A 72089-nucleotide genomic window follows, 5' to 3' on the forward strand; every position below is an offset into this window, starting at 1 on the left:
TTTATAATTTTGAGCTCTATATCACTTTAAAGATATCATCGGTAATTATTTGATATCGATTCTGATATAACATAACTTGTCAAGCTATCTTAATTTTTCATCATTTTCAGGCACCTGAACCTTTGTGTGTATCTTGTTTGAATGCTGGTGATTGCATGCTTGCATTGATAGAGCATATTCACTCATTTTAGGGACAATCCTAGTATTGTTATTGGATTTTCACTATTATTTTGAGAGAAACATTTTTCCACTTTTACTACTTTTAAATTGGTTTTAACGGGAGTCGTACCACCTGGATATTTGAATACTAGTTTTGAAATCTATGAGGAGTCAAGGATGTACTTCTTTTATACTGGAATTTTTAGAGGCATTGAGGGTGTGCTAAGTTTCAGAGGCATCGAGGGTTGGGGTGGATCTATACACTTGTTGATGATCATTGAGATCCACCGATGATGTTACTGGTTTCTACTACAAACTTGCATTCATTGGCATCGCCTATCACCAGCATACTTTTTTGGTGTTGTCCCCCCAATTTATAGGGGTCGGGAGTATGTTTGTCACAGTTTGTACTTTCTAGGGATATGGGCATCCTATCGGTTATAGTCTTATTATACTTGTAATTATCTCTTGTTGTATTGTAATTGGTTTGCAAGGTGTCTTAGTCTGCATTGTAGTTGGTATTTTCTATTAGTTCAGTTGGTTTACTCCTTAGGTGGCTTTGTGGTTAGCAGTGGCAGATAGTGCTTCTGTCCTTGATTAGTTGACTCCTTTAGTGCCTCCTTAGTGTAAATAGTTTGTGTCTTGCATGCTCTGGTGCATTCTCTGACTCCATCTCCTTTACTTATGTATCCTAGTTCTTTACTCTCATTTCCTTCTTATCTTGTATTAGATCTTATCTATGTACTTATTCTATATTTACTTGATTACCTATGATTTATACATGCTTTATATGTGAAGCTCAGTCGACCTATGCCTATTAAGTACCATTCGTTTGGTACTCATACTACACTTCTTCCCCTAAAGATTGTTGTACAGGTTATCGTTGTTGATTTGGATTGGTGTAGATAACTTTGATTCAGAGATTTGGTGAGCTCCTGACATCTAAAGTTGCCAATTTCTATCTATTTTGGATTAGGACTAATCCTTACTTTCTTTCAAAGACTGCATGTACTTATATTTATGTATGTAAAACCTTTGTATTCGTATTTTGATTTAGATGCTCGATTACCAACTGATGTCAGGTCTTGGGGTAGTTCCTCATATTTTATTTCCATTGTTGTTCTTCTCAAAGCCATTTACCTTCTTCTTTACTCATTCTTCTTTCGTTTGATAGTTGTTGCCTCTGGTACCTGGCTAAGGGCTAAGTTTTAGGCTTACCTGCTGGTGGATGTTAGTAGGTGCTATCATGAACTGATAAACCGAGTTGTGAGAAGTTGGTATCATAGCTCTAGGTTGACCAACATTATTGGTATAAGGGCAATGCCTAGTAGAGTCCTACGGATCGGTCCAGAGATGCATGTAGCCTATCTTCGGGAGGCTATGTGACATAGTTAAAAAATTCTATTATTGACTCCCTATCGTATGTCCTTCATTTGAATAGCTTCTAAAACTTGGAATCCATTCATCCTTAGATGGATAGCATGAGGTTTCCAATAGACCCGATTGGGGCATCAATAGGTTCTACTAGAGTTTCGGCACGTGGTTCTTAGGCCAGAGATAGGTTGGTGGAATTTCTTGAGTGGGATGAGAATAACCCTATATCATCCCTTATGGATCGGGATATGAGTCGAGAGTTTGTCAGGGGGTTGTCTTTGTCGCTCTATTTGGTATTAGAGCATTTGATAGTAGCTGAATCTACTTTTCCCCAGATTGTTATCCACGTGAGGGTAGTAGAACAGGTATGCTTTGAGGCGTACAAAGATAGTGGTAAGGGGCATTGCCATCAGCACAGTGGTGACAACATCCCACTTTAGGGTGAGTATCAGTTCAGTGAGGGTCATCTTCTTTCTCTACCCATCAGGCCTATGGCGGTAGCACCTTAGGTCCCATGAGGTTTTGAGGCAGTTCATGGAGCCTACAGTGGGAAGAATTCAGGTTTGGGATCTTGAAGTCTGTATTTTGGACATCTAGGTCATGGGGCCCCGTGCAGTCAGTTAGGGATAGTGAGAGATATAGCAGCCAGTATTGCTGGGGTGGTTTTAGTGCGGGCCATGGCTCGAGGTTATTGGATTCACTACTTCTTACCGCAGTCGGGTTATTATAGGGTATTAAGCTTTGGGGTGTTATGATTGTGGTTCACTTCACCACTAGTCCCGAGAGTGCCCCAGGAGAGATTTGATATTTTAGTCATTTCAAACTCCTACTACTCATAAGGCTAGAGCAGTTGGACCCTGTCGCACCTATAGAGAGCTTGGCCATTAATCCATAGATTTCCCCCGCGGTGGTACCTATGTCCAATTTGCTCATTCAGGTCAGTATCACGGTTTTATGTTGCCTCCAGCTAGAGATAGTGCTCAGAGTGTTGCTGATGATATTTTAGGTGTTGGTCACGATCCATTCCATGCTTCGATAAGCCAACTAGAGGTCAAGGATCCAGGTATAGGTCGTATTTGGTTTACTTCCTTCTTTTGTTATGTATTGCTCATTTTGTGTGGTTTTGGGGTTTTCATACCCATATGTGCCTATTTGACTTGTTTGTTACCTCCTGACTATTATGGCTACCTTATCTAGACTTGTGGGTGTGTGTTTTAAAGTCATAGTTGATTTCTTTTAGTAGTGAATCGACTAGGTCGAGTTTCTATTTCTGAGTAGTGGTAGTTGAGCAACTTCCCTTACCTTTGCCTTGGTAGTTTGAGATGTGTTTGCAGACGGGCTAGTTAGTTGTTACCCTATTGTCTCTCTTATCACCAATTTTGCTGTAGTTGCAATCCTTGTTAGATAAGTGGCTAGACTAGTGGTGTTAATTTTGGGAGTTGTGATACTGGAGGATCTAGGTTGTGTTAAGGGTCTCCTTAGTTGCATGTTGTCCCATTGGGTTAGTGGTTGAATGGTTTCTCATATCTTTATGCATAGCTAGTGTCGCCTTGATTAGTATTTCTCTTCTTTCACTATGTTTTGCTTGGCTTAGGCGGCTATCTTCATTGTCGGGTATTGTTTGGTTCAGTTCCAAGGATGTGAAGTTGATGCGTTTTCTTCTAGCCTACTTGGTTGGTTCTATTGTGGAGGTATTGGTGTTGAGGTTTTATTGGTAGTTGGGAGCTTCGTGATTGTTGGAGTTGTGAGTAGGTTAGTGTAGCCTTATGTGTTATTCTAGAAATCCTAGTTGGTCGTTTGTTCCTATTTGCCTTAGTCTGGTTCTCAGTTGCTAAGTTGTGATCTCTCGTTGTGCTTTGTTACTACTATTGTTAGTCCTTTGTGGTCGTGTTAGTAACTCTCGAGGCTTTGAGTTTCGAATAGATTTGGATCAATGGTGTTCGTGATTAGTTCCAGATGTAGCCTAAGCTGGAGGTAGGGGAACTAGCTTGAAGGTTTGTCTACAAGAGGGGGTGAACGTAAAGTGTGGAGTCTGTAATTTTGAATTTGTTAGGATGTAAGGTTTTCTTTTGGTATGTTCGGTAGATTGCACTACTTATGAGTCGGAGTTAGTGCTCTTAGACTATTATCGATCAGTAGTTCATGTTTGTATGCCGCCCACCAGCTTGGTTTCTCTTGGAATAGGATGGGTGGCTAAAATTTGTGGTGGTGGGATGGTTTGTGGGCACATAGTACCGGTGTTGCGGAATATCCTATGGTAGGAGTAAGTCAGTGGAGTTGGACTTCGGGCGGTCTTGTCGTTCATAGGGTAATCTTCCTTCGGAGTAGAGTGTTAGCTTTAGAAGGTTAAGCTTTAGCTTGGATTGTTGGTTTTTGAAGTTGAAATTGGAGTTTTGGGCTTGGAGCCAGGCTATTTTCCCTGTTTTGGGTGTTGTCAGCCTTGGAGGTTAAGTTGATGTATATGGCTCCTTCGGGGTTTGTGTGGTTTGGTTCTGTAAGCAAGTTTCAGATGGTGTCGGATGTTTTCAAGATAGCTAAGGACCGGCAAAACGCCCTTGGTGGCTAGAAGAAAAAGGAATTTGGAAGCATAAGGCAAGTATTTGGAATTTTGAGTTGAGTTGCATATGCCATGATCCTATGTTTCTCATTTTGGAGGTTTCAGTGTAGTTTGGTCTTCCTCAGATGAATCTGGAGTTTTCGATCAAGTTTTGGATAATTGAGCGAGAGTTGGAGCCCAAAAATGAATTGGAAGAGTTTTTTGAGTCTGAAGTGAATTTGAGGCACCCTGAGTTCTGTGATGGAAGAGTTTTCCTCTTTTACTACTTTTAAACTGGTTTTAACGGGAGTTGTACCACTTGGGATATTTGGTCACTAGTTTTGAAATCTACGAGGCGTCGAGGGCATACTCCTTTTATACTAGCAGTTTCAGAGGAATTAAGGATGTTCTCAGATTTTATTGATATCTGGTGCGATGTTACCCTTTTTATATTTTGGCAGCATCTAGGATGCCTTTAACCTGCACTTGATTATCTGGCGTGGCGTCTCCCTTTTCTACATCGACTTGGCCACTCACTCTCCAGTATCACTACGGGGATACTATTATTTATGTAAGACCTGATTTGGGCCAGTGTATACGAACTTCTCGCATCCCGTATCGGCCCCTTTGGCTAGTGCACTACTGAACTGGATGAGGGAGATACATAGGTCCCACCTGGCAGGCTGAGGGTCAGGGTGGGTCTGTATACTTGTTGATGATCATTGAGAGCCACCGATGATGTTACTGGTTTCTACTAAAAACTTGCATTCATTAGCATCACCTATTACCAGCATACTTATTTGGTGTGGTCCCCCTGTTTATAGGGGTCGGGGGTATGTTTGTCATTGTTTGTACCTTCCGGATTATGGGCATTCGGTCTGTTATTGTTTGATTATACTTGTAATTATCTCTTGTCGTATTGTAGTTGGTTTGTAGGGTGTCTTAGTCTGGGTTATTGTTGGTATTTCTTGTTAGTTCGGTTGGTTTAGTCCTTAGGTGGCTTTGTGGTTAGCAGTGGCAAACAGTAATTCCGTCCTTGATTAGTTGACTCATTTATTGCCTCCTTATTATAAATAAGTTGTGTCTTGCGTTCTCTTGTGCGTTCTCTGACTCCGTCACCTTTACTTATATATCCTAGTTCTTTACTCTCATTTCATGCTTATCTTGTATTAGATCTTATTGTGTACTTATGCTATATTTACCTTATCACCTGTTATTTATACTTGCTTTATCTGTGGAGCTCAATCGGCCTATGTCTACTGAGTACCATTCGTTTGGTACTCATACTACACTTTTGCCCCCTGCAGATCATAGTATGGGTAATCGCCGTTGATTTGGATTGGTGCGGAGCAACTATGATTCGAATATTTGGTAAGCCACTGGCGTCCGGAGTTGCCGATTTCCATCTATGTTAGATTAGGACTAGTTTTTACTTTCTTTCAAAGACTGCCTATACTTAATTTGTGTCTGTAAAAGCCTTGTATTGGTATTTTGATTTAGATGCTCGATTACCGACTGATGCCAAGTCTTGGGTAGTTTTCCATGTTTTATTTCAGTTGTTCTTGTTCTTCTCATTGTCATTTACCTTCCGCTTTACTCATTCATCTTCCTCTTGATAGCCATTGCCTCTGATTTCGGGATAAGGGTTAAGGGTTAGGCTTATCTACTGGTGGGTGTTAGCAGGTGTCATCATGATCTGAGAAATCGGATCGTGACAAAAATATACTGAATATAACAATAATTATAAGTCTTCAATATCACAGTCTTCTATAACTGTACCCAAAAATGTTATTAAATCATCATAATAATTATAATAGCTTAAGAACTACTATCTTGCCTGTAGAAGAAATTGCTCTTGAATATTTTCATCTCATAAGAAAAGTGAGAGTCGAGAATGCCTAATTATTTTTGTACTAACAAAATACATATCAATGAAATGAAATATTACTGGACATACATAGAAGTGGGAAAGAAAATTAAATATATGTATTATTGGAAGAAACTTATACTGGTTATTGCTTCTTTGCTTGTTCTCTCACTTCATTATTTAATTAGTATAAATTATTGACTGCTTTCGTTATTTATTTACTTATTTATTTATTGTTTTTATTCATGATCTCAATTTTGGTCCAATTGGCAAGTAAGCTAAAAGAGATGGCTAAAACAAACACCTTAATTAATTTTAACATCAACAGTAGCTAAAATATTTCTCAACTAACATATAGTTTGGAGTATGCATACCTGAGAATTGCACTAAGAATTGCAACACCACCTTTTGTTCATGGTTGTATCTACAAAGACCGTGTCACAAATTTTGATGTAACACATCAATTTGTGTGACGTATTTGTGGTTGTCTTTGAAGAATGAAGACAATCATAACTTGAAGATGGGTGATATTTGGTTAGAGAATCGTTCTGATAATGTGTGATAAAATAAAAATTATGGTAAAATAAATAGAAAGATAGATGAAAAAAATAAGAAGTGTAGTATTTTTATTTCACTTGTTCTTACTTCCATCTTTATTACAAGAAGAGGGGTATATATACACATGTATATACTTGGGTATCAAGTATATTACGTGGATATCTATTTTCCATGTATATACTTGGTCACCAAGTATATTATGTAGATACATAATTTACAACACATAGTATAATATATATATATATATATATATATATATATATATATATATATATATATATATATATATATATCTTACACATAATGTATTGTGTGTATATTTATATTACCACAAAATATATTTATGTGGACATACATTTTACAACATTAACTTACTACGTGATTAACAGGAGAAAACTTCAAGCATATATATAATGTAGTATTTGAAATTTAAGCATAACCACTAATTTAGAAAACCCAATATATATATCACTTCAATAAATGTCAACATTGGATAAGAAATAATTAGAAAGGACATTTTATGAAGATTAATTCACAAGAAGAAAACGACCATAATAAAAAAACCACGAACTCGAAACCGCGAAACAAAAACCTCAAACTCCTTTCCTTGTTGTGTGAGTTATATGTGTTTGGTGTTGTGTCAATTGTGTTTTTTGATTTATTGTGAGTTTGTGTGTGTTGTTCTTTTTCTTTTGCTTGTGTGCAGATGAATGAATGTCTTTTTCTTCTCTTCTTGTAGATTGTGAGTCTTTTTTTCTTTTTTTTTTATTGTGAAGGTGTGTGTCTTTATGTAGTATAGTGTAGGAGTATAACATGAGATGAATGGAGTGTTGTGAGATAATGGTGAGTGAAAATGTGAGGGATAGTGGGTAGATTAATGGGGTTAATGGGGTAGTATAGGTGAGTGGGGTGGTGTAGGTTAATTTTTTTTAATTAAATATAATAAGAAATATAAAAAACAAAAATATTAGCCAACTATTTTGAATTAATAAAATACAAAAAATGTTAAATAGCTAATCTAAAAATATAATTAAGAAAATACTAGCTTATTTATTAAACCGAAATTAAAAGAAAATATTTTAAAAAATAATTCGTTTCTTTTGAAAAAAAAATAATAATAGTAAAATTGAAAAACAAAACTTACTCTAAAATAGGACTCTATTTTTGTAGATTTCAAATCTTTTAAACTAAACTTAGTAAAATAAGATAAAAAATAAAATGTTTAGTTTAGATTTTTTAAAAAAAAATTTAAACACTAAAAATGATGTAAAACCTTAAGTTCAATCAAAAATTACATGTTTACGCTTCCCATAATTCAAAACCGGTGACTGCGTTTTGTCAACACTCAGTATTTCTGTTTCCTTCAATTGGACTCCAATTTGTACCCAGTTGAACTCCCTTTACATACATACAGGCGATTTTGTGTGTTGAACTTCGTGTCTTCTGATTCACTAAAAGAGGAAAGGAATAATAAAGTGAGATTAACACCCAATTTTCGTTTGGTTTCTCTCCCCTACCTTCACATTCATCAGAATCAGTAGAGCAAATTCTGCAGTATAGATCTGCTTTTAATTTTGCAGTGTTGTTTGACACTAACTCATGTTGTTATGAACTAGCACTAGTATTAGTATAGCCTAGTGTAAAGTAATTAATATTAGTGGGAAAGGAAATCAGAAGAAGAAGAATTTACTGGTACAACAAATACTGATGATTACAACAATCGAGAGCTTGATTGAAATAAAATTTGACCATTTCAAGGCTTGAAAAAGAATGCCACCAAAAGTGGATTCAATTTTGATGAGATTTTTGCCTATAAGGGTCCACAGTGTAAACCATTACTTGCAGCAAAGGAACTATAAAATTATGGACTTCTTTATCTTGACTGGCAGCTCATGGTTAAGGACCCTAAACATAGTATCCCTATTTGTTGTTGCTTTGGATTCAATTCTATTATGGTCGAACAGTAGAAGCTTCCGTTTCGGCTCTTTGGCTTGACGCTGAGTTGACATCTACTTCTAATGTTGCCGTCTCCAATTTGGGCATTACTAGAGGTTTTGTTCTTTGTGTTACAGTCATTTTTAATCCTTCTGTAGTGTGGATAGTAGCCCCAGTTGTCATTTTAACCTGCAGCCAAGATGATTATACTCAAAGTTTCGAGTAAGACAAGAAGTCATATCCTAAAGTTCATCCAGGTGTAACAGGTACAGAGACAACCTATATGTCAGTAATAAGTCTTCTCATTTACCAAAGGGAAATGCCAAAAAATAAGTGAGAACAGCATAACTCACAGGAGGAGCTCCAAGAGCCATTTGAAAATCAAACCGTCGAACAAGCATTGCAACTGCCACTATATTCTGAAGATAGATAAAAATTATGAGGGGAGCTCTTGAAGATATACGAATGTTAGGAGAAGCTAAATGCAGTAATGACATACAACGTCCCACTACTGCAGTCTACCATTTAAAGGATTACCTCAAATGTGGCAAACATGTCTCCAACACATTTTCTTGGTCCTCCGCCGAAGGGAAGGTAACTGAAAGAATGGAATGGAAAAACCCTTGTTAGCTTATGTCTATTTCAAGCTCTAAAATGGAGAAACATCAGGATACTTTCCCATGTTAAATCGTACTGATATTAGCTCTACATGGAAATAAACAAAGATATTGACATGGAAGTTACTGCACGTCTCCAGGAGGAGATGGACTAAATAAATTAATTCTATGCAATCTATCCAGAATGTACACAAGTGACTAAACTTGATAAAACCCTTGGTAGTTAAAACCTACCTTTAACTTCTAAAGGCATCAAGACTATCCAATTCATCTGATTGTTACTTCTTTTAGTAACGGATATCAAAATTAACCCAGAGCTAAATACAATTCATCTGATTGTTACTTCTTTTACTTCTTTCCAAAATTAGATTTTTACTGATATTCTAACAAATTGCCTTTGTCAACTGTTATCTGAAATGAAGTCGGAAGTGGTTTCATGTGTTAAGAATGCTATGTGCATGATTGAAATATCACTTAGAGAACTACAAAATTTGCAAAGTCAAGATTCTTCAAAAAACTCAAAAAAGGACTCTGCAGATCCTCATCATGTGCAAATTTTCCAATGCAATGATCTTTTTGTAATGACCCTCCAGGTCATTTTTGAATTAATGCATTCATTTCATCATTTAGAGCGTTCCTATAGCGACCCCAAGTCATTTATGACTTGCTGGCACTAACTGTTCGGTCGCCTGATCGCTCGTTTGGGTTTTAGGCCCGTTTCCCTGTTTTGGAGCTTTTATAACTTGACAAGTTGATTTCGGTCATAACATCAGGTAAATGACCTCAGAACGGAATTCCGACAGATCCATCAACTCTGGAATGGCCAAATTAGGCTACTAGCATGGTCGGCACGAGTATCGAGGCATTTGGTGTGAGTTTGGGGCCATATAGCATTTTAGCCTTTGAAATTTGGCCTAAAGTTGACTTTGGTCAACATTTTTGGAAAATAAGCTCGGATGAAAATTCTATCAGCGCGGTTAGTTTTGGAATGTCGATTTTGTTCTAGAACGATCCTTCGTTCGCTTTCCGAGGATTCTGGTCTAATCCCAAGGCGTGTTGTTGAAATTGGCTAAAAATGACACTTGAGTGTGGGATCCATTTTTCGTTAAAATGACTTCGTATGGAAATTTTGAATGCGCCATTGAGTGCGGAACATCGAATTTGGTGGAGTAGCATATCCCGTTTGCGCGCACGAGATTCCGAATGAATCTCGAGCATCCCGTCGGGGATTTTGAACTAGGGAAAAACAGCTGTTGCAGCACCTTGCTGGTGCAAGGGTGATTTACCCTTCACGTTCGAGGGCAGAGGGCCGTGTTCGCGGAGAACAGGTAAACTGGTCTTTGCGTTCGCAAGACCCTTGCCGCGTTTGCGCAGGTCTGATGGCCAAGCCTCCACTTTTACGGGACAGGGGCCGCGATCGCGGAGCTCTGTTTCCTTTCCCTCCGCATTTGCGAGACGTCCTCCGCGTTCGCGGAGATCTAGACCCTTTCCATCCGTGATCGCGGGCCAGTTAGGCCATGTTTGCGAAGGCCAAATCCCTGGTCTTTTAATTAAAGACCAAGGACGATTTCAGCCATTGTTGGCATCTTGGCGCTTTAATTTCTCTCGTTTCTTGTCCAATTTTAGTGATTAAATTTCCAGGCATTCGGAATTGTTGTGGCTACGTGGGTTGGTGTCGGAAAGTATCGGGGAGGCTTCGTGTGAGGTAAATTCGCGCAATTAGCAGCTGCCATTGTTGAGTTCAAACTTTAAAATGTGATTTGCTTGCAGGTTCATTTTGGGACTCATTTGGGCCCCGAATTGTGTTCCATTTTGGAACACAAGTTCGGGGTAGTGTTTGGGACATTTTCAGGAGTCAATTTTGGAATTACCTGAGCGGGTCGCACATTTCCTTTTTTGATTTCGAAATTGGTCCATCTCCAAATTTGATAATTTTAGCGTAAAAACGATCGTATTGACGTTGTGATTCTATTTTTGATAGTGTGGCAGCGTTCTGAGGCCGCGAAAAACTCCAATTACTTGAGTTGGAGTGCGCGTTCGGCCTACAGGTAGGCTACGGCTTCCCTCTCCTTAGACTGAGCATGTTTAAGCATTTGTATGTTGATTTGTATGAGATTGGGAGTAATTGGAGGTCGATCATGCTAAATTCCTAGAAACCATGTCTTAGGCTCTATTTTCGGGAAATTCGGGTTATTGAAGCATGTCGCCCGTTATTGTTGATCATCTATTTGGAAGCATGTTTGGCCTTAGTCTAGGCTTAGACTAGTTATTGCCATAGACTTGCGTATTTTTGGAGGCGTTAGAACTTGAAACTTCTCCAACGTCGCTTCGGACGGCTTAGCTCCTTGTAGACTGATATAGCAAATTTGAGTCTGATAATCTGGGCCTTAGCTAGGCAGTGACACCGCTCTTGGAATCGTATATCCATAATTCCCTGATTTCATCGGTCCCGTAGCACTTGATTCTTGGTTTTGGAAGTCTACTCGTCGATTCTGGTTGGATGTGGTTCGAGCTAGAGTGATTTATTAATGGCACTTGGATTGGAGGTGCTCCCTGTGATGCTCGGTTGGCCGCTGATCGTAATTCTGACCGATTCGCTACTATGGTTCAAGTCCCCAATTCACTCCACCGCCCGCGGTTCAAGTCCTTGCCTTGGTATTATAGCCTTGATTCAAGTCCCTAACTTTACTTAGCCGTGGTTTAAGTCCACCGCCGTTTACAACCTTGGTGCAAGTCCATAGCTACCTTTTAGCCTTGGTTCAAGTCCATAGCTACTTTCACTTCGGTTCAAGTCCTTGGTCATATTTTCACGAGGTTCAAGTTCACGATTATCGTTTTCCTTGGTTCAAGCCCTTGGTTATCCCAAATCTCGGTTCAAGTCCTTGATCCTTTCGTATTCATCTGGTTCAAGTCCTTAACTCTGTCATGCTATGGGTTGAAAGCCTCCGGCTTTCAGAGTGGTTTGGTTCAAGTCCGCGGGAAATTGTGACACTGTTGGTACTACATTGGATGCCCTTATTTCACTTCAACCATCTTTGTTCTTATTGGGCTTATGGGAGTCCGTTCGGATTTTTACTTTTAAACTTGTGCACGAGCGTACCCATCGGATTTATGGGAGCCCGACGAATTTAGTTAGCTTCTCTCTTTCTCTGTGTGTGAGTACGCTCGTGTACGTACCTATTTGATTTTCTTATCCTTGTCTCTGGTGGTATTTTAGACTCTCGCATTGCATATTACTTTTTCTTTCCTTGCTCAGTAAGTCTATGATGCCTACTCGGTACCTGCTGTTTTGGTACTCATACTACACTCTGCATCTGTTTTCGTGATGCAGGTCCGAGCACCAGTTATCAGCGTTGATCTCGAGCCAGCTGCAGTCTGTTTGGAGGCGAGGGTGAGCACATAGCGTTCTGGATTTACCCGTCTCTTTCTGTATGTATGTATATATATATTGACTTGTCTTTTGCTTTTTGAGATAGTCTTGTTTCTATGGTCCATTTTGGGACTTGTACTCGTTTTGTAGTAGCTCTGTACATGTGACTTCCAGGTTCTGGGAGGGATCTTTTATTTGTATATATTTTGGTTTGCTTCCTCCCTTTCATTTGTGTTCCTATTATTTTATTACTGTTTTTAGTTGAATGTTGGTCTTCTACCCTTACATCCCATTACTCGCAATTCCAGAATATGGGTTGGCTTGCCTACTGGTGGATCATAGTAAGCGTCATCATGATTTGAGAATTCGGATCGTGACACTTTTCTCCTAAAAGTAACCACCTTATGGGAGTTATTATAAACTACATCAGATGAAAAATGCAGTACAGAGAAGGACAATTTCGAGTAGGGAAAGAATGGACATCTATAACAATAAAGCATTATTTGCTTCATGAATTGCTGACTAAAACAAGAGATTGACCAATTAAGTTCTAGAAATATTTGTTGCACAGAAACCAGAAACCCAATGAACAATGATTTACTTGATAAAAAGGTTGAATTATGCTTTAGGTATACTTTAATTCCAATACATAACTTAACTGTATTTCCAATCTAATTCACCGATGTTAGACTCAAGGGAGAGTTCAAAGTGTAAAAATATCTATCTCATACTACTCTAAAGTACATCTGCTAAGTGCTAAGCTTGAGCTTCAATCGAATTGTAGATTTATAACAACAACAACAACAAACCCAGTATAGTCCCACCATGTGGGGTCTGAGGAGGGTAGAGTGTACGCAGACCTAACCCCTACCTTGAAAGGTAGGGCAGTTGTTTTCGAAAGACCCTCGGCTCAAGAGAGGAAAACAAGATAAAAGGTCAGATAGGGACAAGAATATTGAAAACAAGATGAAAACAAGAAATAGCAAAAGTGAGAAAGTCATGATAAAATAGTACGGAAAGAAAGAGGCATTTACTACTATAAATAAATAATATAATCAAAGTACAATGGTCCCGCACCTATAAACAGCAATACAATGCAGAAATCAAATTGCAATAAACATTGAGCAGAACTACAACTACTATGGTGTAAGAATAAGTCACCTAGCATTTTATCCTAATCTGTGTCCTCCACAAAAGAAATTGTAGTGCGCTACTGCGCCTACTAATAGGAAAGAATAACGGGACTATTTACTAGTCTTCTACCCTAATGTGGGTCCTCCACACCCTCCTATCTAAGGTCATGTCCTCGGTAAGCTATAACTGCGTCATGTCTTGTTTAATCACCTCTCTCCAATATTTCTTCGGCTTACCCCTACCTCTTCTGAAACCATCCATGGCCAACCTCTCACACCTCCTCACTGGGGTATCTGCGTCTCTCCTCTTCACATGCCCAAACCATCTCAGTCGGATTTCCCGCATCTTGTCTTCCACCGAGGCCACTCCTACCTTGTCCCGGATAGCCTCATTTCTAATCTTGTCGCTCCTGGTATGCCCACACATCCATCTCAACATTCTCATCTCGGCTACTTTCATCTTTTGAACGTAAGAGACCTTAACAGGCCAACACTCCGCCCCATATTACATAGCCGGTCTAACCACCACTTTGTAGAACTTGTCCTTTAAGTTGTGGTGGTACTTTCTTGTCACGGAGCACACCGGAAGCGAGACTCCATTTTATTTTTTCTAAAGGATATTGAAAATAACTGTCTTTTTACTATGTGATCGTATTTGTATATTTGATGAACACTAAATTTGATTTTTTGGGGGTAAGCAATCAATGATTTTAAGGTATTAATAGACCAAAGTAATTTACATCCATCCTTGTGGGTAATACTGAAACTGCGAAAAGATAGGTATTGCTGACAAAAAGTAAGTAGGCATGTAACTTGTAGAAAAATGACACTTTACCCATATCTTCTAAGTAATAATTAAATTATGTTATGATCCTAATGCAAAAAGTCCCACATCGGTTAAATGGGGAGCTGATGTGGGGCTTATATAACCTAGGGCTTTCCCACCTTAATAGCTAGCTTTTAGGGCGTGGTTATCTCTGGGTTGTATCAATGGTATCAGAGCTAGTCATCACCCTTTGTTCCAACCGTGCCACGCAAAGGGCTACCTGGGAAATAGCTACCTACTTGTGGTAGAGTGAAAGCTGCCTAGAGTGGAGCCGTCGAGGATGACGGATGTGGAGCGTGGTGGTTTGTTATGATCCTAATGCAAAAAGCCCCACATCGGTTAAATGGGAAGTTAATGTGGGGCTTATATAACCTTGGGCTCTCCCACCTTAATAGCTAGCTTTTAGGGTGTGGTTCTCCCTGTGTTGTATCAAATTATGATCATACAATATATATCCACATTCTTGGGAACACAAATATTAGAAGCTTCCCCAAAGAAATTTTCCAACTTCAGCCTTGCAAATGGTGAAAGAGACCACATATAACATGGCTCAAATCCACAAGATCAAAATAGCGATGACAAACATAAAAAAATTTGAGCTCAGTAACTCTAACTTGAAGTGTCAACTACCATAAATATGATTACCTTTGATCATGTCATTTTCATTGGTAAGTCATTAGAAGAAAAAAAAAGAAAAAACAATCTCTAATAATGGGATTAAAATTAACATGCACTTCAAGAAATGACTAGTACTTTCACTAAAAATACAGACAAAATTGAGCTACCTCTTTTGTACACAATACACTAATGCGCTGAAAACTGCAATACCTGTAATTTTGGTTTGTCTCATTTGGGTTAGGTCCATCTAGTGGCCACCTCTCAGGATTGAATCTATCAGCTTCTTCCCAATGATTGGGGCATCGATGCAAGTTCCAAACAGAAATGAAAATGTCTTCACCCCTGTGAAAGTGACAAAATAATCTCAGAATATGATGATTAAAAGATGATCTCAGAGAACCTAAACCAAATATTGGCTACCAGCTAAATATGGTGCAGATGTAAGTTCCTCTTTCAAGGTTTATGAAGATAATACCTCAGTTTCACTAGGCATGGACCCCATGACAAACCCATGTGTTAGAAAACTAGACTTTAATAGAAGTATGACCAATTCTCACTATATGAAACAATTTTTTTCCTTTTGATCTCTTCAAATGAAAGGCACAGTATGGAAACAGCCGTCCTACCTTGGTAGGAGTCAGGTCTGCGTACACTTTACCCTTCCCAGACCCCACGTGTGGGATTTCACTGGGTTGTTGTTTGTTGTTGTTGTAAATGAAAGGCACAGTATGGGAAAACTCAATCACTTTCCCTCCATTTCTAATTCACCTTTTTCAAGAAAATCTGTGAATGGCCAAATTGATCCTGAACCACTCTGAGTCTGAGACTCTACCTTTTTCCACTTTCTCCTTGTAGAAATGTTCAAGGTAGAACACAAAATATATACTATGCATGGTGAAGACCTCCATGTTCTGTGTTCAGCTACTATTATGCGAAGGGAGGACATAAGGGTGCAAAATCAGATTAAGGAAGAGAAGTCTGCTGAAACTATTGCCAAACTACCAAAAAAGCTTTAAGATTAGAGCTGACAAAACGGACCTAAGTATACTACTATCCGAAATATTTATGGAGCAGATGTTTCAGCAAACTAGGAACACGCAGTGTTATCAAAGGCGCGCTTAAAGCCCGCATAAGCCCTGAAGCGAGGCTCAAAATGTGTTGAGCGCTTCGCCTTACTTAATGTGTGCTTCAGTGTCATCATCAAGATTCTAAGACGTACTTGTACTAGCCAATGAATCTCTTTTGAAGACACACTAAACAATTGATATTTCTCTTTATCGTAATTATTTTTCAATTTTTTTGTTCATATATTTGTCATTCATGCTTATAAATTATTAGTCTTTAGACTAAACATATATATTTGTATGTTTTTCTCCCTTTGCGTCTTTTTTCATTAAAGCCCAGGTTTTATTTGCGCTTTGCGCTTAAAGCCCCAATGGAACTTAGAGCTTTTTTGTGCCTTTTGCTTTTGATAACACTGGGAACACCAGTTTATTTCTTTCTCATAGCAAGATAGAAATTATCTGCAGTATCCACTAGTTTAAGCATCTCTGCACCCTGAGCATACAAGAGTTACCAATATTGGTAGAAAGCTCGATGATGTATTATTCAAAAGCAAATGGTGGCAAAGGCAATCAGTTGATTTCATTATCTAACAGCCTACACCTAAAACGCTAATAGAAAGCTCAAATATTTCTTTTTCATCCCTTTGCTTCTTATTTTTTCTGTTCCGAGGGAAGGAGAGATGCATTTTCAGTCTCTCCAAATATTGTATACACTCGTTGGACAAATATTTAATTGATAAGGATTGTGCGAAATGCTTCTCAGAACAGATTTCGTGATAACCTTTTAATTGGGTAACCTCCAACTACGTCCTCTTCAATAGAACGACGAATCAAGACTGGTGGCTGTGGGTATAGTCTTAAAGACTGCAAAGCAAAAAGAAGCATTTCAGAAAGTAATCACTTGCAAGCACAAACAAAGGATTTATGCTTGAAGGTAACATTCTTCTCACTTCATTAATCACACGAGTTGTGTATCTGAGTTTCTTTAGATCTTCAATGGTTGGAAACCTATCCCCTAGAACTGAATCGACCTGAAATTAACAATAAATACACTACATATCAGATCCAAATGGCGATTCTCCATAAAGCTGATTTAAATATTCTAAGTGACTTTTTTACTTTTTTAACCCACCTCATCTTGAAGCTTGGCCATGACACTAGGTTCCTGCAGTTAATCAGGGTTGAAAGAAAGGTCAAAGATACTTTAATGAAGAACTTCACAGCAACCTATTGGAATAGCTTTATCTCCTTTTTCATATCTTGAATAAACCATAATTTCCATAAGTTCAACCATGAGAAAAACAATAGCTCTAGCCAGTATAGTTTTGGAGTGAAACGCGACAGGCAGACGATCTAAATTGACACTTAAAAATTCTATCAAAGAAGCACATAAGTTTTTTGAAGGAAAAAGCTTCAGATAGAACTAAAAGAACATCTGCATAGAGTTATCTGAACTCCGAATTCTCAAGCTTCTTGCAATTGATTGTTATTCTATTTTATGGAAGCTGCATGAACATAAGAGCACATACTTATGATTAGTTTGTGTATGCACCTACTACTGTCACTCACAAAAACTCCAACATGAAAAAGGAAAGAAGGAAAGCGAAATACTTGTGCTTCTGCCTGAACTTGACAGAGGTAGACCAACCTTGGACAACAGATAAAAGGTCCATGTGAGCACTGCCGCAGATGTTTCATGTCCGGCTATAAGCATTGTCATGAGGTCATCACGGAGTTGCTTGCTTGAGACCTACAACTTAATGCATGAGAAGCCTCTAAACCAAATTGTTTGGCAGTGTAAATGCATCCAAAACTCCAATGTGTCATACCTCATCTCCAGATGCTAACAAGAAATGGAGGATGCTAGGATCTTTTTCATTCATGTATTCCTCGTGAAACTGCAACTCTTCTTCGTCAACCATCCTCTGAAATGCATTTTGAGGTAGGCACGACTCAGAACAAAATTACTCACAAAAGATCAAGCAAAACAAATTTCGCTACGTATCAGAAAGGCACTGACAATATAGTAAAAAGAGTTAAACATTGGTTGCATGTGAGTACTCAAAGCAACATATCTATCAAAATCTATATTTGCAATAACACCTGCAGCTCATTTACTAAAGGGCATGGTTTTTGCGCTTAACTCTATTTGCAATAAGCTGTCCTTTCTTTGCCTTAATCCTTGACTCAATTATTGTTTCTTATTAACTTAAGAAAAAAAATTACATTTTTTGTCACAAAGTTCATAAATCTTATTCGAAAAGTTGGACAATTTATTTTCAAACAAAATGCTTAATCGTACTGCAGATTAGTTAAGAAGATATAACAAAGTAGCCATGGGGCTTTGCTGTATTAGAGAGGAGGACCACTCAGTCCCAGTTTCAGTCCACAGTGATGTACAGGTCCATATAAAACCCATACATCCACCTCCATTAAGACCACTATGCTAGTTCCGTGAAGCACATCTTCAGAGAATCTTTCTAATATCCGATTACCACTTCTCTATTAATACTTAGTTTGTTACTGCTGAGATCTTATCGTGAATCATACTAATCCCTGTCATATTCAAGCACATTATGGTCCATCATTATTTATAAGGCAAGTTGTTCTGAAATTTATAACATAAAAGGTACAAGTTATGATCTTCTTTTTCTTAAGAAGAAGAAGAAGAATTGCAGTAGTAGGATTGTTAGGATCTTAGGATCCCTCTTGCGATCCTATATGATCCTTACTGATCATAGGATGACTCCTTTCCAATCTGACCACTTATTGACATTAGGGATCTTCTTCTGCATACATTTTTTAAAATGATGTGCGAACATAAGAAAGGAGATTGGGAGAATGGGAAAATCTCTTACACAGTAGTTTCCTAATGGTTTGTAGATTTCCTCTGTTGTGGGACGATATATCTAATATTCTAACACAATGCTTCAAGGTCAAATATGGAAAAGTTACCTTCACTGTGCATTCTATAATGTAGAATTGAAATTGAACAGGTGATGTTGATCAATAAGCAGCACTTGGTCAGAATTGTGCCTGAACAGCGGCAGAACAGTGGCTAGAATCGCATTCATTTTTTTAAAAGCTTATAAGTAGAATTATATTATTAAATAATTGTGGCTAGAATTGTATGCAAACAATGGCTAGAACAGTGGCCACTCAAAAAGCGGTTGAAACAGATGTCAGAAGAGTGGTTCGACAATGGATAGTCATTGAATATGTGATAGAACAGTGTTGGAAGAATCACTAAAACAGGTGTATTGCTGTCGGATGATCATTTGAATAAGGCAAAATCAGAGAAAAAAAAATGCACTGTTTCCTCTATAGTGCTAAAGGGAGATGCAATGCCACTGAACGGCCAATGGGAAAAGTCACAATGTCACTAGAGCAAACACTAGAAAAAGATTGAACTAGTGAACCTAGGAAGAAGAACTAAAATTTTGGCTGATGGAGCAGCTGTAGCAGAAATAATTTACATCCTTAACCAAATCATCCATACTCTTATACTATGTGAGAAATAAGACGAGATCGGGAGAATATTTTGTGCAAGTCCAATATCTAGGTGCGGTTATAGATAGGTTATACTATACACAAGATTCTGAAATTGAACATTGTACCAGTCAAACACTTGGATCGTGGAATTTAATGAACCTATGCACATTGAAATTTTAATGACATAAGGTCATTTCTTCATAAACAGGTAAAGGTGTGGGATTGGTTTTATGGAAATACCCCATTTCCAGTAGGTCTGATAAGGCTTCATCTCGAGACTATATACCAAACTATACTAGTCACTTCTATCATGCAGACAATAATAAAATTAGTAAAAGTTCAAAGTCATTCCGTTCTTGATAAGCAGTAGATAAGGATATCTCTGATGCAAATAAAACATTACCTTACATAGAGCAATCAAATCATCCAATGTGTCATTAATCAACTTGAGAGCTGCATTGACCTTTTTAAGCTTTGGAGAGATATCTTTCCAGATAGGCAACTCCCAAACAGGAATCGGTGCAGTACTTCGATCTTCTGCTTCTCTAAGCACTGTATATACAGCCTGAACAAGACAAAAATCACAAGCACAGGTACAATTGCTGCTGTCAAAAATAATTAAAACTTGCAATATCTGCAACCAATATATTAAACAAGCAAAATTGATCCAAGCAAAAGTAGTACCTCCACGATACCAGTGTCTACAGTTAACGAGTCAAAATCATAATTAAATACAGCTTTGCCAATGATGTCTAATGTTAGACGGGAGAATAGTGATTCCATCTCTACGTCTTCTCCATCAGATGCAGCAACATCAAGCTTTTTACACAACCTGTCGGTTGCTTTTCCAAATAAGCCAATCATAGCTGCTACATACTACAATCAGCAATGGAAAATGATGACAATAGTAAAAATGTAGAAGGATTTTGCCTTCTCACTTAACGCTACACAAATAGATAAAAATTAAATAGAAGACCAAATTAGCTCATATGAATTCAGCAAGAGGCCAACTAACGACAATAAGACAGAAAAAGAATCCCCAAGAAGTAGAACAATTGCATTGATACCTTTTGATGCAATGCTGGTACAATGGCACGCCGCCTGACGCGCCAAATTTCTCCATCTGCAGGTATAAGTCCCTTCCCCATCACAAAGTCCAATATTTCAGCTAGGATACCCTGGAGATGGAGGAGTCAAAAGATAACATCTTTTGAATTTTGAGTTGATTATTTGTTCCGACACCCTTTATATTCAACAAATTAATAGAGTACAGACAGCAAATTGATTTACCTTAGAATAAGCCTTTGAATTATCTTTCAGTATATGTTTGGCTATTGATGGATCAGAAACTATTAAGAAAGACTGCAAACAATGTCAAATCATCCAACAATCATACAGAGAGTCCGATTGACTTCAAAATGCACAAGTTAAAAAAAAATAGATTTTGATGCAAATGAACAAACCTTTGGACCAAAAATCAACCGGAAAATTCCTCCATAAGTAAGGTAAAGCTCATAAAGCGGGATGAAGAATGGCTCATCCCGAATTGCGCTGATGGATCCTTTTGCCTCTGGAATGCGAGGATAATCACCCGTCCATCGAGAGAAGAACTCAAGAAACTCCTTTGGTACACCCAATTTAGACAAACCATTTTTGAGCAATGACGGGAATCTACTCCAGAGAAGGGGAAAAACATTAAATTTGGCCACAGAAGAAACCAGAATAACTTGAAGTGCCTATTAATCATGCTAAAAATAGAAATATGTTGCGTCAAAAGAACTTATCGAATTAAGTGGATAGCTATAGTTCATGAGCCTCAATAAGGAACAAACTGCTAACTAGATATATCAGCAAGTTGCTTCAGTTTCCTGAACATCTCAATAAGGAAAATGTAACACCTCAGAAGTCCCTAGCTAGGATCAGATCAGAAGAAGCACAGAAAAATTCTAAGTTTGCAAATTTTTGGAATTTACGGACACCATCTACTGGCCGTAGATGGGACTTCAGAAACCGGAAAATTGGTTTGAGATTTACAAGCCAAGTTTACGGACCGTAAATCCTTTTACGGGTCGTAAATCTGGGTTGTAGATCATCTTCAGAAAATTGGAATTTTCATTGAACAGAACGAGCCATGTTTATGGATCGTAGATCGGTTTACGGACCGTAGATGGGCCTCGTAAACCAACCTTCAAAACTCAGAAATTTTCTGATTCTTACGAAGCCCATTTACGAGTCGTAGTTGGAACTACGGGTCCGTAGAAAGGGGCTCATGAATCAATGTTCAAAAACTCAAAAAATCAAGCCTGATTCTATGAGAGGAATCTACGGACCGTAGATGACCTCCGCTAGTATATTTTCAAGGTCATTTTGGTCTATTCCCACTCTTTTAATCCCTATACTATGTTGTTTTAACCTATTCTAAGTGGGATCAAGGGAAATTTAGTGATCTAAACCCTCCCTTTCACGCACAAGACACAACATTAGATTTCTTCTCCCTCAAGTTTCCTTTCAAGCAAGAACTAGGGTTCCAAAGCTTCAAGTCTCCATTCAAGAATTCAAGCCAGGGTTTCCATGTCTCCTCAGATTCCTTTTCTCCAACAAAGTGACTATCGAATTTTGCGTAATTAGTTCTCCCATGAAAGACTCAGATTTGATGCAATATAAAAAGAAATTTGATCATCACTCAAAAAGTTCCATCTGATTGACCTCTCTAAACTTTAGCTCTTGAGCAATTATTTGATCCATATAAGTTTAGAAGTTGCACCATCCAATATTCTGCCCTTTCACTGGATATGACAACTGTCAAATGAGTTGGCAGATTTAGTCATAATCTGCTCCATCAATGCGCTGGCAGATTTGATGTAACTTGCTCCACAAATAAGCTGGCAGATTTGATTATAATATGCTCCTGTAAATATGGAAATTCTGCACAAACTCCTTCAATCTCAACAATTTCATCCAAATGCACCAAGCTCTTCTAATCCTTCTTGTTCTTTTGCTGAAACAGGTAATATATCGTCAGCTTTTCTTAGTGCCAATTCCAACCAAATAGATTCTTGGATCATAGATTCAGGCGCTAGTGACCACATGACTGGAAGTTCCCATTCTTTCTCTACTTACACTCCTTGTGCAAGGAACAATAAAATCAAGATAGCTAATGGTTCCTTCTCTGCAATTGCTGGAAAAGGAACTATTAAACTATCAGCATCTCTCGTACTTCATGATACTCTTCATGTTCCAAAGCTCTCTTGTAATCTAGTTTCTGTCAGTAAATTAACCCGTTCTCTTCATTGTCGTGCTACTTTTGATTCCGATTTGTGTGAATTTCAGGAAAAGGTCTCGGGGAAGATCATTGGCAGTGCTAGAGAATCTGGAGGTCTTTATTTTCTTGGGGAACAACTCACTACAACTGAATCCTATTTGTTTGAACTCTACTTTTGTTTTGAATAAAGTCATGCTTTGGCACTATAGGCTTGGACATCCAAGTTTTTATTATTTAAGACATTTGTTACCTCAGTTATTTAGAAATAAAAATCTGTCCTTGTTCCAATGTGAATTCTGTGAAATAGCTAAGCATCACCAATCTTCTTTTCCCTCTCAAAAATATCAGGCTTCAAAACCTTTTATGATGATTCATAGTGATGTTTGGAGACCGTCTAGAATTTCAACAATGTTTGGAAAACGGAGGAAAACGATCATACTAGATTGAGTTGGGTTTTTTTTATTGAAGGACAAATCTGAGGTTAAAAATGTGTTTGAGACTTTCTATGTCATGGTGGAAACACAGTTCAATGAGAATCAAGATTTTTCAGAGTGACAATGGTCGTGAATTTTTTAATGTTTTTTTCAAAAAAACTGGGGTGGTACACCAAAGCTCTTGTCCTGATACCCCCTCAACAAAATGGTATAGCCGAAAGAAAGAATAGGCACCTTTTAGAGGTAACGCGAGCTTTAATGTTTACTAGTAAAGTTCCACAACACCTTTGGGGAGAGGCTCTCTTGACTGCCACATACCTTATTAATAGTATGCCATCTCTTCCTCTTGAATTTAAAACACCTTTTAAAGTTTTCAGAGAGAGTTTTCTTAGTTCTAGGTTAACTACAGATCTGCCTCTGAAAGTTTTTGGTTGTACAACATTTGTTCATGTTCATAATCGTAGTAAACTTGAACCACGGGCGAAGAAGTGTGTTTTTGTAGGATATGCCCCAAGTCAAAAGGGATATAAGTGTTATGATCCACATGCTAGGAAGATAATTGTCACAATGGATCTAACTTTCTTTGAGTCCCAACTCTATTTTACTACTCATCTTCAGAGGGAGTATCATGTAGGTGAAGATTCGTTTTTTTGTGATATTGAGGAAACTAGACATCTGAAAAATGAGGAGCCTGATATTACAATAAATACTGATGTGAAGGATCTAGGAGAAGATATAAATAAGTGTGATCCAAGAGATGATAGGGACCTAAGTGACTTAAATGATAAAAACTCAGAAGATGAACTTGTAGAATCTTCAACAACAACAACAACAACAACGAACCCAGTGTGATCCCACCATGTGGGGTCTGGGGAGGGTAGAGTGTACGCAGACCTAACCCCCACCTTAAAAGGTAGGGCGGCTGTTTCCGAAAGACCCTCGGCTTAAGAGAGAAGAACAAGGGAGGAGAAACAAGGAAAAACAAGACATAGGTCAGTAAAGCCAGGCATATAACAGACAATATAAAGATATGAATAATGAGAGCGATAAAGCGATAAAGTCAGGGTAGGAAAGATCGGGGATAAAGGAGCATTAACTACTATAGATAAAATAGGATACCCAAAGTAGACTGGGCCAACTAAAATAAGCAGTAATCCCATGCAAAATCATATGTTAAGACAAATGAGCGCGACTACGACTACTATGGAGAACCGATCGGCCACCTAGCCCACTATCTTAGTCTGAGTCCTCCATAGCCTCCTATCTAAGGTCATGTCCTCGGAGAGCTGCAACTGTGCCATATCATGTCTAATGACCTCTTCCCAATATTTCTTCGGCCTCCCTTTGCCCCTCCTGAAACCGTCCATAGCCAACCTCTCGCACCTCCGCACTGGAGTATCTGTGTCTCTCCTCTTCACATGCCCAAACCATCTCAGTCTCGCTTCCCGCATCTTGTCCTCCACCGATGCCACTCCCACCTTGTCTCGGATATGTTCATTCCTAATTCTATCCATCCTAGTGTGCCCACACATCCACCGCAGCATTCGCATTTCCGCGACTCTCATCTTCTGGACATGAAGTTTCTTGATTGGCCAACACTCCACCCCATACAATAGGGTCGGTCTAACCACCACTTTGTAGAACTTGCCTTTGAGTTTTGGTGGCACTTTCTTGTCACACAGCACTCCGGAGGCGAGCCTCCATTTCATCCACCCTGCACTGATGCGGTGTGAAACATCGTCGTCGATATCCCCATCTTCCTGTATAATAGACCCAAGGTATTTGAAGCTTCTTTTCTTTTGAATGGCCTGGGTACCAAGCCTCACTTCCCCGTCAGCCTCACGCGGCAGGCCACTGAAACTGCACTCCAAGTATTCTGTCTTGGTCCTACTCAATTTAAATCCTTTAGACTCCAACGTCTGTCTCCAGCCCTCCAGCTTGTCGTTAACTCCGTTGTGAGTCTTCAAATAACAAAAATAAAAATGGGAATAGAGAACAAACAAAAGAAATGCAGGTGTATTCGAGAAGGAACCAAACTCAAGGAAAAAAGACCGAAGATTCTCAACACTACCAAAAGTGAGTTCAGCAAGACCTTACTGGAATTCAAGGTAATCTTCCAATTGACTCTGTTTCTAACTCCACAGATCTGGACCTACTTATTGCGAAACGCAAAGGTGTTAGAAATGCTCCTAAATATCCTATTTCTATGTTTGTGTCCTATAAAAAGTTGTCTCTTAGTTATTCAGCCTTTACTTCACAACTTTCTAGTGTGGAGATTCCAAAAAATGTGCAGGATGCTCTACGAGTTCCCGAGTGGAAGGAGGCTATTTTGGAGGAATTGCGAGCTCTTGAAAAAAATGAGACATGGGAGTTAGTGGATTTACCAGAGGAATAGAAACCAGTGGGCTGTAAATGGGTGTTCACCACCAAATTCAAATCAGATGGATCTTTGGAAGGGTATAAGGCTCGCCTAGTAGCTAAGGGATTCACGCAGACATATGGCATTGACTATCTGGAGACGTTTGCTCCAGTAGCAAAGCTAAACTCAATTAGAGTTTTGTTGACACTCGCAGTAAATCTTGACTGATCTCTACAACAATTGGATGTGAAGAATGCTTTCTTGAATGGGCACCTAGAGGAAGAAGTCTATATGGATCCTCCACAAGGTTTTGAAGGGAAGTACAAATCAAAGATATGCAGACTTAGAAGATCTATTTACAGTCTAAAACAATCTCCAGGGGCTTGGTTCGAAAGGTTTACTCAATTTGTGAAGAAGTAAGGATATGTGCAAGGACAAGCACATCACATAATGTTTACTCGACATTCAATTGAAGGAAAAACAACAGTTCTTATAGTGTATGTTGACGATATCATCCTTACAGGAGATGATGTAGTTGAAATAAATAATCTAAAGGAACGTCTTGCCTCAGAATTTGATATAAAGGACTTAGGTCCGCTGAAGTACTTTCTCGGCATGGAGGTTGCACGATTGAAGAAAAGAATTATAGTGTCACAAAGGAAGTATGTTCTTGATCTGTTAAAAGAAACAGGGATGAGTGGTTGTAGACCAACTGAAACTCCAGTTGAAAAGGAAGGAAAATTGATTGATAAGGGCCAATATCAGAGAATGGTAGGCAAGTTGATTTACTTGTCACATACTAGACCTGATATTTCCTTTGTTGTGAGGCTAGTCAGTCAGTTCATGCATTATCCACGAGAAGAACACCAAGAAGCTGTTTATCGAATCCTAAGGTATCTAAAGAGTTCTCCTGGGAAAGGGTTGTTCTTCAAAAAGAATGAGCAAAGAAATGTTGAGGCTTATACAGATGCGGACTAGGATGGTTCATCTATTGATAGAAGGTCTACATCTGGATATTGTACATTTGTTTGGGGAAATTTAGTGACATGGAGAAGTAAGAAGCAAAATATGGTGGCTCAAAGTAGTGCTGAGGCTGAGTGTCGATCCATGGCACACGGAATTAGTGAAATGTTGTGGTTCAAGAGATTGTTGGAAGAACTAAGAAGACCTGTGAGTTTTCCAATGAAGTTCTATTGTGACAATAAGGCTGCCATAAGCATTGCTCATAATCCAACTCAACGTGATAGAACAAAACATGTTGAAGTGAACAGACACTTCATTAAAGAGAAGATTGAAGATGGACGTGTGTGTATTCCTTTTGTTCCAACAACTGAACAAGTTGCAGATATTTTCACAAAAGGTCTTTTCAGGACTACCTTTGAGTCCTTTGTGAGCAAGTTAGGCATGTTCGATATTTACATGCCAACTTGAGGGGGAGTGTCGAACGAGTTGGCAGATTTAGTCATAATCTGCTCCATCAATGAGCTGGCAGATTTGATGTAATTTGCTCCGCAAATAAGCTGGCAGATTTGATTATAATCTGCTCCTATAAATATGGAATAGGATATATTATTCTATGAAAATAGTTAAGAGGAAATCCCTTGATCCAAGGATCTCCCAAGAATTAGGAATTGATTAGTTTAGCTGATCTTACTCGTTCTCCTATAAATATTGTACAAACACTATGAATAAAATTGTACAAACACTATGAATAAAAATATACTTTTGCAGTATCTAAACTTTCAGCAACTACAAATATTTTCTTACACTTCTAAGGCACTAAAGTACCTCGAAAAAAATGTAGTATCCAAAAGTAAGCATCTATTAAAAAGTGACCATGCCCGATCTTCATTTGTATATCTAAAAATCTTCTCACTTACTCGATTCTCATAGAGTAATCCTTGTCCTGAAATAGATTTTATATATCGAAAGACACAAAACACTGAATCCTAATGAATATCATATGGTGAGTCCATAAATCGGCTTAAAACACTTAACTAAAAAGCAATATCATGTCAACTCATCATGAGATAATTTAACTTGCTAACCAATTCTGTCTCCCGGGATCACCAAGAGCTTTCCTGACTTGTTGGAAGTTAAATCAATGAATTTTTCCCCTTAAAGTACTTATTTTTCTCTTGCAAATTAGAGAAATAGCCATGTCTGATGATAAATATAATCATCCAGGTGTAAAATGGTTATATCATTATCATACGTTTGTTTGTATATTTCAAATGTTCCTCATGATAGGTATCCCAAGTATAATATGAAAATAATTATACACTGAAAACAATCATTAAGCACAATAAATTTATCTATAGCTCTTTTATTTTTGAATCACCAAGGTAGGGTATGTCACTTGGAATTAAATCTCATCGTCTAGTATTCCAATAAATGCTTTTGGAGAAGCCTAAAATTCATAAAATAGGCAATAAAACTAACATAGGAGATCCAAAGACCACTACACACTCAAAAGAAATAATTTTCTTTTGATTTTCCCACCTCACTAGAATATCGCTCACAATCTCTATTCTTTCTCACAAACTATTTCTTAAACCGTGTCTGTGATGCGTCACGCTTCTTTCTCTCTTTTGTTGATGTGTATAACATTGCCAAGAGTCTGCGCTTTTATAGATTAAAAGAGCAGTGGGCTACAAGAATGCTACAGGATAAAGCTAATTCTCCTCCACATCTTACCAAACTTTGGCTCCAAAGAAAATGCACTCAGCCAAGTAAATTGGCACATGGGTATTCTTACCTCATGGGGATGGACAACACAAACTTCTCCTCCAGACCCATTTACCTGAAGAAGGCAACTCTGGGCTTCTAGCTTGAGTGTCCACTGACAAGTTCCTTACATAACTTGAACTAGTCTCTTGGTACCACCTTAGTTAGCATATCCGAAGGATTTTCACTTGTAGGGATCTTCTTGACCTGCATAGATCTGTCATTTATCTTTCTCAAATTCAATGATATCTTACGTTGATATGCTTTGTCCTTGCATGATACATGGTGCTTTGCACTTAAATTATCTCAATAGATTATATATTCCTTTTGTTGCAATCCAAGTTTTTTGAAAAAACACTTAAGCCATACAATTTCCTTGTCAGCTTCAGTAGCTCCAATATACTCTGCTTCAGTTATAGAAAGTGTGACACACTTTTACAACTTCAATTGCCATGATATAACTCCCCCTAAAAAGGTAAATAAATATCTAGTAGTAGATCAGCATCTATATATCCGTTCAAGATTGGATCAGATTCTCCAAAACTCAAACAGTCTTCTGTGGTACCTCTCAGGTACTTGAGTATCCACTTGACTGCTTCCCAGTGTTCTTTTCAAGGAACCTGCTAACAACACCAACTGCATGAGCAATATTAGGTCTAGCACATACCATTGCATACATAAAACTCTCGACTGTTGAAGAGTAAGAAACTTTTGCCATATTCTTTTTCTACTTCTTTGTTGTAGGACACATCTTCTTGCTTAACTTCAGATGATCAGCAAAAGGTGTGCCAACAACTTTAGTACTCTTCATGTTGAAGCAATCCAATACACCTTCAATGTACTTCTCCTAAGATAGCCACAAATTTCTGCTTTTCTGTTCTTGAAAAATCTTCATCTCCATAATTTGTTGTGCTGGGCCCAAGCCCTTCATGGACTGGGAGATGATAAATTTGTTCCCTGCATATTCATTGGATACGGAGATGAAGTGTTCGGGTATAGACTGTAGGATCCTGTAAAGAAAAAGGTCATCAAAAGTAGAGACGTAATTTCCGAGAAAGTGAAGTTAGAATTGTTGATGACTACTTTCTCTGTCGACAGCATACGATCGACCCACTGCGACACCCAGAGACTTCAAATCCTGGATCCGCCTCTGGATGTAAACCATCCAAGAAAAGATGGAATCTCTACAGAAAAATGGCACATACAAGCTAGTTGAACTTCCAAAAGGTAAAAGACCGCTTAAGTGCAAATGGGTCTTTAAACTCAAGAAAGATGGAAATGGCAAGGTGGTCAGATACAAAGCTCAATTGGTGGTAAAAGGCTTCAAACAGAAGAAAGGTATTACTTTTGATGAAATTTTCTCACCTGTTGTCAAATGACTTCTATTCAAACCATTTTGAGCCTAGCACCTAACCTAATCTTGAAGTAGAGCAATTGGACGTGAAAACTGTATTTCTTCACGGAGAATTGGAAGAGGAGATTTATATGGAGCAGCCAGAGAGATTTGAAGTATCTAGAAAGAAACACGTGGTGTACAAATTGAATAAGAGTCTTTATGGATTGAACCAAGCACCAAGGTAGTGGTACAAGAAGTTTGACTCTTTCCTGAAAAGTCAAACTTACTCAAAGACCTATTATGATCTGTGTATATACTTCAAAAGATTTTCTGACAACAACTTTATTATTTTGTTATTGTATGTGGATGACATGTTAACTGTAGGGCAAGCCAAGGAGTTGATTGCAAAGTTGAAGGGAGATTTTTCCAAGTCTTTTGACATGAAAGACTTCGGCCCAGCACAATAAATTCTAGGAATGAATTGTTCAAGAATGAAGCAGCAGAAAGTTGCAGCTATCTCAGAAGAAGTACATTAAATGTGTACTGGATTGCTTCAACATCATGAATGATAAGGATGTTAGCACAACTCTTACTAGTCATCTGAAATTGAGCAAGAAGATCTGTCCTACAACAAAGGAAGAGAAAGAGAATATGGCCAAAGTTACTTATTCTTCAATAGTTGGGAGTTTGTTGTGTGTAATGATATGTACCAGACCTGCTATTGCTCATACTGTTGGTGTTGCTAGCAGGTTTCTCGAAAATCTTGGAAAAGAACGGAAGAAGTCAAGTGGATTCTCAAGTACCTGAGAGGTACCATAAGAGATTGTTTGTGTTTTAGAGGATCTGATCTAATGTTGAAGGACTATACAGATGCTAATATGGCATGGCAGGTGACCTTATTATACTTTGATAAAAGTAAATCCACTACTGGATATTTGTTTATATTTTCAGGAGGAGTTATATCATGGCAATTGAAGTTGCAGAATTCTGTCGCACTCTTTACAAATGAAGCAGAGTATATTGCAGCTACTATAGTTGGCAAGGAGATGGTATGGCTGAAACGATTCTTCAAGAACTCGAATTGCATCAAAAGGAACATATAGTCTATTGTAACAGTCAAAGTGCGATAGACTTGAGCAAAAACACCATGTAGCATGCAAGGACAAAGCATATTGACATGATACATCACTGGATTCGAGAAAAGATACAAGACGGACTTATGCAGGTCAAGAAGATAAGTTCAAGCTATGCAAGGAACTTGTTGACATGCACTCAAGCTAGTAGCTTAGAGTTACCCTGTTCAGATGAATGGGTTTGGAGGGAGAGATTGTGAGGCCCATCCCCATGTGGTAAGAATACCCATGTGCCAATTTACTTGGCTGAGTTATTTTCACTTGGAACTAAAGTTTGACAAAATGTGGAGCAGAATTAACTTTCTCCTATAGCATTATTGTAGCCCACTGCTCTTTTCATCTATAAAAAGATAGACTCTTGGAAATTGATAAACACACCAAACAAAAGAGAGAAAAGAAGAGTGATGCATCATAGATAGGGTATAAGTAATAGTTTGTGAGGAAAAATAGAGAGGGTGAGCAATATTGTAGTGAGGTGGGAAAACGAGAAGAGATTATTTCTTTTGAGTATGTAATGATCTTTGGCAGGTGGTTTTTTCCTTATTCATAAGGATTCCATGTAAAAATCACGGTGTAATAATGAATTTTTTTAATTCTTGTTATTACTTTTATTATTGCAAATATTATTTCTATGGCAGGTTTATTCCCAACAATAAGTAGTATAGAATACTGCAAATAAAGAAGTCTCAAACTTCCTCCATGCTTTAAATTGAGAATGTACTCCGTTAAACGAAGTTTAAATTACTTGATGAACTTATCATTATAGGTCTGTTTTGTTCATCTAACTACATATTTAAAAGAAAATAGCAAAACCAATGCGAGCCACACAAAGATTATCCACTACAGTCAAACAAGACCCCCCCAAAAAAGAAGAAGAATTTGTGGTAACTGAACATACCCAGATTGTTCAACAGTAAACTCGCCGGAAGCAATACGAGCAGACAATTCAGCTCGCCTTTTCTCTTCTAGAAGCATCTCCACCTTCTTCACTCCTTGGTCTACCGACTCAGGCTCTCTTCCATTTGAAGAACACCTAATTGTAAAATTTTCTGCACCAAAATAATGAAGGAAAAATCCCATCTCAATTAATGAATTATTTCCTACAAAAAGAAAAGAAGAAAAGAAGAAAAGAAAGAAGTAAGGATAGAAACTGATAAGTACCATTGAATTTAGTAGATGAAATGGGTCTGTATTTAGAGGAATGGAGTGTAGGGAATTGAAAAAGAGGAAAAGAAGAAGCCATGAAAGAGAAAATGGAGATAATGGAGTGTGTAGTTATGAGTGAAGTTAGCAATGTGGTGCACTCAATAACCGCTAAAACCGAAGAGAAAAAGGAAATTAGTAAATTATTTGGATTATGGAGTGTTGTTGATGTAAAGATACCAGCAGCCGTCCAAAGGTATCTTTGTTTTGGTTTGGTTTGTAGGCCAAACAAGGATATTTGGACCAACCAATGTTTGGTAGAAGTTAAATTTGGTGTTTTGGAATCTATGGAAGTTTAGGGAGGATGAAAGAGTATTATACAATACGAAGATGCGTTTACGGCTCATCTTATTATATTTTTTTTTTGTTTGATGTTGATTAAATTCGAATTGTGATCTAACTTCAACCCCTAATTGGCGCCACCCTTTTCTCCCCCTTCTCTCTCCTCTCCATTGTCTACTTTCTCAGTGCTCTCCACTCCTAGTAGAGTCGTCGACATGATAATTTTTTTTAGTATTTATAAAAGAAAGAGTCATTGCCTAACATATTAAAGACATGTCAATGCATCATTCTATGCTAAAAACAAATAAATTTAATTAAAAGGGTCTACAAAATTATAAATCGGATAAGAATTTGAGTTACCTTGAAAGATATTGTAAGATCCATGGATGACACTCTCAACAAGATTTTTTTCATACTTTTAAAATTCTTTTATAAATAATTTAGTGAATGTCACGTATATTATAAAAAGGTTTCCAATTATAAAAAGGTGACAACTTTGACTAGGCAAGGTCAAAGCTTCTATTAATTAGGAATTAAGTTAAGTAGAGGTAAAATGTATTTTTTAAATTTTTTTAAACTTTAATAAAATATAAAAATGAGGGGAGATCATTATTTATTTAAAGAAACTAGAATAAAACTACCAAAAAAGAAAAAAATATATGTCCCAAAAAAATTGAATTAAATAAATATAGAAAATGCAACAAAAGTATGGGATCTACGTTTTATATCATCTTTGTTCTTCTTCATCACAATGTTGTTTCTTCTGAACATTATGATGGTCCTATTTATGCTACTTCAAATAATTCTACTAAAAATCAAATTATAAAAAGGAAAAAAAAATTACATTTACAGCTATTCAAATAAGACATGCAAAAAAATAATTAAAGATTGATGTTTAAATCTTGGTTGGAGTCCTTACTGATGCTAAAAAAAAATGTTGACATTCTTGTTGATGCTAAAAGAAAATCAAAAAGTTTGTGTTCATATTTTGATTCTTTCCGTCTAATTCTATCGAATTTTTAATCTATGTAAATTATTATTTAAGAAATTTAATAAAATATATTGTAGTGTTTTGAAAAAATATATATTAAATATAATAATGTTTTAAATATCTAATTTTATTCAAAAACTATGAAAGTCAAAACGTAACGGTTGATAAAAATAAACAAAAATATAAAATGATATCTTAGGTAACATTTAATCAAATCGTTATTTACATAAATGATACTGTATCAACAGAAAACTTTATACAAATTCACTAAAATGTTACTACTTTGAGTAATGACAGTTTGCTTTTAACAAAAACCTCCACATCGTTAATAATATGACAAATGATTATATTTATTCCCGTTATATTTTTTGTCATATTTTCCCTCACTCGTTTAATGGCCCGATCCCAACTTTTAAAAATTACACGTGAAAGACTTGAGGTTAATTTTAAAATTCGATTCATTCTGCATTTTAGGTATCCAACCCTCGAGGCATCGCCCAAGAATTTTACAAACTCTTATGTGACATAAATGAACAGCCAGTATAAAAATGGTTTTCCACTCTTTTACAAATCTTTTTTTCCTACTTTTATGTCTTTTTATAAAAACTTTGAAAAGGTCATTTTGTTTGCTCAAGTGTACACAAACTACTCAGATACCACAATTATTGGAAAAAGGGGAAAGGCAAGAATAAGTGACTAGGGAAAAAAAGGATATTTTCATTTAGCAAAATTGCAAACCAAGAAACACCTGATTAGTTTCAACTCTCTCTTCCTACAATTTTCAGACAAAATTCATTAACTACAGAACTATTAACGCTAAGAGGGGGGGAGAATGAGATGGATTTCCTATAAAGTTCCAACTTTGTTAAAAAAAATAAAACAAACTTTTGAGAATTCTATTTTTCCTTTTCCCTACTAGAGGTTAGCCAAACACCTTTCATCTGTTACCTTAGTGGTCTGGCTATTCAACCAACCATTCATAGAATAGAGTAAGCAGCAAATTTGTGAAGTAAAAATATCGACAATTCTACAAGCAAACTAAGGAAACAGAAACAGCAAGCATTACACCATTTATTTCCCCTTTCCTGTTGAGTCTTGTCTTACATAAAATGAACCAAGCATTTAGAAAGCCAGAATGTAAATCAAGAAAAAACACTAAAACATTATTATCAAATCTCGGTCACCCTAGGTAACAGTTGAAAATAAAAACTTGTCTATATTATGCATCAGTTTTAAGAGAACCGCCTGGATGAAATGTACATGCCTTTAAGGATCTAGAAGAAAATAAATAATATAGAACTTCACCCCCCCAAGCAAGACTGGATTATATTCGAGTTTTGACAGTCTTCCACAGCTGCACCCACTCAACCATGGAATCAGCTGCACGGGTGAACACAGGATCTATACGTCCCAGCTGCTCCTTCACAGCTGCTGCAATCTCAATCACACAATCTTCTGCTGTTTTTGCTGCCGGAGTCAATCTCATTGATTGGAAGAATGGAACAACTTCCTCCATCAGCTTCACCCCCTCCCACTCTTTCTTCAAACTCTCTATGGCATCACCTCTTTCTTTCCTCCACACGTAGGGAAGTCCAGTTTTCACACCATATCCTAAGTGATCACATACTACCTTAACACACATTCCGGTCCATACATCCTCCACAGTTTCCCACCTGAACTTTCCTTCTTTTGCTAACCTGAAAGATGGCAGCAAAGCAGGTCCCACCAACTCACGATCAAATGCTATATTGATTCCACTCAGAGGCATCATGGCCCTAACTGGTACAGTGAGGACAGCATCAACATATCGAGTGTTCCTCAGCTCCGGCTTGAGGGCTTGTGTAGGTGCATCAAGATCTGCCAAATTAAGCCACAGTCCACATGACAGAGCACAGGAGACACCACTTCGCAAGCTAAATGGATAGCCACGAACAAAATCAGCTCCTTTACAGAAAGGATCATAGAGGGTATTAAAGAAAAATGGCGTGGCAGGAGTTGAGAGGTTATTGATATGTTGTGCGATGGCATCGACTTGGATACCCTCATTATCCTTAGCTGGAATGCAGTCATCATCTATTGAGATGATATACTTCTTCTTTGACAAGAGATAGCCAAAATATCGGCACGAGTAACCAGAGAAAGTTACAGCATTTGAAGGTCCAATAATTTGTTGAATATCAGCTTTGGTATAGGTATCATAATTAAATCCACCTGGAATTTTAAGGTCTCCCTTGAGGTCAGGATCTTTGATAATTATCAGGTGAAATCGGGAGAATACTGCTCTCCATTCTTCCAGAAATGAAGTAAGATCTGGTTCAATTGCCGCTATCACAATATCTACCTCATCATCTCTGACGCTGACTTGAGACATGTTTTCAAGGCTAGAATAAGCAAAAGCAAGAACAGATTTGTTGCTTTGAGTAATGGCAAGAGCCTTTTGCAACAAGTGCTTGTTACCAAACAATATCAGAATTTCTCAGAGCATCCTGAAACAAAGTAGTTATAAAGATTACATCATGAATCATGATGCTACAGAAGAATTTAAAGAAAAAAAAACCTTACTGGTAGGAAGCACAGGAGTAAGAACACATTGGATGTTAAATGCGTCAATCAGTGAAAGGATTTCTTCTTTTCCAGTTGCAATAAACAGCTTCAAAATCTTTTCATTTAGCTTCCCAGCTCTCAAGGTCCTCTGCCAAGAACAGAAAATTAAGATCTCACATGTGAACCTACTCCAACACGATTGAGCAAATGGATCTTCACAAAAATTTAGAGTTGGTCATCATTAGATCTGTGCCAATGCAATGTTTTCCAGTTCTAATTCGGGAATTTAATAATTTTAATGATGAACATATGGAGCAGTAACTGGATTAATAGTCCACAGCCAGTATATTGGTATAGTCTACAATCTGTACGGCTGTAGAAGTTCAGACAGTGCCATATCATTAAGATGCAGAAAGAAGTGCAGGTATGAGATATGCCTATTAATTTTACTTGGTAAATACCACTTGGAATAAATAAAGATGACCTGCCATAGATTTACAGGTTGAAATACTAACTGTAAAGAATAGCATTAAAGTGGAGAAGTGAAACAAGTATGGCTAAGTAACTGCAGAAAGATAAAATGTCAAACAAACCCACATAGTTCAGAATTCAGAAACATCAGCAACTACAACAATTAAGACCTTACTCAACATTTAAATCGTGCATTACAGATGCTTGTCCGTGCAGATAATATCTGATTTCTTTTATTGGATCACGGTTTGAGTTCTGCCTTTTTAGGGCTAAGATGGGAAAAGAAATCCTTTCATATCTCTACTTTAAGAGAATGCCAAATCCAATCACAGTCAAAATTCAGTCTAACTAAATAGCTGTTCTCCAGAGATACTCCTCGGCCAGCGCTTGGCTTGGTACTCAATTCTCACCCTATGTGATCGCAGATAAATTTCTTGTTCTTTTCCCTTCTCTTCTTTCCTCTTCAGATTTTTCTCCCTTCATTCACGGAGGAAAATAGAATCTATTTCAACCCAGGTTTCAAATCCTTTGACATCACCAGATGGACTGTCAGCAACAAGACTTGGTACGAATGGGTAGAAAGAAGTCCCAAGATGATGAGACATTCAACCTTAAGCAACAATACATGAGTTGGACCTGTAATATCCTTAAGGAAGCATCGAGAGATAGGGAAAAAAATATTAGAAGGTGGAAAACAAAGGAGAAACTTGCAGAGCTATTCTGCACCAGGAAGTCTAATGCGAATGGAAGGTGTCTCAGCTTGAGTAAGACTAAAACAGAATACATGGAATGCAAGTTTAGCGACGCAATGCATGAGAACGATGTGAAAGTGAAGATTGATGCACAAGTCATATCTAAGAGAGGAAGTTTCATGTATCTTGGGTCCATAATCTAACAACAACAACAACAACAACAACCCAGTGAAATCCCACAACATGGGGTCTGGGGAGGGTAGAATGTACGCAGACCTTACTCCTACCAAGGTAGGACGGCTGTTTCCTGGAGACCCTCGGCTCAGTAAAAGCATAAATGCATAAAAAATGTTAGATAAGAATAGAATATTAAAAGCTTTATGAGAAAAACAACAAACAAATAACGAATAGATGACAAATAAATACAAATAAATAAAGACTAAAAACAAATAACGATTAAATAAATAATGAAAGTGTCACAGGTAAAATTGAGTAATCAAAGCATAGAAAGTAATAAATAATAACAGAAATAACAGAAATCAGAAGTCAAAGCGCAAGAGATCGTAATGCACTACTACACCTATGAATAGAGAAGAATAACGAGACTATGAACTAGCCTTCTACCCTAATGTGGGTCCTCCACACTCTCCTATCTAAGGTCATGTCCTCCGTAAGCTGTAACTGCGTCATGTCCTGTCTAATCACCTCTCCCCAATACTTCTTCGGCCTACCCCTACCTCTTCTGTAACCATCCATGGCCAGCCTCTCACACCTCCGCACTGGCGCATCTGTGTCTCTCCTCTTCACATGTCCATACCATCTCAGTCGTATTTCCCGCATCTTGTCTTCCACTGAGGTCACTCCTACCTTGTCCCGAATAGCCTCATTTCTAATCCTGTCGCTCCTGGTGTGCCCACACATCCATCTCAGCATTCTCATCTCAGGAGATAGAAATAGAAAAATCGACGAGGATACCGCACACTGTATCGGATCGAGGTGGGCGAAATGGATGCTTGTATTCGGGGTTCTATGAATTAAGAATGTGTTGCCAAGGCTTAAAGATAAGTTTCACAGAGTGGTGTATAGATCACTATTGTTGTATGGGGCGGGGTGCTGGTCAGTCAAGAAAGCCCATGTCTAGAAGTTGAATATAACGGAGATGAGAATGCTCAGATGGATATGTGGATATACTAGGATAAATATGATTAGAAACGAAGTTATACAAGAAAAAGTAGGAGTGGTCTCTCTGGCAGACAAGATGAGAGAAGTGAGACTGAGAGCATGAGAATAGGAGGTGCATGGATGCGTCTGTGAGGAGGTAAGAGAGAGGTTGGCTATAACATGAGTTAGGAGAGATAGAGACTAGAAGGTAGGTCGAAGAAGAATCGGGGAGGGGATGATTAGACAATGCATGACACAACTGCAACTTACTAAGGATATGAACCTAGATAGCAAGGTTTAGAGGTCGAGGATTAAGTAGAAAATTAAGTAGGTAGTTGAGTGTTGTCGCACTACTTGTGGGAGAGGCAGGTGTCTAGTCTCCTCTCCGCTTCTCCTTAGTAGTAGTAGTATTTAGTAATTACGTAGCTTCTTTTCTTCTGTTGTGTTTATTACTATCTGTAGATTCAATTGCTTTGTATCATGTTATTTTGTTGTCTTATATCCTTGTACCCAAAGTCGATGGTCCATCGAAAACAACCTCTTTACCTCCAAGGTTTTTCCTTTGTTTTGTTTAAGCTCTACGATCAAGGTAAGGTCAGCATACACTCAACCCTTCCAGACCCCACTTTGTGGTATTACACTAGTTATGTTGTCGTATATATGTGCACTCTGCTATGGCTTCTTTGTTTATTTTGAGTTGAAGGTCTATCGAAAACAGTATCTCTACCCCCAAGGTAGGGATAGTATGGTCTTCTTACATCCTATCCTCCCAGACAATCCTTGTGGGATTACACTGAGTATGTTATTGTTTATGGAAGATACATGAGCATCTTGTTGCTTCAGGGGAACGAAAGATTGGTCCAAATAATTCATAAGTTGGCATTGAATCTGGGCTGGAATGATATGGCAGTTACGATAAAGGTTTGTTAAATGTTTCAACATCCCGATTAATGTTGAGCATTCCAAAGTCTTTAAGGAGGATTATCCTTATACCAAAGGAGTGTGTGAAAGCAAATGGCAGTCGAATACCCTCAAAGAGTCCACAGTTGTAGTTGATAGAGGTAATATTCGTATTGCAGAACCGTCTGGGACAAAAGATAAAGGCTGGCTTAATAGATTCATAGTTGGGCTTTGGACAGGAGATTCTGGAGGAAGTTACATTAGCGGATAAACAAAGTTGATACGCAATGGCAAGGAATACATTTCTCTTTGAGTTCCGAAATAGATATATGATGGAGCAGACATTAAAAAGAGGAGTGGAAATGGAAAAAAAAGGTGCGACTCGAGTGGTGGAACCTGAAGGTGGGTTGTTCCCCAATCTCTCAAAACAATGATACCACATGGATTTGGTCCTTGGGCATTCCACTTCATCTATGATCGAAGAAGATTTTCTTAGAGTTGGGTAACCATTGTGGTGGATGGGTTTCTATTGAAGAGGAAACATAGCTTAAAAACCATCTTAAGTGGGCAAGAATCCAAATCGTAGGAGATAGTCAGAGTTGTCCGAGTGAGGTGACAACAGAAAGAGATGGATCTAAATTTTATATCCCTATTTGGGTCAAGAGAGATGTGTGATTCATACCGTTGCCAGAATCATAGGAGTTGCTAGGATTTGGTGAAGAAATTGATGGTCCAAAGCTCTCAACATAGCGAAGGGCAAGGACGCGTTTTTTGTCCGAGGAAAGTACTGAAAATAAGGCTATACCATGTGCAGCTAATAAAGAGCATGTGGGGACAACTGTCAATTTATTTTTTTTTTGAAAATGGTAGTCATATTCTTCAGCATTAAGGATATGTTGGTGACCTTCAAAAAACAGAGGGGAACAAAACAAAAGAAAAGATAAAAAATACTTGCAAGGATCCTAATAATTCCACAATCTGCTATGTTTCCTCTAAACCTTTCTCTTTACACCAAAATAAAAAAAGACAATACAATTCCATTTAACCTTCTTAATGGAATTGGACATATCTTTAAAGTTTTTACAATTTCTTTCTTTCCAAACTGTCCACCAAATACAATGTGGAATTATCCTCCACCATGCCTTCTGGCTCTTGCTCCCCCCCTCCCTTCCTATTCAACAAGTTTGCAATAGGCTCGGGCATGGTCCAATTTGTCTTTGTGAGACTAAGGAAGATGGCCCAAATTTGTGTTGTAAAGTTGCAATGCAAGAATAGATGCTTGTTGGTCTCCTCTGCCTTCTTGCATAATGAACATAAAGACACTACAATCTTTCCTTTTCTCTTCAGCACTTCATGTGTCAAGCAAGCCCTTCTAGCAATCAACCATGTAAAGCATTTTATCTTAGTTGGTGCTAAGGTTCTCCATACCTATCTCCACAAACTTTACTTAGAGTTGCCTTGCTAAGGACTTTCCATTTTGTATGCCCTGCTAACAGTGAAAGCCCCATCTTTACTATGTTTCCATCTCAAAGAATCAGGAGCATTAGTGGTGCCAGAGAATTTTTCTAACAACTCTAGCAATTTGGCCACTCTCCACTTCCCAGTTATTCAAAAACCTTCTGAAGTTCAAATTCCACCCTTGTGTAGTCCAACATACATTGATATTTGCATCTCGATTACTACATAGTAAGAACATATCTAGAAAGGATTCTTTTAGCGGGACTTGTTTGTTCCATGCATATGCCCAAAATTTAGTTCTCCTGCCATCTCCCACTTCAATGTATATATTAGCTTCAAGTTTTTACCATAAGTTTCTAATAGTTCTCAAGACCCCCACCCCATAGGCATCAACACTAACATTACTGCACCAAGGATTGTATTCAACATACTTGGATCAGATGACATCCTCCCATAACGCTTGCCCCTCTTCACTATATCTCCATAACCACTTCATCAAAAGACTACGGTTTTGTTTCCTCAAATCTCTAATGCCCATACCCCTTTATCTCTGTTGTTCAAGGTTATTACCCATTTGACTAGGTTATAACCTTTGATTTCTTTGCATTCATGCGAAAGGAAGTCCCTCCTTCATCTGTCCAGTTTCTTCAAAACTTTGGGGGCTAATGGAAATAGTGACCTGGCATAAGTAGGAAGGGAGTCCAGCACTGAATTGATGAGGGTGTGTTTGCATCCCAGAGACAAATATTGAACCTTCCATCTGGCTAATCTCCTTTCTGTTTTCTCCACAATGCCATCCCAAATTTCCATATACATGTGTTTATTGCCTAAGCGCATGCCTAAGTAAACTGTTGGCATATTCTCCACTTTGCATCCCAAAATATCTGCCAGATTCAAAATATGGGTCACCTTCTTGATTGGAAATAAATTGCTTTTCCCCCAATTCACGTTCAAACTTGAGGAGGCCTCAAAACAGAAGATTGTTTTGATAAGTCTTATATGGTCCTCCCGATGTTCAAAAAAAATGTTATTCTTATCAAGCTATCAAAACCTTGTCCACTGCTACCCCATATTTGAAAACCTTTGATCCATCTGTTTTGTATTGCTACTCTCATCAAGCTATCAGAACCTTCCATTGCCAAGATAAATAAAAAGGGGGATAAAGGATCACCCTGTTTAAGTCCCCTTTCTGAAGGGAAGAAGATCACTGGTTCACAATTCACCAGAACAGAAAATCGGACAGTGTTGATGCAAAAATTAATCCAACCTAGTCACTTTTCTCCGAAGCCCATTTGTCTGAGTGTTCAGCAAGAACTTCCAATTTACATGATCATATGCCTTTTCAATGTCCAGTTTGCACATTACACCAGGCTCAACACCTTTCAATCTTAAATCCACACATTCACTAGCTATAAGTACAACATCCATTATCTATCTCCCTTTAATGAAGAACATTTGATGCTTGTTGACCAACCTATCCATCACCTTTTTCAGTCTCTCGGCTAGTATATTTGCTAACACTTTGTATATGCCTGTGATTAGACTTATAGGTCTGAAGTCCTTCAATTCAGAAGAACCTACTTTCTTGGGATGAGAGCCATGAAAGTTGCATTGAAACTTCTCTCTGTCCTCTGATTATTATAGAACTCCTATATCACACCTTTTATGTCTTCTTTCATTACTTCTCAGAATATAAGATAAAAGGACGTGGAAAAACCATTAGGCCTAGGAGCTTTCTCCATCGCGCAAAGTTTAATGCATTCTAGAATCTCCTCCTCAATTTGTTTCTATAACTCTTCCTTTTCATCCTCATTAATACAAGTAACCTCCTGCAATTGTAATTCTAGCCTCCAAAATTCTGTCTCCTTGTACAAATATTCATAGAAACTCTTGATGACCACCTTGATGTCAGTAGGATCAATGAAATTGCTTCCCTCCACCTTTAAGGATTCTATGGTGTTGTACCTTTTGTGAGATATTGCTATTCTATGAAAAAACTTGGTGTTCTTATCCCTATGTTTCAAATATTGTATTTTGGATCTTTGTTTCCGCCTTTATCTCTTCATTTTGACAACTTCTTCAAAAGACATGGCCAAATTTGTTTTTTGCATTAATTAAAAGACATTAGTCATTGCTACTGAAGGATTTCCCATTTGGACAATTGGTCAAGGATCTCCTTCTTTTGTTGTTTCCAGTTGCTACTATTATTCTTGCTCCATCCTTCAATTTCCTTTTCAGGAGTTTCAACTTTTCAACTAGGACAAACCCTCTTGTACCAGTAACTACAAATGATGACCACTAGAAACTCACTTTCTCCTTGAAGCCTTCAACCCCCATCCACCCGTTTTCAAATTTGAAGTAAGATTTCTTGAAGTTCATGTCTCCACAAGTCAGCATAACTGTTTATGATCAGATACCAACTTTGGAAGAGTTGATTGTCTAATGAGGGTGAAGAGTTCCTCCCATTGAGAAGAATACATTACTCTGTCAGACCTTGATGCAATTATATGGTTCTCTCCTCTTCTCCAAGTGGAATAAAAGAGGGTCTATGAGCTCCACCTCCTCAATACAATTAGAGAATTCTGACATAGCTCCATTGATTGATGAACAATTTGTTCTTTCGGATGGATATCTAATGACATTAAAGTCACCACACTACTCACGGGCCGTCACAAAGACTTTTCATGGCTCCAAATTCATACCAAAGATCCCTTCTTTCCATTATTTTGCACTTTGCATAGGCAGCCGTCAGGTACCATGTTAAATTCTGGTTCTGACCTGTAATTTGCAAGTAATGCATTGCTCACTACTCTCTACTAACTCCCCTTACTGGACCATTTTGTCCCATAGTATTAAGATCCATCCACTGCCTCCAAATGCAATTCCCCCACCCATTTATTGTTCTAAATAGTATGTAACAAATTATTGACGTTGCCCTCTAGTTTAGTTTCCACTAAAACATAAATATCTACCCCCATTGACTTACTAGATTTCTAACTAATCCCCTTTTTTCGTCGTTTAGACCCCTTACATTCCATGACACAAATTTCACCCTTATTGTTCCACAATAGATAGGCTTCTCCCTCTGATTCTTGGCTCACCATCCTTGAATTTCACATTGAAAATTAAATTCCTTAATTCCTTTGGGACACTATTGTTTGATGAGCTATCCTTTGAATTCTGATTCTCCCTTTGCTTGTTTTGCTCTAATCTCATGATTAAAGAATAAAATATGTTTTCATACCCCTTGGTAGAAACTCCAAACAAACGACTAAGTTTTATTAAATTGAGACGAAATCTTAGTGCTGCTATCAATATTTTAAAATTTGATTTGGATGCACATGCAAAGGAGATGGTGGCCCCAAGGGTTTTAACTCAAAGTTTAAGCCAGTCTGGCAGGCCATTTCAATCTAAAAAATAATTTGGGTCGGACAGAGTAGACCAAGTCATTCTCAACGACTTAAAATCAAAACATCCGAAGGAAAATTTGATCCACTACAAGAAGAACAAGTACGGCAAACAACAATCCCAATATTTTCTCCATCAGTGGCAGAAATAAATGGGGCCAGTGCAAGTAGAAATCTTAAACTTGGGCGATACTCGAAGGGAGGGGGAGCAAACAGTGAAAGAGTAACATAATTCAATGGGCAATCCATGAAGAAGAAGAAATTGACAAATGGGTACCGGAATATGTCAAACCTAGTCAACATCATAATTTTTTGCTAGACAAGGAGATGGGTGCACAATTTGGTGCACAAGAATTTAATTAAACTAAGAAAATGTTTGGGGTAGATTTTCAAGAGGGAGAAGCTTTGGAACTACTACTTGAGCAAATTGTCAATTGTAAGCAGGCTAGGAGAATGGAAGTTGAGGTTTCTATCTAGAGAGAGATTCAAAAGAGCACAAGAGCTTAAAGGTTTAACTACTTTTGATGTCAAGTTCAAGAATGATGGGAAGAAGAACAGGGGAAAGGTGGAAATTGTTTATAATGAAGATCAATCCTTTTTTAATGAAATATAATGAGTGTTAGGGGGCTTAACAATAGGGGTAAAATGGCTTTGAAGATACAATATGCGTCGTGGAAGGAAGTGATTTTTATGCAAGTTTGGTGAACTCAATTCATGGTGTACATTTGTAAGCACTAGCACTTATGGAGTTGGAGTATGGAAGACAATTCGAGCTCTATGGCCCAAGCTGGAAAGGAACTTACCGATGCTAGTAGGATAAAATTCTTGAAGGGAAGGTTGGAAGGAGACAGTATCACTAATGGAGACCTTTCTAGATTTGCTTGCTAACCCAAAGGGCAACATCAATGAAGTTTGGAGTGCACATGGTTGGAACTTAACCTTCGAAAGGTTGTTGAATGACTAGGAGATTGAAAGGATGGCTAACATGTTAGGTAGGATTGGTGATTTCAATGGGACCAATTCTGAACCAAACATCTTGAGATGGAGACATAATAAAGATGGAGAATTCACTCTGAATAGGGTATATAGAAAGGAAGGCATGGTGCAGAATGGAGAGCAACCAAAATTATTGAGAAACATATGGAAATGCCCCGTCCCAACCATGGTAAAATGCTTAACTTGGTTGGTGTCTAAGAGAGCCTGTTTGACACATGAAGCTTTGAAGAGAAAAGGAGTCATTAGTCTACAGATGTTTCTTGTGAAGGGAAAAAGATGAAACCAACAATCATCTATTTCTACATTGCAAATTTTCTACATAGATTTGGCCCTTATTTCTAAACCTAATTGAGACAAGATGGACTATGCATGAACATATAGCAGACTTCCTAAGTTGTTGGATAAAAGAGGTGGAAGCAAGAGTCAGAAGAAGTGGTGGAGGATACTCCCATAGTGTATCTGGTGGACTGTTTGGAGAGAAAGAAATGGGAGATGTTTTGAAAATAGATAATACTCCATTTCAAGAAGTTAAATGAAATTATATACTATCTTCCTACTTTTGGTGTAAAGAAATATGACTAGAGGATTTAGACCATTTTGTAGAATTACTAAGATCCCTGTAAGTATTTTTTTCCTCTGTTCTTGTAACTAACACTTTCTGATTGTCTCCAGCATGTCCTTAATGTTGAGGAATACATATTTACCAGATTCAAGAAAAACAATAGGGATAAAAGAAGAGTTGTAAAAAGCTTGATACACAAATTGAATGCAAATATCATTCCTCTTCAGAAAACCAAAATTAGAAGGGGGTGTAAGGGAGACCATTAAAGAGATTCAGGAAGGCAGATGGGTGAGATTTGAATGCCTAGAAGCTAGTGGTACCAGAGGGGGTATTGATATTATGGGATAATAGAATTTGGAGGGGGGCCTCTTTTCAAATTGGTTCATATACCTTAACTTGCAAGTTTGAGGCACTCTTTCAAGATTTTGAGTGTCACTTAACAGAGGTATATGCACCAAATTACAGGCATGAAAGGAAAAATGCTAAGGAAGAGATACGAGCAGTTAGGGGCTTGATGGGTGGCCCTTGGGCTATTTGTGGAGACTTCAACATCACAAGATTTCCTTCAGAAAAGATAAAAAGTAGCAGGAGATCTCCAACCATTGTGAACTTCTCAAATTCTATAGAGGATATGATATAGATAGATCCTCAACTGGAAGGGGGCACTTTCACCTGGTTCAAGGGCTGGTTCAAGGGTGATAATCATATGATTGCTTCAAGAATTGACAGATTACATTTTTTCCAAAAGAGTGGGATGATAGATTCAGTAATATCAAACAACTTCTTCTACAAAGAATTGAATCTTACCACATCCATATATCACTGCAGTGTGGTGTCACGGAACAAAACAAATCCTACTTCAAGTTTGAGAACCGGTGGTTGAACATTGAAAGTTTTGTGGATAGAATTAGAGAATGGTGGACTTCGTTTGAGTTTGCAGCCAAGCTTGATTATATTCTGTCTTGCAAGCTCAAAGCACTTAAAGGCAAGCTAAAGGAATGGAGTAGAAGCAGTCAATTCAAGGAACATGGGCTTTCAAAAGGCTCAGATTTTGAATCAAATTGCTACAATAGATGTTGTCCAACATAATAGACCATTGTCGATCAATTCAGAAGGCCAACCTTCCGATGGAGTAGAAGCAGACAATTCAAGGGAACTTGGGTTTTCAAAAGCTCAGATTTTGAATCAACTTGCTACAATAGATGTTATCATAACCCAATAGTTAATTAATCCATTGTACAGGGCTAGGTCAAAATGCAGAAGGGATTATTTTCCTACTCTTACATGACAAAGTTTGAACAACAAATTGCTGAATTAAGATCATCCTCTTTTTCAAATAAGTGAATTAAGGTTATCTTGTTAAGCAAAAAAGAGTAAGATAAAATCACCCAAGTACAAGCTTAAACATAAAAAAAAACCACTTCCTTTCACTCTTCAGTCTGGATAGATATATCACATAATAACAGTCAACACTGAAATAAACTCAAAAGTCTTAACAAATCGACCACGCCACTGATAACAACTGGATAACAAGGGGAACCCAAAACTACAGAAACCACATCACATCACAGAAAAATTACATAAATATATTCAAAAGTCCAAAAAGATTAAAACAAGCCCCAAACTGAAAGATGCAAAACCCATAAATTAGAAAGTAATAGCTGCAAGTGTGTAATCATACTTGATAATCGAAAAAGAACCCACAAAAGAAAATCCAAGAAATGCATCAAGAATCAGATCATAGTACAATCAATTTAGATAAAGAAAAAGAACCCATAATCATACATGATAATCCAAAGGGAAAAAAAACAAGAAAGTGTGTTACCAGGAAAAGGTCTCGAAGAATGTGTTCAGGCAAGAAAGAGAGATCAGAATAGGAAGAGATATGAAGAAGAGCAGAGTCAATAGCGAGAGAAAGAAGGGAAGGCGGGTGGGTTCTCATTCATTTAACCCTTAAATTACTCCGCTACTTTCTCTCTCACATACTCTCTCTTAAACATGTGACCGAGCAAAGCAATCACTTGTTTACATCTAAAGATTTGTATTTGTATGTATGTTAATGGAGAGTCAAGTAGTGTTGAAAGTTGGAACCTACCAGGAAATTCGAAAAGCCAGTACGGAAGGTTTGTTCTGCCTAATTGTAAATTTTTTGAGGGTTTTCTTGTCCAACTTCTTCGGGGCTAAGAATCGTTTGGATTGATTTTTAAGTTGTTGATAAATTATTTTTAATTTTTTTTAATTATTTGATTGGTCAATTTGAAACTATTTGGTATTTAAAATAAGCCCAAAAAAAAATTGAATTTGTTTATCTTAGTTTATCTAAAACAACTTATAAGTCAAAAAAAAAAAACAAGTTGGTAGCTTTTAAGTTGTTTTCAGCTTATAAGTTATTTAAAACAGGTTAAGCCAAACAAGTCATAAGTGTATAAATATCTTTTTTTTAGATCGCCATTTGACTAATGTCCATTATTATATAATAGGTTTTTTATACAAATTTACTCGTTTATGGAAATAATTCAGATATATGTAATTGGGGCTGAAAAATCACATACGAAGTACATATAAAATTAGAGAAAATAGTCAAATGTCCCCTTAATCTATATTCGGATTCTCAACTACACGCTTTAACTTCACGAGAGTCCTATCACCCACCCCCCTAACTGTTTAAAACTGAAATTATTACCTCCCTAAGTGCTTATGTGACAAAGTGAGTGTATTTCACTTTTTTGAGAGAGTGAAGACCAAAGATATTAAATTTTATTTTTTATATATATTTATTTTTCTTATTTATTTAATTTTATCTCACTTCTAATTTGTTTTCTTCTTTACTTAGTAGAGGATCCATAGCAACCACCAATTTCGCCTATCACTCACTATTTTGAGATCGGCGTTATCACTATATCAATCGATATACCACAAATCATAGATAACAATTTCATCCTTATTCTCCACAATAAGAAGCTACAAACCCAAAATTCTTCAAATCAAAGCAAATTTAAATACTAGGAAAACTTTTTAAATACTAGGGAAACTTTTTATTTTATATTCAATACCCAATATACCCACAAAATTCTTGTAGTCGCTTATAATATTGTAATCTGATTTCTCTCAAGTTCAAACTTTCAGCTCCGTTAATGGAATTTCACATATATTTCTTCAAGTTTCGGGCAGTCAATTTTGTGAATAAACTTGATTTCAGCTCCGCATCATATTCCTCAACTAATTTTAATAATTGGTCATTTTCGTGCAAATATGAAAATGCAGCCATCATCTTCTTCGTACATTTCCTTAGAAATTTGATGCAAAATCATCCTAAATCTTCTTCAAATTGCCCTAAATTTTAGATATAAGTTTCTCTCAATATTTTAATTTTTTTGATATATTAGCCACTCAAAATGAAGCTCGTTTGTGTCAAGTCAAAATTTAAACTCAAACTTTTGAACTAACTTTAATGGTGGTTTCAAGCTGGTGCTTCACATTTTCAACTTTGAGCTTCAATTTTCAGCTATACACAACTCTTTAAGCCATTAACGAACTCAACTCCTCTCAATTCAAGAATATAGATCCAAAAATTTCATATGGAAGCTTGTCGATTTTCATGGAGATCTGATGCTCTTCAGATTCAAAACTCTTAGATGAACTCAGTCAAACAATAAATAACAACCAACATAGGGATCAACAAGTTTCAAATAACAACCAACCTCCAATGAAGTTTTCAAGCGTTTGAACTAACATTTATTGGAGTTTTTAAAATATTAACCCCAAAAGGAAAAAGAATAATATTTTAATATAAAAATTGAATTTCCACGTGTTAAATGTGTGTACATCACAGATCAGCATAAATGTGGTTATGATTTTTTTGAGGGTGTAATAATTTCAGTTTTAAACAATTCAGGGAGGTGATAGGACTCCCATGAAGTTAAAGTGTGTAGTTGAGAATCCGAATATAGGTTGGGGGCATTTGGCTATTTTCTCTATAAAATTATCTAACATGACATTCCATAGTTAGAAATTGCAATTAGTTAGGCAGAGTTTGGAGGTGATACAGAGTCAGATTATAGACCTAACCTCTGAATACTCAGCTAAAATCATAAGAACAAATGCTTAGTGAGGTAAGGAAGTGGAGTGATGAAGAAGAGTATATTTACAAACAAAAAATCAGGATCAACTGTATAACTAGTGGGAATCCAAACATTAAATATTTTCATGCTCGAATAAAGATCAAGTCTAGTGAGAATGATATTACTTCCATTTATGATTCTAATGGAACTAAATTGTAGAATCCTAAGCTTGTGGCGAAGGAGTTCATCTCATATTTTTTCCAATCTAATGAATGTTGCAGTTGAAAACTATCATGCCTAAATATGAAAATCATCATAAATGGCCCTTGTCTCACTTACCAACACAACTATATGATGATTGTCCCAGTCATTGATCAAACGATCCCAAGACCAATCAATGGAATGGTCAAGAGAAAATCCCAAGTATTCATGGCTTTTTTATGGAGTTCTTTACTACACACCGAAAATAGATTGAAAATCATATTATCAATTATGTTATAGGTTTTTTATCACAGAAAAGCTTTTTCATACTTATAGTATGTCACGATCCGAATTCAGGTGTGATGACACTTATCCTTGCCCACCGAAAAAAGTCAGCCTAAACCTAATATTTGGGGAAATTAAATACAAAACATTTAAAATAGATAGATAAATAAATAAAGCAAAAGGCTTAATTATCTAAAACACCCCCAAAGGACTGGTGGTCACATGTACAAGCCTCTAAATATTCAGAAATAGAAATAATACAAATCTCAGTACCTTTGTCACTCGAATAGTACAAAGTATAACAAAAAGGAACCAAAGGGTCGTCGGCAATGAACAACTACCTCTTAGTCTCCTCTATCTGGCCTCGGATGAAAAAAATAGAAGGAAGTCACCGTCCGAGCAGAAAGCCAACTAAGAAAAGCAGATAAATCTAACATATACTTAAACTCCTTTCATTCCAACCGAACCTTCTTAACTACAACCTAGACATAAATCATCTCAATCTACTCTACATAGTTCATATAGCAAATAGATTATTAATACTCATCATCATCACTGAAGAAGTCATATCAGCCTCAAATAGATCAATCTTAGAACACAGAGGTATATACACAATTTCACGATGATAGATAAGATGCAATGCAATGCAATATGATGTGACATAGGATGATGCATGTCAGTCCTAATGATACACATCCATTTTATAACAGACCAGTGCCCATGGGGGCCTCACAAGAACCATGTATCCGCTATAGACGTGTGGCCCGATTACATCTCTCTCATAAATAACTTCCATCACAAACGTGTGGCCCGAACCCTATTTTCCTTTCAATATAAATTTATCAGAACTATTTCCCATTGACATAAGTATGAATCCACCAGAACTATTTTCCATTGGCATAGTATCAACCGAGTCTCGTCACAGTATTTTAAAACTAATGCAAATAAGAATGTTCACACAGATAATGAGAAAATGATAGTGCTCACAGTCACAATGTAATTCATATCAATGCAATTCACATCACAATAGTAATAACATGTGAACATCAATAATTACATCATTTACATTATATAAGTCATCAAGTTTCTATTTCAATACCCCTTTTATAATGTTTAGGATTAATCAGTGATCAAGTATATCTAAGTCAATTCTCAAGATCAACAATGAGCAAGTGACAATTTCATCAATTCATAATCACATCTAAGCTATCATAGAATTTCATCAAGTTTCATGTTAATTTCAAGTCAAAAGTACACATTTTCAATCAAATCATAGCACAAAGTCTTTTTGATTACTCCAATCTTTCATTCGACACAATTCATATGATTAACATTCCAAACCTTATTCCCATTTCACTCCAACACATAATCGAAAGCAAGTACAATTAATCTACAAGATTTATGGGGTTTTAGAAGTTAGCTTGCCTTAATCGATATCAGATTAATCAAGTATTTGAGCCTTTCCCTTCCGATTCGAATTTAAAATGCCACAATCTACCCAAATAGTGATTCATAATTAAATTACGAAGCTAACAACACCAAAATCAAGAAATTCAGGCAAAAAGGTCTAAATAGCTCAAAATTCCAATTCCGCAAATAGGGTTTAAATTCAAAAAAATTTGAATGAAAATGACCCTCAAAGAATTATGAATTCATTAGAGAAAATCATTTCAAAAATAAAGTTCAAAACAGCCCACAATCACTATTTTAAAAAGAAAATTGAAGTTCTTGAGGAAATCCTCAAAATTTTGGTTCCCATCATCAATTCAAAGTTAAAATCATGATATAATGGATGGATAATGAAGATTTTAGGTAAAAACACGGATCCAATAAAAAAGGCTCAAAACATCTCTTTACAAATCTCTCTCACGAGTCCCCAAGATCTAAAAATGAGAAAAACGGCTAAAACCCCAACCATAAACCTCTCAGGTATCACTTAAGCAACACAGGGGTCACTTTCGCGACCCTTGTTCGTTATCCCGAACCCCGCATAAGTGACCCTCTTTGATAAAGCGATGGGTACCTCGCTAAAGTGTAGGTCGCTAAAGCGACATTCCCTTTGCTAAAGCGAAGGCACCAAATATCAACAACTTCCAAATTTTCACTAAGTCACAAAAGTTTCCGAAATGAACCTCGAGATTCGTTTGGAATCTCGTACCCACAAATCATATATGCTATCATACTAAATTTGATGTTCTGGAATCAATGGAATCGTCAGAATTCAAATTTGAGGTCTCCTTGACCCGTAATTCAACAAGTCACAACAAAACAAACTATAAGCCTCAAAAAGATCAAAATGCCCTCGGAGCTTTCAAAAAATACTCAGAAAATCTCCCTAGGCCTAAAATCATCCCCCCAAAACAATGGAGTTATCAGGAATTCCATTCCGATCATCTAAAATCAGAATGTTGACCAAAGTCAACTCTAAACTCAAAAACTCAATCATTTCCAACTTATGACCTTAAATTCTACATTTCGGAGTTAATAAAATCGACATAATTATATTCCGAGACTTGAAATTCCAAATGACCCCCAAATACCACTTTTAAGAAACTTAGGCTTTTAAAACTCAACTTTTTCCAAAAATCTCTATTTTCATAGAATTTCACAAAACTGACTTCGAATTCTAATCAGACATGACTCAAGGAAACTATCAGGAGGGGTAAAATGGTTATTTTACAAAAATTATCAAAAATAACCTTCAGGATCATTACATCATCCACCATTTAAAACCATATTTGTCCTTGAATATAAAGTAAAAGAAAGTACCCGAAAAACCTTAAAAAGCTAGGGATATCAAGCATGCATGTCATCCTCTAACTCCCAAGTCACCTGTCCGAATGAACGGTGTCTCCACTAAACCTTCATTAAAATAATCTCCTTGGTCCTAAGCTTACAGACCTGCCTATCCAGAATGACTATGGGCTCTTCCTCAAATGTCAAATCTAGACCCATCTCTACCGAATCAAGAGAGATCACATGAGACTCGTCCAGAACATACTTCCAGAGCTTGGAAACATGGAAAATAGGATGTACCATTGATAATCTAGGTGGCAAGGTCAATCTATAAGCCACCTCTCCCATTCGCCCCAAAATCTCAAATGGGCCAATGAACCGAGGGCTAAGCTTTCTCTTCTTCTCGAAATGGATCATGCCTTTCATGGGAAATACTCAGAGCCAAGCATAGCTCTTTTGAATACTCTAGGCTGTCAAGAGCCTACCCTGAATCATGCGAACTTTGGCATCTCTAAGCAAGTCTATGTCTAAAGAGTCCATCTCAGTTAAATCAAACCACCCAATAGGAGATTGACATCGTCTACTATACAATGCCTCGAATAGGGCCATCTCAATGCTAGAGTGATAACTGTTGTTATAGAAAAACTCCACTAAGGGTAAATGTTGATCCCACCTAGCATCAAAATCAATAACACAGGCTCGAAGCATATCCTCCAATACCTGAATTGTCTACTCGGATTGGACATCAGTATGTGGGTGAAAAGTTGTACTCATATCAAGTTTAGTACCCAAACCATATTGCAATGCCCTCTAGAAATATGAAGTAAATAATGAATCCCGGTCAGAAACAATAGATACGGCCACCCCATAAAGCCGAACAATCTAATAAATGTACAACTGGATAGCTTCTCTGCCGTATACTTTACCCAAACTGGAATTAAATGGGCAAACTTGGTCAGTGTGTCAACAACCATCTATATAGAGTCATAACCACCCATGGTTTTAGTCAAATCCACAACAAAGTCCATGGTGATCAGCTCCCACTTCCAAGTAGGAATGAGCATCCTCTGGGTTACACCTCCAGGTCGTCAATGCTTACACTAGACCTGTTGGCAGGTCAAATACTTGGACACAAACTTTGTAATGTCCTTTTCATCCTATACCACCAATAATACTGACTAAGGTCTTGATACAACTTTTTCTCACCCAGATAAACAAAATATTAAGAATAATGAGCCTTCTCTAGAATCAATCTAATCAGATCACCCACTTTGGGCACACAAATCCCGCCCTCAATCCTCAAAACACCATCTGAATCAAGACTATACCTCTTGGCTTTACCTCTCAACACCTCATATTGAATGAGACATAACTGCTCATCATCAAACTTTCGCTCCTTAATCTGTTCTACTAGAGAAGAGCGAGCCTCAATAAAAGCAATAAAACCTCCACTCTCCTTAGAAACCCGCAATCAGATAAAGCTGTTGGCTTACCTATGAATATACCTAGCCAAGGACCTTCTATCAACACTAATCGCTAGACTTTGGTGATCGGTGAAAACCTCACAATGCACAACATACAAGTAATGACGCCATAACTTCAACACAAACACCATTGATGCTAACTCCAAGTCATGGGTGGGGTAGTTCTTCTCATGAGCCTTTAATTGTCTAGAAGCATAGGCAACCACCTTCCCCTTCTGCATCAAAACTCTACCAAAAACAACTCTAAAAGCATCGCAATACACAGTGAATTCCACACCCTCCTAGGATAAGGTCAAAATAGGAGCTGTAGTCAATAAAATCTTGAGCATTGGAAAGCTCGCCTCACACTTATCATACCAATGGAAATCTACTAATTTCTGAGTCAGTCTAGTCAATGGAGCTACAATAGTAGAGAATCCTTGCATGAAGCATCTGTAATAACCATTCGAACCCACAAAATTCTGAATCTTAATAAGGGAAATAGACCTGGTCGAGCCTCAGACTGCCTCAATCTTGGTTGGATCCACCTAATACTCTCTTTGGACACCATGTGTCCTAGAAATGTCACAGAATCAAGCCAAAAATCGTATATGGAGAACTTTGCATATAACTTCAACTCTCTCAATTTCATAAGTACCGATCTCAAATGAGAAGCATGAACCTACTCTATCTAGGAATACACCAAGATATAATCAATGAAAATAATAAAAAAAGTCTAAATATAGTCAAAATACCCCGTTAATCAACTTCATGAATGCTACTGGAGCATTGGTCAGCCCAAAAGATATAACTAGAAACTCATAATGGCCATAAGAAGTCTGGAAGGCTGTCTTAGAAATATCCGATGGCCTAATCCTCAACTGATGGTATCTAGATCTTAAGTCAATCTTAGAGAACAAAGTTGCTTTCTGAAGCTGATCAAATAAATCATCAATGTAAGAAAGAGGATACTTGTTCTTAACAATCACCTTGTTCGAATATTTATAGTTAAAGTATATCCTAATAGACCCATCCTTCTTCTTCACGAATAGAACCGGCACACCCCCAAGGTGACACACTAGGGAGAATAAACCCCTTACTCAAAAAATCCTATAGTTGGTCCTTCAACTCCTTTAACTCTGTCGGAACATGCGATAAAGTGAAATGAAAATGGGCTTAGTGCGCGGCTCCAAGTCAATAACAAACTCAATATCCCTATTCGAGGAAAATCCCAGAAGATCAGTAGAGAACACATCGACAAACTCCTTAACCATAGTTATAGACTTCATAAGAGGTGACTCGGCATTAGTATCCCCAATAAAATCCAAATAGGACATACACCCTCTATAAATCAATCTCAAGGCATGCATATAAAAGATGACCTTACTAGGATAAGATCCACTAATACCCTTCCACTCGATCCTCGGGATACTAGGTATCGCTAAGATTACGGTCTTAGCATAATAATCAAGAATAAATCGATAAGAAGAAAGACAATCCATACCCAATATCACATCAAATTCTACCATCCCAGAATGATCATGTCTACCCAAGTATTATACCTAGCTAAAGAAATAAGATAGGATCGATACACTTAATCCACCACTAATGACTTACCCACGGGTGTAGAAACATAAACAAACACAGGCATATGATCACAAGTCAAATTAAATATAGATGCAAAATAGGTAGACACATAAAAAAATATAGATCGAGGATCAAATAACACAAATGCAGGTCAATGACAAACTAGGACAATACATGTAATAACTGCATCATAAGCCTCAACCTTGGGTCTCCCCAGAAAAATATATCACCGAGCTCCTCTATGTAACACCCCCTAAAATTATTGTGTATGGTGTTCCAATTCTCGATGAAAATGATACAACTTCTGTATTTTAGGCATAACTTTTCATAAGATTGTTCAAATTAAGTGATTCAAATATTTAAATAACCTAATATCATTATCTACAACTTTTGTGAAGACCATATTTTAAGTTTCGGAGGTTAAGTAGGTCAAATAAATTAATTTTTGTAAGACATGGTGCTATGAAAAAATGGAGTATTTGTAGAAGCAATATCATATCTCACTGTAGGATGCTCCAAATCGATTGATTCTTAAACGACATGAAAGTAGACTTCTAGAGAAATAATTCATATAAGATACCAAGTCCTAATAAGGAAGTTATCTTGTTCAAATGCAGCTCCGAAAAAGGATATTCCATCAATAAAGGTTTATCTCACCAACCATGAAAAGATCTAGATCAATTTGACATCACCCATGACATCAATAGTCCTCCATTTGTCATCACCCATGACATCACAATCTTCCATTAAATTTTTAGATTTTTCTTTATAATTATTTCAATTATTGTTAGGTCCCTTCTTCACACTTATAAATACCCACCTTATTTCATTATTTCATTGATCAAGTTATCTCAACCAACTCTTCTCTCAATACACTTCTTTACTCATTCTTAAAATATAGTTTTAGTTCTTAATAGTGTAGAAATACTATTTTGGTGATTCATTTACTTTGGGTAGTATACAAAATGCTCCGGTGAGGAGAAAAAGCTAGGATTCAAAAGTGCTCATTAAGTCCTTCTATTCTGAGTAAAGCTTTGAATTCCAGGTATGTAAGGCTTCAATGAGAGTGTTCCTTCCACTCTCATGCCTAAATTATTTTGATTATATGATAAATTATATTTATTTTCTTTAAGCTTTACTCTAAAGTATGCGGGTATTTATCCATGGGTTCTTCCACCCACGGAGTCTAAAATTCTTTCAACTAAATCTCTTAATTTCAAATAAGATTTTCTTATGGATAATTCTTATTTCTACTTAATAGCATGAATCATGGTTAAACTAATGATTATTGGTCTATTTTGATGCAAAATAAATTTATATGTATGAATTGATGGTTTTAAAGTATTTTTTCCTATTTTCTCTTTAAATGTTCTTAAAATTCACGGTGGGTTGTTTAATGATTTTTAATTAATGGATTTTAAATTATTTATGCATAATTTTATTTATATACATGTTTAAAAGTTGAAGTGATTTAAACCCACCTAATTTTACTATATTTTTAATGAAATTTGATTTAAAAGTTTTGACTTCAAATAAATATTTATGAAAGCAATGCCTATGATCAAAAGGGAGTCCGATGAAATAAAAAAATGATGAAATGCTATGAATGATGGATTTTTTATGCTATAAGGACAATTATTGCATATTTAAATCACTAAAGGTTTTAATGAGCTATTCCACCGAATGTGATATTTTGAATTCTCAAGCTATATGCTCTGACTATTTTGAAGTATTAAACTATTCCGTGAGATTGACTTAGCACCGAATGGAGCATTGAGGTGAAATTTGGTAAGGGAGTCCTAGTTGCAACCCCTTGTATCATTAACTATGTGGTAATATAGGAGCCCTTGTAAGCTTAGACTAATGGATCTATGAAAGCCCTTAAAGTTAAAGTTAAAAAAATGAATGAAGTTGATGGAGTTCTACCCGGCAAGTAGTCTCTCCGGCCAATATTAGGGGTTATGTTGGATTCCATGTAATAGTTTGCATGGTCTTTGTCACGACCCAACCCCGTAGGTCATAATGGGTTCCCAAACTGAACACTCGTGTGTTCCCCTACTAACTGTAAGTAACCCTATCTCCTATTTACGTCATAAGGAATCAACAGGCACGATAACATATAAGCCGACGAGGCTGCCATGGCAAAGGAAACGTCTCAATACATAAGTCTTATTGGCACCACTGTACACACACCCATATACAACCCACATACATGTCCACAAACCTCTAAGAGTAAGAACAGTAACATAAGGCGGGGCTCCCACTGTACCCGTAAATAAATAAATATATACATCGAGGGTTAGTACCAAAATCTAGGCTCCAACACAATGGATAACCTCTGAACTACTGAGTGGGACTTCTATGCTGGCGGATCCCCAAAGTGTGTATCTGCTCCTATAGATATAAAATGTAGCCCCCCCTGAAAAGATGGGGTCAGTACGATATGTGTACTGAGTATGTAAAGCATAAAACACCACAAGGAGCGCACAGTTGACATAGGGATGCAGGGAACAAGTATAACAATTAATAAGTCACTGTACCTACATCTTGTAAATCGACATTATGTATCTCAGTGTCATATTCCGTACCTGGCCCATTATAGGACCCGGTGTTATAAATGTATCATTATGTCATCATACCATCATATACATATATCATACCCGACCTTTTATAAGACTCAGTTGTACCTGGCCCTTTATGGGACTCGGTCGTACCCGGCCCTTTATGGGACTCGGTCATACTCGGCCTTTTATGGAACTCGGTCGTACCCGACCCTTTATGGGACTCGATCATACCCGACCCTTTATGGGACTCGATGAATACTTATATTGTCTTATATTGTACCCGGCCCATTGTGGGACTCGGTCATACCCGTCCCTTTATAGGACTCAGTGATTACTTATATCATCTTATATCATATACCGCTTCGTTTACATTAATCCATTTCAAGAGAAGGAAGGGATAGGCTTCACGTGTACTATTTTTCGTCATGTCGAAGACTTACAAGGCCATAACTCACTATCACAGAAGTTTGAACATCGAGAAGTAAATAAGATTTAAGAACCATACTCGAAGTTCTACGAATGGAATTGTTCCCACATTACATATACAATCCACTTAAGACCAGGACATGCCAAAAGAAAGAAAGAACAACTTTACATACTTATGCTAACAACATGCCAAGAGAAAGAAGGTAGTTTCACATACTTATGCCAAAGACATGACAAGAGAAGAAAGGGATTCACATACTTATGCCAAAGATATGCCAAGAGAAGAAAGGGCTTCACATACTTATGCTAAAGACATGCCAAGAGAAGAAAGGTAGTTTCACATACTTATGCCAAAGACATGCCAAGAGAAGAAAGGTAGGTTCACATACCTCTTATGGATTACTCTTAACCACGTTTGTCTCATCGTCTTTTGAACCTATTTTACATGAAAGAAATACTAAGGTTATTAAACTTTCACTTTCCAATTTTTAACTCTACAACCAAGTATCCATAGGAATCGTTTCCTTATCCATTTCCCTCGACTAGTTTATTACTAGTTCCGAAGGTACCGAAAATCAAGTAGCATCTCCCCTATAACTTGCCCTATCCAACTGCTAATCTTAGCAGCCATATTAAAAACAACAACCATCATCCATATATACAATCACATAACTTCAACATTGCTCAATACAACTCCAAACAACTAGCTCAAAACTACGACACCAAAATAGAGTTTTTAACCTTTATTTCGTAAAACCTTTAACAATACAAAATGGAGGGTCATGTGGATGAAACCAGAAGTAACCACACCACTTTTAGAACACTTTCCATCCCTGCAACACTCCATCCAACCATCTTCAACTGCAACACCATAATCACAACACACTACTCGACTTCGGTTTAACTATAATGACTTCAATTTAGTTTGTTTCTAACGTCAAGCATACTTATACAAGTTTTCCACTTACAATCTCATTTAAGATATGTAATATACTGCATAACAACATCATAAACTCCAATTTGAAAGGAAAAATCTTACCTTGCCCGAAACTCGTCAAAACTTGCCAAAACTCGCCTCAGAAGTTCTTTTAGCGCGGCTAAAACTTCGTGGCTGTTTGTTAACCTTTTGGTGCTGATAAAAACCATAAAATTTACATTAATAACACTCTCATACCATCATGGTATAATTAGATAATTAATTCATGGAATGAAATGAAAACACTTACCCTTTTCTCCCAATGGTCGCCATTATTTTCTCTCTAGCTTTAGGGTTTCTTGTCTTATTTCTTTCGGTAGAATTTTATTGAATTTGTTGGAGATAAGGATGAATTTTTGATAAGAATGAGTCATCCAACATATATATATATAGTCCACCTTAGGAGGTGACAGGTGTCAACCCCTAAGTGGTGATACGTATCAAGCCCTCATTGGGCCAACACACCACTTCCTCCAACCATGAGCTGCCACATGGCATATAAGGGCCCACCCCCTTACTCCAGCTGCTTCCATTTGGCCCTTCCAGCTTTTGCCATATGACACTCTCTCATGCTGCCACGTGTTACCTTCTTTTCCCCCTCGTGGGTTCGTAATCTTGTCTTACTTTATGAACCTATGTAATCCTTGCTACGTAAGCTTGGTATGTACTCAAGTAGATTAAGTATGTAAGATTTCCATGAAAGTTTACGTAAATAAGTTGAGTCCTATGACTCATTAGTTGGCCTCCAACTCCTTTTGAATTCTTATAACCATGTTTCCAATCTTTCTTACTATGGGGTGTCACATTCTCCCTTCCTTAGAGGTGTTTGGTAGTGTTATAGATTATCCAGTTCACATGGTAACTTTTAAGAAGATCAAGAAGCTTTAAGAAGCTCAAAGAAACTTAAGAACCCTTCCAGAAACTTAAGAAGCTTAAGAAGAGTTCCAAGGTACAAAAGTATGGGGTGTAACATCCTTCCCCCCTTTAGAACATCTGTCCTCGAATATGAACCAAAATCCTTTCTCAAGATCTTATACAAATTACAAGGGAAATTTCTTTCTATTGCAATATCTCGTACTTATTTTTCTTTCTTTACTTGCTCTTTTCTCCCATAGGAAAGATCTCTTATCCTCTCTCTTGTGCTACTTGTATGTCACAATATTAGTAGCTAATAACCCTGCTACCAACATTTTAACCTTTATTCAAGTATAGGCTTGCTATCCTTTACACGGTCCTTAGATCGCTCAGTCTTACTCTCTTATTGTGTTCACCCCTTTTTGTATGCACCCATCCATTAAAGTCTCTCCTAATGGTTCTCTGCACGGTCTCAAATACCATGGCTTCTATCCATTTATTGCTGGCCTTTAACCCTTGCTAACTCGTGCCAACATGGGATCTCACTTGAAGTTTAAGCGTTCCCATTAACATGTGATAGTGTCACTTCATCTCACACTTTTATTTCTCTTGTCCACTTCCCCCCTTTAGGGTGTACCCATGTCATCCTCTGTTCATTTTTAATCGTTTATATGCATATGATTTTGTTCCAACATATTTGACATACTGCACCATATCTATACCTTCTGTTAGATCATCTATACTTTAGGTTGCCCTTGTAAGAAACCTTAATACAACCATGGGGTGCTTAGAATTCTTGATAACTAGTACCCAATCTAGTCCAAGTACTGGTACTCGAGTCATATAATTAATGTAGTAGTTTATCCAGAGCCATATTCTATTTTTCCCCACCAGCGATTAGCAAGCACTCATGATCATTCAACTTCTCCATTCGGAAGTACTTGTACCATAGTGACCCGTATTTTGAGCTTTGCTATAACACTATCTTTATCCCACTAGATACCACTTGTTCCTCTTAATGGAATCGCAACGCATCAATGGTTTTGCAGAGCTACCCCCTCATCCTTGAGGGGTCTTTATATTTTCCACGGTGGAATCACATATCCACATACTTTCTTATATCTCATAAGCTTTTATCCTTGTCGGGTACCTAAGATTAACTTCCAATTCTTCTCGGTCCCATGTCAATTCCACTTTAATACTGGTCTTATCTTCTCGCCTTTTTATACTACACCTTCAGTTTGTAGCTATCCATTCCCTTTTTTGCCCGATATTCGTACTTAATTGATCACGTCTATCTTAAGTCCTCCTTGTAGTAGTTCTTCTATTCTTCCAGTCCATGGCCATTTTTGTGCCCGAGGAGTTTCATTTTACCCCTATATCCTTGGGAAAATCATTCCTTATTATCACCGACCCTTCTGAATCCTTTTAGTATGTTATCCAATATATGTAGCACATGACTCTGGACAACCCATAAGTTCATGTATTCTATCCATAGGTTACTTCAGTCACTTAAGAACCAATACAAGGTTACCATAAAGCATTCTCCGACCACTACTAGAAGGAAATTAAAATCCAATAAGCACCATAATACTTTTCAGTGCTTAACTCATATGGTTTCCCTCTAGGTTCATTCTTGAGTCGTGAATAACTTATCTAATTTACCACTAATGATTGGTGGTTCAGTGCCTTCCCACAACAGTGAAAACCAATTGCTGGACACTTTGCCCTCCAACAGGAGTTTTCTTCCAAACTAAAACTTCCTAAAGAAACATGGCCCCCTCATTTCCAATAACACAGAGGATACCCCTACAACTTTAATTCATCATAATAAGGTACTCAGTATCAACTTCCAGAATGTATGATGAACCTGTATCTCATTCCCTTTTTATTCCAAAAGCATTTCGACAGAGTTCCCTCTATATTCCTTCCTATCCCAAACCTGCACTCAGGAAATACCAGCAATGCCATGCAAGGCCAACGTATATATACATCCATATCATATCATATCAAAACCATAATGCCTCATAGAGACAACATGTATATATTCATATCACAGCCACCCAGGGCATCCAATATCAACCACAATATAAAATGATGGGCTTACCTCGTATGTCCAACTCAAACTGCAGCCGTTACACTTCCCTGTCTACTTTCCCTTTAATTTTCAACTTTACATTTCGATCATATTTCAATCTTCTTACCTTATCCAGCATGCCTCTTTCACACCATTACTTACCTGTATATTGTGTAGCTTCCAATATTATCCGTCACTTTCTTCTGTCGATGTTGTTCTTCAGCTGAAATGAAAGATTAGTAAAAAAAGGAATTTGATTTCCTATGGTTGGGCTCTATCGCATGATCTAAAACAAGAAAGAAAGATAACATCCTAAATGCCTTGTAGCCTCCTGTTTATAGATGTGATGCACAACACATTGATAAATAGGACTCTACTAGACACGGTCTATAGACATTCCGAGGATCAAACCGCTCTAATACCACTTTTATCATGACACAACTACATAGGTCATGATGGGTGCCCAAACTGAACGCTCGCGTGTTCCCCTACTAATTATAAGTAACCCTGTCTCCTATTTGCATCATAAGGAATCAACAGGCATGATAACATATAAGCCGACAAGGCTGCCATGGCAAAGTGAACAACCCAAAACATAAAGTCTTATAGGCATCACCGTACACACACCCATATACAACCCACATACATGTCCACAGACCTCTAAGAGTAAGAACAATAACATAAGGCGGGATAGGGCTCCCATTGTACCCGTGAACAAATAAATATATGCATCAAGGGTTAGTACAAGAATCTAGGCTCTAGCACAATAGAGCGCCTCTAAACTGCTGAGTGGGACTTCTACGCTGGCGGATCCCCAAAATGTGTATCTATACCTGCGGGTATGAAATGCAGCCCCCCAGAAATAGGGGATCAGTACGATATGTATACTGAGTATGTAAAGCATAAAACACCACAAGGAGTGCACAGTTGACATAGGGATACAGGGAATAAGTATAACAATTAATAAGTCACTGTACCTGTATCTTGTAAAATGACGTTATGTATCTCAGTGTCATATTCCGTACCAGACCTATTGTGGGACTCAATGTTACAAATGTATCATTATGTCATCATACCATCATATACATATATCATACCCGACCTTTTATGGGACTCGGTCATACCCGACCCTTTATAGGACTCGGTCGTACCCAGCCCTTTATAGGACTCGGTCGTACCCGGCCTTTTATGGGACTCGATCATAACCTACCCTTTATGGGACTTAGTGAATACTTATATCATCTTATATCATACCCGACCCTTTGTGGAGCTGGTCATACCCGTCCTTTTATGGGACACGGTGAATACTTATATCATCTTATATCGTATACCGCTTCATTTACATTAAGCCATTTCAAGAGAAGAAAGGGATAGGCTTCACATGTACTAGTTTTCATCATGTCGAAGACTTACAAGGCCATAACTCACTATCGCAGGAGTTTGAACATCGAGAAGTGAATAAGATTTACGAACCATACTCGGGGTTCTATGAATGGAATTGTTCCCATATTACATATACAATCCACTTAAGACTAGGACATGCCAAAAAAAAGAAAGAACAGCTTTACATACTTATGCCAATAACATGCCAAGAGAAAGAAGGTAGCTTCACATACTTATGCCAAAGACATGCCAAGAGAAGAAAGGGCTTCACATACTTATGCCAAAGACATTCCAAGAGAAGAAAGGGCTTCACATACTTATGCCAAAGACATGCCAAGAGAAGAAAGGTAGCTTCACATACTTATGCCAAAGACATGCCAAGAGAAGAAAGGTAGCTTTACATACCTCTTATGGATTACTCTTAACCACGTTCGCCTCGTCGTCTTTTGAACATATTTAACATGAAAGCAATACTAAGGTTAATAACCTTTCACTTTCCAATTTCCAACTCTACAACCAAGTATCCATAGGAATCATTTCCTTATCTATTTCCCTCAACTAGTTTATTACTTGTTCCGAAGTTATCAAAAATTGGGCAGCATCTCCCCTATAACTTGGCCTATCCAACTGCTAATCTTAGCATCCATATTACCAACAACAACCATCAGCCATATATACAATCACATCACTTCAACATTACTCAATACAACTCCAAACAACTAGCTCAAAATTACGATACCAAAATAGAGTTTTTAACCTTTATTTCGTAAAACCTTTAACAATACGAAATGGAGGATCGTGTGGCTGAAACCAGAAGTACACACACCCCTTTTAGAACACTTTACATCCCTGCAATACTCCATCCAACCAGCTGCAAACGCAGCACCACAATCACAACACACTACTCGACTTTGATTTAACTATAACGACTTCAATTTAGTTTGTTTCTAATGTCAAGCATTCTTATACAAGTTTTGCACTTAAAACCTCATTTAAAACATTTAATATACTTCATAACAACATGATAAACTCCAATTTGAAAGGAAAAACCTTACCTTGCCTGAAACTCGCCAAAACTTGCCAAAACTCGCCTCGGAAGTTCTTTTAGCACGGCTAAAAATTCATGGCTGCTTGTTAACCTTTTGGTGCTGATCCAAACCATAAATTTACATTACTAACACCTTCATACCATCATGGTATACCTTAGATAATTAATTCATGGAATAAAATAAAAAAACTTACCCTTTTCTCCCCTTGGCCGCCACTATTTTCTCTCTAGCTTTATGATTTCTTCTCTTCTTTCTTTTTCTAGAATTTTCTTGAATTTGTTGGAGATAAGGATGAATTTTTGATAAGAATGAGTCATCCAACATATATATATAGGCCACCTTAGGAGGTGACACGTGTCAACCCCTAAGTGGTGACACGTGTCAAGCCCTCATTAGGCCAACACACCACTTCCTCTAACCATGAGCTATCACGTGGCATGTGGGGGACCACCCCTTGCTCCAGATGCTTCCATGTGGCACTTCCAGCTGCTGCCATGTGGCACTCTCTCATGCTGCCATGTGTAACCTTTTTTTCTCCTCATGGGTTTGTAATCTCATCTTACTTTACGAACCTATGTAATCCTTGCTATGTAAGCTTGGTATGTACTCAAGTAGCTTAAGTATGTAAGATTTCTAAGCTGGTTGCTTATGTAAATAAGTCGATTCCTATGACTTATTACTTGGCCTCCAACTCCTTCTAGATTCTTATAACCATATTTCCAATCTTTCTTACTATGGGGTGTCACATTTTCCCTTCCTTAGAGTTGTTTGGTAGCGTTATAGATTATCCGGCTCACATGGTAACTTTTAAGAAGATCAAGAAGCTTTAAGAAGATCAAATAAACTTAAGAACCCTTCCAGAAACTTAAGAAGCTTAAGAAGCGTTCCAAGGTACAAAAGTACGCGGTATAATAGTCTTAATGTCGGTTATAGTCAACTTTCCACAAATGAACGTTTCAAATGTTATTTACATGATTACTCATGCATGTATGTATCTACATATGTATAATTTAAATGATATCTACTTGATTATTCATGCATGCACTCATATGTGTACTTTACCTTATAAATGTCCTAAATGTTTTACTTTGTAATACAGGCCTACATACTTAGTACATTCAAAGTACTAACACATACTCTTTTGCCTACATGATATCACCATATAGGGACCGATGCTCCTCCTCTTTCTCCTCCACATGGCTAGTTGAGATTTCGTTTGAAGTCTATTTTTTATGAGTTTCCATGTTCCCGGAACAATACTCTTTTATCTTTCTAGATTATGATATGTGGAGATCTTTAGACACTTACTATGATATTTCTTTCTATTATGATTGAGGATGAGCTAGGGACTTGTCTTAGACCCGTTAACTCTAAAAGTTAGAGGTATTGTTGGACATATATAAGTTGAAGATTTACTATTTTGATTTCCGTTTGTTTATTTATTTTCATTACCTATGAAAGGCTAAATGAATGCTAAGAGGCTTGTTTGAGGTACTTTCGGGTTCCTCATTCGCCATGTCAAGTCTACGATCTAGGCTTAGGTCATGACACTCTACCACCACTAGCTTGAATCATACCTCTACCCTGTGGAACCACAACGCCACTACCAGAGGCTCTACCACCTCTACCTATTTAAGCTTTGCCCCGACCTCTAGCCCGACGTGCCAAATCTCCCTTTGGAGCTACTGAATAATTATGCTAGGGCCCAAAATAAGTATTTTGAGGGCACTGTCATATCTGATGACTTAGATCCCATAATTATAACAAGATCTCTGGTAGGAAGACTGCTGCGAAGATCTCGATGGAATACCATAACCACCTGAGCCCAAACTGTAGGATCCTCAGACTACCTGTCTACTCTTGGCAGTTGGCATAGAAGCATGTACGGACCTCTGGCACTGAAACAAAGTGCCACCTCTGTGTGACCCTCGACCTCCAAATAAGGTGCCTGAAAACTGACCACTAGAATGGGCTCTCTTGGGGTCCCCAAACTCCTCTCTAACCATCAATTCTCCCTCATTGGTAGTGCTACTAATAGACTAGAAGGAAGCCCTCTCACAGGCCGATCTAAACACATATGATGGAATATATAAAGTCAATCCTCTCACATATCTGCAGACTCTCTCTGCCTTATCTTAGATCAACGCTATGGCATGCTTTGACAACTAACAAAAATGTGCTCATACTTAGCAACAGACATACCACTCTGGGTTAAACTCTTGAATATTAATCTACTCTCCTACGTGTGCTCCATAGAATGAATCAATCCTCAAAAGCACTAGCAAAAATACCTCACTCTACTGGAGAAGATACCACTGGCCTAGACCTCATAAACATCCTCCACCACTCTCTAGCTGAATCACGTAGTTGAGTACGATGAAACAAATACCCCAGGAATCCACTATGCTCATTGCCTCTAACATCTCATGGCAGAACATCAATAACTCGTGAGAATCCTCGCTCTTACTATCCTAAAACTGGGGTGGTTTCATCTTATGAAACCTCTCATAGCATTGATGATCAGCTACTGTCATGACCATATCTATAGCAACCTGCGAATTAATAGTTGGTGTGGGAACCAATGGTGGTTGAACCACCTGATCATGAATCACTAGGACCTGATGCTGCTCTAAATTCTGTACACTGACTCTTGTCGGTGACCCCGTTGGTGTGCCTGAAGCACCCAGAGTAAAACTCTCTAACATACCAAGCATCCCCAATAAGGTCTCCTGAAATAATGGTGCCACGAGTCCTGGAGGAAGTTGTTCCTCATCAACCTTAATATGTAGATTTGGAGCCTCTCTAGCACATTCTCATGCTAATGCTGTTCCTCGGGCATGAATACTACCTCGGGCTCTACCCTTACACCTAGATAGGGTCTCAATAATTACCTCAGGTACTGTCCCTCTCTACACATTGCTAAAGCTCTAGTCTTGGGAATTTGCCAAAACAACACGTAACACTCAGCTCTAGCAATAATAACTATGCACGATAAGAAAGAATGAATAAAGGAAATTTTCCTAACAGTCTTCATACCCTCTCGAAGATAAGTACAAACGTCTCTATACTAATCCTCGAGACTCTACTTACACTTGGCTTGTACATGTGAGACCTATGAACTTGGAGATCTGATACCATTTTGTCACAGTTTGAATTCGAGTGTAATTTCACTTATCCTTTTCCCCTGGACAAGTCAGCCTCAAACTCAACATTTGCAGAAATTAAAATGAAAATAGTTAAAATAGATAGATAAATAAACAAAGCCAAAGTCTTAATCATCTAAAACACCCCCAAAAGACTGGTAGTCACATGTATAAGCCTCTAAATATTCAAAATTAGAAATAATACAAGTCTCAGTATCTTTTTCACTTGAATAGTACAAAGTTTAACAAAAAGGAACCAAGGGGTCATCGGCGATGAACAGCTACCTCTTAATCTCCTCTATTTGGCCTCGGATGATAAGAAATAGAAGAAAGTCACCATTCGAGCACGGGACCTACACAAGTGTAGATAACGAGGAGTGAGTATCAAATAACACGACACTCAGCAAGCCAATTAAGAAAACCAAATAAATCTAACATCTACTTAAACTCCTTTCATCCTAACCGAACCTTCTTAACTACAACCTGGACATAAATCATTCCAATCTACTCTACACAGTTTATATAGCAAATAGATTATCAATACTCATCATCATCATCGAATAAGTCATATCAGCCTCAAATAGATCAATCTTAGAATACAGGGGTATATACATAATTTCACGATGATAGATAAGATGCAATACAATGCAATGTGATGTCATGAAGAATGATGCATGTCTGTCCTAATAATACTCATCCATTATATAATAGACCATAACTCATGGGGTCCTCACAAGGACCATGTATCCGCCACAGACATGTGGCCTGATCCTATCTCTCTCATAAATAAATCTCTCCACGGATATGTGTCCAGATCCCTATTTTCCTTTCAATATGAATCTGTCGGAACCATTTTTCGTTAGTATAGTATCAAATGAGTTTCATCACAGTGATTCAGAACTAATGAAAATAAGCATGTTCATACAGATTATGAGAAAATAATAGTGATCATAGTCATGATGCCATTCATATCAATTCAATTCACTTCACACTATTAATAACATGTCAAATCAACAATTATATCATTTACATTATATAAGTCATAACTCTCTATTTCAATACCCTTTTTATCACGTTTAGGATCAATCATTGATCAAGTATATCTAAGTCATTCTCAAGGTCAACAATGAGCAAGTGACAATTTCTTCAATCCATAATCACATCTAGGCTATCATATCATTTCATCAAGTTTCATATCAATTTCTGATCAAATCATAACACACAAGTCTTTTTGGTTACCTCGATATTTTGTTAGGCACAATTCATATGATTATCATTCCAAACCTTATTCCTATTTCATCCCAACACATAATCAAAAGCAAGTTGAAGTAATTTAGAAGATTTATGGGGTTTTAGATGTTCACTTGCCATAATTGATATCCGGTCAATCAAGTATTTGAGCATTTCCCTTCCAATTCGAATCCGAAACACCACAATCTACCCAATAGTGATTCAAAATCAAATTATGAAGCTAACAACACCAAAATCAAGAAATTCACACAAAAAGGTTAAATAACTCAAAATTTTTATTCCGCAAATAGGGTTTAAATTCGAGAATTTTTAGATGAAATGATCCTCAAAGCATTATGAATTCATTGGAGAAAACCATTTCAAAAATGTAGTTCAAAACAGCCCACAATCACCATTTTAAGAAATTTAATGTTGAAGAAATCCTCAAAATTTGGCATCCAAAATTCACAATTCGAAGTTAAAATCATGATATACTGGACGGGTAATGAAGATATAGGTAAAGAACACTTACCCAATCAAAAAGCCTCAAAATATCCCTTCATAGATCGCGCTCACGAGTCCCCAAGGTCCAAAAATGAGGAAAATGGCTAAAACCCCTACCATAAACCTCTCAAGTATCGCTTAAGCGACACAGGGGTCGCTTTAATGGAGGTCGCTTTCGCAAACCCCTCTTAAGTGACCCTCTTCGCTAAAGCGATGGGTACCTCGCTAAAGAGGACATCACTAAAGTGATGGGTACCTCTCTAAAGTGGAGGTATCTAAAGGGATATCCTATTCTCAAAAGCAAAGGCACCAGATATCAGCAACTTCCAAATTTGCACCCCGTCAAAAAAGTCTCCGAAATGACTCTCAGAATTCGTTCGAAATCTTATACACACAAACCATATATGCTGCTATACCAACTTTAATATTGCAGACTCAATATAACTATTAGAATGCAAATTTCAGGTCTTCTTTCTTGACCCAAAATCCAACAAGTCACAACCAAATTAATTCTAAACCTCAAAAAGACCAAAATACCCTTAAAGCTTCCAAAAAATACACAAGAACTCTCCCTAGTCCTAAAATCGTCCCCCGAATCCAACAGAGTAATCAGAATTCCATTCTAAGCATCCAAATACTGAATTTTGACCAAAGTTAATTCTAAATTCAAAAACTCAATCTTTTTCAACTTAGGACCTCAAATCCTCAATTTAGCTCCAAATCTAATTTTTTTAACTCTCCTAGACCAAATTTCACATTTTGGAGCTAATAAAATTAACAAAATTCTATTTCAAGACTTGAAACTCCAAATGACCCCAAATACCTCTTTTAAGTAAGTTAGGCTTCTAAAACTCAACTTTTTCTAAACATCTCCATTTCCACAAAATTACACATAATCGACTTCGAATATTTATCAAATGTGACTTGGGTCAACTATTGAGAGTGTTAAAATGGTTATTTTATAAAAAGTTACCAAAAATGACCTTTAGGGTTATTACATAGTACTACTGCTATAACCCTTGTACCCAAAGTCCTAACCCTCAATTAAGTAATGGATCATAGATATATAGCATGCTCACTATTGTCTATAAGATTATTACCAAAGCTTAACTAACATAATTAAGATTGTCATGGGTCATATGTGAGTCCTTCACAAAATTTACTGAGGATAGTAGCATAATTGATAATATTTATTTAGTCATGAGGTATTGAAATAATTTTTTTTTTTTTAACGGGAACAGACCCTACACGAGGCTCCCACCTCTCGTGCACAGTCAGGGGTTAAGCAACACCCCCAAGCCTTAACATAAATAATCAAAAATAAAAATACAAGGAGGGGGACATAAACCTTACCTCCGATCCTATGGTGGTTCATAAGTCGGCTAACCTATTAAGGTCGGCTAACTCATCCCCGATACAAAAAAGAGACTAACTATAACTAGAAAGCATTAAACCTGTGAGAGGACTCCTCCCGGTACAATTCAACTATGAAAGCATAAATGAGGAAGACTCTCCCCTTCCATGAGAAAAAAGAAAAGTAACCTACACTAGTCCTATTCCAACTATGCTACGTACCAGACATAGCTACATTGAAGAAGAACAAGTATACGAAACTTCTATTTCGCATGGGATGGGAAAATTCTTTTCATCTTTGCTCATTTTAGTCTTGTCGTACCAAGTAAATCCAGGTGAAATATGCCCTTGCATCAGAATCATGATTATCAGCTATGGGGGCTGAAATGAGAGGAAATATATGGAGCTATAGTATCCAACAGCTTTGGAGTTGTTGTGGAGGAAATTGAGAGCCTGAATTAGCCAAGGTTGTGTGTGTGCTGCAGCCCCTATAGTAGTTTCAGAGAGGGGCCATCCGGATGAATGTGAGGAGTGCATCTGTATGCAGCTCCTTGTTGCTTCCAAAGACCAAAGGCAAAGAGCTGTAAAATTCTTGTGCTGCTGAAATGTTGCTGCAGGTATTTCATAAGAAAACTTGGCCTGGAATAAAAGCTGATGCATATTCCTAACATGGTTGTTGCCTTCCTGTGACCAGCTCCTTGCTGCCTCTCTAGCTTCATTGATACTATG

At 37.4% G+C, this 72089-nt stretch overlaps 2 protein-coding genes across 3 annotated transcripts; both read right to left on the minus strand.

The window, feature by feature from the left end:
• Nucleotides 1-8164: 8164 nt before the first annotated feature.
• LOC129903139 (protein LUTEIN DEFICIENT 5, chloroplastic) lies at nt 8165-32274 on the minus strand. The gene is made up of 16 exons (XM_055978644.1): nt 31962-32274; nt 31699-31849; nt 21013-21220; nt 20840-20911; nt 20617-20727; nt 20234-20425; nt 19953-20114; nt 17887-17982; nt 17706-17807; nt 17190-17222; nt 17008-17088; nt 16839-16921; nt 15204-15335; nt 8967-9027; nt 8783-8848; nt 8165-8618 (listed from the first exon to the last, which is right to left on the minus strand). The coding sequence occupies exons 1-16, from the start codon at nt 32041-32043 to the stop codon at nt 8445-8447; spliced, it is 1806 nt and encodes a 601-aa protein (XP_055834619.1). The 5' UTR covers nt 32044-32274; the 3' UTR covers nt 8165-8444.
• A 2041-nt stretch (nt 32275-34315) lies between these two features.
• LOC129903149 (probable UDP-arabinopyranose mutase 5) lies at nt 34316-47580 on the minus strand. 2 transcript variants are annotated; one of them, XM_055978662.1, is made up of 3 exons: nt 47293-47537; nt 35839-35968; nt 34316-35637 (listed from the first exon to the last, which is right to left on the minus strand). In XM_055978662.1, the coding sequence occupies exons 1-3, from the start codon at nt 47407-47409 to the stop codon at nt 34601-34603; spliced, it is 1284 nt and encodes a 427-aa protein (XP_055834637.1). In that variant the 5' UTR covers nt 47410-47537; the 3' UTR covers nt 34316-34600. The 2 variants fall into 2 exon arrangements, with proteins under 2 accessions (XP_055834637.1, XP_055834629.1); XM_055978654.1 differs by having other exon boundaries at nt 35139-35762; nt 47293-47580.
• Nucleotides 47581-72089: the final 24509 nt, after the last annotated feature.

The sequence above is a fragment of the Solanum dulcamara genome, chromosome 1 (genome assembly GCF_947179165.1).
Source record: "Solanum dulcamara chromosome 1, daSolDulc1.2, whole genome shotgun sequence".
Classification (NCBI taxonomy): domain Eukaryota; kingdom Viridiplantae; phylum Streptophyta; class Magnoliopsida; order Solanales; family Solanaceae; genus Solanum; species Solanum dulcamara.

What these genes read in the sequence shown, in the direction of transcription:
- LOC129903139 (XM_055978644.1), bottom strand. Translation starts at nt 32,043, where the DNA reads ATGGCTTCTTCTTTTCCTCTTTTTCAATTCCCTACACTCCATTCCTCT. An exon ending in TTCATCTACTAAATTCAATG is followed by an intron (nt 31,850 to 31,961) that starts GTACTTATCAGT and finishes ATTTTGGTGCAG; the next exon opens with AAAATTTTACAATTAGGTGT. An exon ending in TAGACACTGGTATCGTGGAG is followed by an intron (nt 20,115 to 20,233) that starts GTACTACTTTTG and finishes TGTCTTGTTCAG; the next exon opens with GCTGTATATACAGTGCTTAG.
- LOC129903149 (XM_055978662.1), bottom strand. Translation starts at nt 47,409, where the DNA reads ATGAGAACCCACCCGCCTTCCCTTCTTTCTCTCGCTATTGACTCTGCT. An exon ending in TTCTTCGAGACCTTTTCCTG is followed by an intron (nt 35,969 to 47,292) that starts GTAACACACTTT and finishes TGTTCTTGGCAG; the next exon opens with AGGACCTTGAGAGCTGGGAA. An exon ending in TACTCCTGTGCTTCCTACCA is followed by an intron (nt 35,638 to 35,838) that starts GTAAGGTTTTTT and finishes ACATGTCTCAAG; the next exon opens with TCAGCGTCAGAGATGATGAG.